We start from the raw sequence: 72,089 nt of genomic DNA on the forward strand, positions 1-72,089 counted from the left end.
GATATTCACTGTGCGAATATGGACCTCACTGTCCATACTGACTGTGGCTCTGCTGATCCGACACTCAACAGGCTCCAGTATGCTTACGAGACTATTGTGCTTGAGTCAGGAGATCTGTGGCTCGTCCAGGCCTCACAGTCTATACTCAGAACATGAATGTCATAAGTGTCAAACCAGCTTCACTCAGAATTCAGAAAATGGTATTTTGGCACCGAACAAAGTGCTATTCAGGCCCCCTTTGAAGAAGGAAGGTCCGAAACGCGCGTCGGGGCGGACGGACCGGGCCACTGGGACTTTCTTGTGCCGGGCATCGCTGATTTAGCAGGTAATTATGGTTATGCTATGGATGGGTGGCGGTTGCCCTTAGTTCAGCAATATGCGGCTATTGAGTATGGGCACGTTTTGGTGGCAATTGCGGTTTACCCCTGACCTTTTGTCTAGGGGTGTGCATGGGGTATTATACTCTGCCTATGTGTGAGCCCATAATCCTGGCCTTACTTATTTCCCAGTGTCCTGGTTGGTTCTGACACATATAACAATCCACAATGCATGTTAACAGCGTGTGCATATCTCCCTCTTGTTTGTTGTATTTATTTGGTGTTTTGACCTCATGTTTGGTCATTTTAATCTATAAATTATGAAATTTTCTATATTTTTTTGACCCTGTAGTCATTTTTGGTGTGTGGATTTTGATGTATTTTCATTGATGATAGGGGCAGTAGTCCGTATCACTCACACAAGGACCCTTTAATTGTTTACTGGGATCCACTGTGGCATAATGTGGCTTTGTTCGTCAAGGATTGTGTTTCTAAAGTGCTATTAAAGGTGTTATCCACTACTAGGACAACCTCTTATGATTCCCCATGTTTGGTCCCTATAAATAAAAAACACCTACACTCACCCTCTCTATTGGCGCCTTTCCAGTCTTGTCGGCACTAATGTTCCCAGGGCTCATGTGAGGTTGTTATGACACGTGAGCCCATCACCCAATCACCTCTGGTCTCACTGTCTCCTCCATCGGACATATAAGTAATCAAGAGGAAGTGGGAGCTGCACTGGTCGCTCATTTCCTCTTGATTACTTATACATCTGAAAGCGGGGACAGTGATGCCAGAGGTGATTGGGTGCCGGGCTCACGTGTCATAACAACCTCACGTGAGTCCCGGGAATGCGAATGCCAACACAGCTGGAACAGCGCTGGCAGCGGTGTGTGAGCACAGAGGTGGTTGTCCTAGTAATGGTGAACATACTTAAATCAATGGCACTCCTACATCAGAGATTCTGAGTTGTGGAGATCTTTAACCAGAACCTAAGGTGTTGTGACTCATGATTGAAGCCTATGGCCTGAATCATGGTGGAATTTCCAGATCACAGTTGGTCACCAATAGTGATGAGCGAATATACTCGTTACTCGAGATTTCTCAAGCACGCTCAGGTGTTCTCTGAGTATTTTTTAGTGTTCGGAGTCTGATTTAGTTTTCGTCGCCGCAGCTGAATGATTTACATCTGTTAGCCAGCATAAGTACATGTGTGGGTTGCCTGGTTGCTAGGGAATCCCCACATGTACTTATGCTGGCTAACAGATGTAAAACATTCAGCTGCGGCAATAAAAACTAAATTTCCAAACACTAAAAAATACTCGGAGGACACCCGAGCATGCTCGAGAAATCTCTAGTAACAAGTATATTCACTCATCACTAGTCACCAACATATTTTTCTCATATGTTTTTTAGACATAAAATAACACTGGAATACTGAGGCCATAATGAACTATACTAAAGGTTTACTACAATTTTCATTACATCCAATCATTAACCATTTATACACATGCATACTTATATATATATAGCGTTATATGTGTAGGTATCTATATACATACACACACAGTAGAGGAAAGTGTTCGAATATGGAAGAGAGAGATAGATCATCATTTCAGATGGATGTATATGATTGGGAGGAATGATCCACTTTTTTATCTCAGAAAATATCACCGCAAGTGACCATGGGTTGTTGCAGTATAATGGTAACCCACTGTTCACTTGGATGAAATACACTGGCACTGTTTTTGGAAAAACATTTTAAGTGATAGCACCCTATCCACTGCTTTATGTTTTATTTCTTGTTTTCCCCCACATTCCCTGTTATCAGCTGGAGAGCGACAGACATAAAGCACTATTTGGCTGTCTGACCTAACTGGATATGAAACGCGCTCTATTGACCCAGAATTCCCATAGAACGTTTTTTAAAGGAAATTTTAGAGATGTAAAAATTGATTCACAAGACTGCGGTCCATCTGCCATGCCAGCAATCTGTGGCTGCTGTTAAGAGGCCGGAAAATCTGTTTTACCTTTTGGCATTCTCGGCTCCTTTTTGATTAGGCAGTCTTATTGACTTCATTATAGCAGTATGATGTACACACGACATCATAACAGCCACAGATTATTGACTTGGCCAATGGACTGGATTTCTGTCAAGTTCAAAATCTTAAAAATCAGATTTATAGGGTAAGCACAAAATCACCCTTATTAGTCTTAATTGCAAATGATAAAGGAGGAATTAATCTGGAGGGATGTCTTAAAGGAAACCACTCACTTAAAACTGCTTTAGGACTTATTCACACATAAGTATTTGGTCAATGTTTTCCTAAGCCATGAGTAGAACTTACTGAGAAAAACTAGAATTGACAGATTTGACACCTCTTTTGTGTTTTGGAGACAATTCTGGCTTTGGCACAAAAATACTGACGAAATACTGATCAAAAATACTGATGTGTGAATAAAGCCTTCCCCTGACGAAGCCGTCCCAGCAACGGCGATACACGTTGGGTGATCATTCCTTCCTCCCCTTCCTCCTGTCTCACCACTTTGCCTCTTGCCTGGAGCGCTCATGTCATTCCAGCTTCATTTTCTCAGCAGTACTCCATGCTTGCCTTGTGGTGTGCTCACTGTGCAGCTTTTTCAGACAGTATATGGGCTTATTTTGCCATCTGTGGGGCCAGTCTACACTATGGGGCTTCCTGACTACTGTTTAGGTGTATTGTTTACCTTATACTACTACTACTAGCCTGTTACATGTACAGTAGTACTTTTCCAGTACTTGTACCTTGTATCAGTATTTTAGACAAGGAGACTGATATATTTTCTATATATGAGTACTATCACTGTGGTTATTTGAGTGCAGTATTTTTCCTAGGCGTTGTTATCTTGGCAATTACATTGTGAGCATGGGGGAAGGGGTTTTATTGTTTTTACTTATGTTTTAACTATTGTGTGTTAATAAAGCTTTCCTTCTTAACATTATTACTTTGTGGTGTGCATTATCTATAGTGGTCCCTTTTTCTCCCCCTTTTTTGTGTGAATAAATCCTTAGCACTAAAAAGTATGAAGCTTCAATCAGCAATATGCATATTTAACATTATAAAAGTATGTCTTTATAAACAGTATGTGCAGTGTTGTGATTCGGTTTGTGGGCTCCCCCGGTGGTCTCTTGTGGTACTGGTGTCCTGTAAGCTTTGCCTTCTCAGTTCACCTGTTCCTATCAGGATGTGGGAGTATCCTATTTAACCTTGCTCCTCAGTCATTCTAATGCTGGCCATCAATGTATCCAGAGTGATTCTGTTGCATGTTCCTGCTTCCAGTTTTCTGCTCAGCTAAGTTGGACACTTTAGTCCTTAAGTCTATTTTTGTATGTTTTGTCCAGTTTGCACTTATGTGAATCTCTGCAGCTGGAAGCTCTTGTTGGGCTGAAATTACCACTCCGGTGTCATGAGTTGTCACATGAGTTAAGGTAATTTCAGGATGGTGTTTTGAAGGGTTTTGCAGCTGACCGCGAAGTCCTCTGTTGTATCTTTCTGCTATATAGTTAGCGGGCCTCTCTGTGCTAAATCTGCTTTCATACTACGTGTGTCTTTTCATCTGCTCTCACCGTTATTATATGTGGGGGGCTGCTATCTCCTGTGGGGACATTCTCTGGAGGCAAGCCAGGACTGTGTTTTCTTCTACCAGGGGTAGTTAGTTCTCCGGCTGGCGCGCGGCATCTAGAGACAACGCAGGAATGCCCCCTGGCTACTTCTAGTGTGGTGTGTAGGTTTAGCATCGCGGTCAGCTCTAGTTTCCATCACCCGAGAGCTTGTCCGGTTATTCTATGCTTCTGATGTTTCCTTGCCATTGGAAACCATAACAGTATGGCCAGCCAAAAATGTTTAATCTATAGGCTGAAGCAGGAGAGAAAAGGAACTGTGTGAAACCTTTTTTTTTTTTTTTTCCCCTTCCTCTGAAGTTGCACTCCAGCTCTAATTGCAGTCTCCTGTTTTCCTCTCCTCTTAACCCCTGAATGGCTCAGACTTTATCTGTTGAAATATGGATCCCCAGAGTCTGGCTACCAATTTGAATAATCTTGCCTCTAAAGTTCAGAATATACAAGATTTTTTGTTACATGCTCCTCGGTCTGAACCTAAAATTCCTATACCGGAGTTTTTTTCTGGAGATCGATCTTGTTTTCTAAATTTTAAATACAATTGTAAATTGTTTCTTTCGCTGAGATCTCATTCTGCTGGAGATCCTGCCCAGCAAGTAAAAATTGCTATTTCTTTACTGCGGGGTGACCCCCAAAATTGGGCATTTTCATTGGCACCAGGGGATCCTGCGTTGCTCAATGTGGATGCGTTTTTTCTGGCTTTGGGGTTGCTTTATGAGGAACCAAATTTGGAGATTCAGGCTGAGAAAGCCCTAATAGCCCTCTCTCAGGGGCAAGATGAAGCCAAAATATATTGCCAAAAATTTCGAAAATGGTCTGTGCTTACTCAGTGGAATGAGTGCGCTCTGGCGGCAATTTTCAGAGAAGGTCTCTCTGATGCTGTAAAGGACGTCATGGTGGGGTTTCCTGCGCCTACTGGTCTGAATGAGTCCATGACAATGGCAATTCAGATTGATCGGCGTTTACGGGAACGCAAACCTGTGCACCAGTTGGCGGTGTCTTCTGAAGAGGCACCACAGAGTATGCAATGTGATAGCTTTCTGTCCAGAAGCGAACGACAGATTTATAGGCGCAAAAATCATTTGTGCTTCTATTGTGGAAATTCTACTCATGTTATATCAGCATGCTCTAAACGAACAAAGAAAGTTGATAAATCCTCTGCTATTGGCACTTTGCAGTCCAAGTTTATTTTGTCTGTAACTCTAATTTGTTCGTTATCTTCTATTGTTGCGGATGCGTATGTGGATTCTGGCGCCGCTTTGAGTCTTATGGATTGGTCCTTTGCCAGGCGCTGTGGGTTTGATCTAGAGCCTCTGGAAGTTCCTATACCTTTAAAGGGTATTGATTCTACACCATTGGCTAGTAATAAACCACAATACTGGACACAAGTGACTATGCGTATGACTCCAGACCATCAAGAGGTGATTCGCTTCCTTGTACTGTATAATCTACATGATGTGTTGGTGCTGGGATTGCCATGGTTGCAAACTCATAACCCAGTCCTTGACTGGAAAACAATGTCTGTACTAAGCTGGGGATGTCAGGGAAATCATGGGGACACATCTTTGGTCTCCATTGCTTCATCTATTCCCTCTGAAATTCCTGAGTTTTTGTCTGATTATCGTGAGGTTTTTGAGGAATCTACTCTTAATTCTCTTCCTCCTCACAGAGATTGCGATTGCGCCATAGATTTGATCCCTGGCAGTAAATTTCCTAAGGGTCGTCTATTCAATCTGTCTGTACCTGAACATGCTGCCATGCGAGAGTATATTAGGGAGTCCTTGGAAAAGGGACATATTCGTCCTTCTTCGTCTCCTCTTGGAGCGGGGTTCTTTTTCGTAGCTAAAAGCGATGGTTCTTTGAGACCTTGTATTGATTATAGACTCTTGAATAAGATCACAGTCAAGTATCAGTATCCTTTGCCATTGCTGACAGATTTATTTGCTCGCATTGAGGGGGCGAAGTGGTTCTCTAAGATTGATCTTCGCGGTGCGTATAATTTGGTGCGAATTAAGCAGGGGGATGAGTGGAAAACCGCATTTAATACTCCCGAGGGCCATTTTGAGTATTTGGTGATGCCTTTTGGTCTGTCAAATGCCCCTTCGGTCTTTCAGTCTTTTATGCACAATATTTTCCGTGAATATCTGGATAAATTTATGATTGTGTATTTGGACGATATCTTGATTTTTTCGGATGACTGGGAATCTCATGTTCAACAAGTTAGGAGGGTTTTTCAGGTTTTGCGGACCAATTCTCTGTTTGTTAAAGGTTCAAAGTGTGTTTTTGGGGTTCAGAAGATTTCTTTTTTGGGGTACATTTTTTCCCCCTCTTCTATTGAGATGGATCCTGTGAAGGTTCGGGCTATTTGTGACTGGACGCAACCGACTTCTCTTAAGGGCCTTCAGAAATTTTTGGGCTTTGCTAACTTTTATCGTCGATTCATAACTGGTTTTTCTAGCGTTGTCAGGCCTTTGACTGATTTGACTAAAAAGGGTGCTGATGTTGCAGATTGGTCTCCTGCTGCTGTGGAGGCCTTTCGGGAGCTTAAGCGCCGTTTTTCTTCTGCTCCGGTGTTGTGCCAGCCTGATGTTTCTCTTCCTTTTCAGGTGGAAGTTGATGCTTCTGAGATCGGAGCGGGGGCGGTTTTGTCGCAGAAAAGTTCAGATTGTTCAGTGATGAGACCTTGTGCGTTCTTTTCTCGAAAATTTTCGCCCGCCGAGCGAAATTATGACGTCGGTAATCGGGAGCTTTTGGCGATGAAGTGGGCATTCGAGGAGTGGCGTCATTGGCTTGAGGGTGCTAAACATCAGGTGGTGGTCTTGACTGATCACAAAAATTTGATTTATCTTGAGTCGGCCAGACGTCTGAATCCTAGACAGGCGCGCTGGTCGTTGTTTTTCTCCCGGTTTAATTTTGTGGTTTCGTATCTGCCAGGTACTAAGAATGTGAAGGCGGATGCCCTTTCTAGGAGTTTTGAACCTGATTCCCCTGGTGATTCTAAACCTACGGGTATACTTAAGGATGGGGTGATATTGTCTGCTGTTTTCCCAGACCTGCGACGTGCTTTACAAGAGTTTCAGGCGGATCGGCCTGATCGTTGTCCGCCTGGTAGATTGTTTGTGCCGGATGAGTGGACCAATAGAGTCATCTCGGAGGTTCATTCTTCTGCGTTGGCAGGTCATCCGGGAATTTTTGGTACCAGAGATTTGGTGGCTAGGTCCTTCTGGTGGCCTTCCCTGTCTCGGGACGTGCGTACTTTTGTGCAGTCTTGCGATGTTTGTGCTCGGGCCAAGCCTTGTTGTTCTCGGGCTAGTGGGTTGTTGTTGCCCTTGCCTGTTCCTAAGAGGCCTTGGACACACATCTCTATGGATTTTATTTCTGATCTCCCTGTTTCTCAGAAGATGTCCGTCATTTGGGTGGTGTGTGACCGCTTTTCTAAGATGGTTCATTTGGTGCCCTTGCCCAAGCTGCCTTCCTCATCTGAGTTGGTGCCCCTGTTTTTTCAGAATGTGGTTCGGCTGCATGGTATTCCGGAGAATATCGTTTCCGACAGGGGATCCCAGTTTGTGTCCAGATTTTGGCGGGCGTTTTGTGCCAGGATGGGCATTGATTTGTCTTTTTCGTCTGCATTTCATCCCCAGACAAATGGCCAGACGGAACGTACTAATCAGACCTTGGAGACTTATTTGAGGTGTTTCGTGTCTGCTGATCAGGATGACTGGGTCTCCTTTTTGCCGTTGGCTGAGTTTGCCCTTAATAATCGGGCCAGTTCTGCCACTTTGGTCTCCCCTTTCTTTTGCAATTCAGGGTTCCATCCTCGTTTTTCATCTGGTCAGGTGGAGTCTTCGGATTGTCCTGGAGTGGATACCATGGTGGATAGGTTGCATCGTATTTGGGGGCAGGTGGTGGACAATTTGGAGTTGTCCCAGGAGAGGACTCAACGTTTTGCTAATCGCCATCGTCGTGTTGGTCCTCGTCTTCGTGTTGGGGACTTGGTGTGGTTGTCCTCCCGTTTTGTCCCTATGAGGGTCTCTTCTCCTAAGTTTAAGCCTCGGTTCATCGGTCCTTATAAGATTTTGGAAATTCTTAACCCTGTGTCTTTTCGTTTGGACCTCCCAGCATCCTTTGCTATCCATAATGTCTTCCATCGGTCATTATTGCGGAGGTATGAGGTACCACTTGTGCCTTCTGTTGAGCCTCCTGCTCCTGTGCTGGTTGAGGGTGAATTGGAGTACGTGGTGGAGAAAATCTTGGACTCCCGTGTTTCCAGACGGAGACTTCAATATCTGGTGAAATGGAAGGGCTACGGTCAAGAGGATAATTCTTGGGTTACAGCTTCTGATGTTCATGCTTCTGATTTGGTCCGTGCCTTTCATAGGGCTCATCCAGATTGCCCTGGTGGTTCTTGTGAGGGTTCGGTGCCCCCTCCTTAAGGGGGGGGTACTGTTGTGATTCGGTTCGTGGGCTCCCCCGGTGGTCTCTTGTGGTACTGGTGTCCTGTAAGCTTTGCCTTCTCAGTTCACCTGTTCCTATCAGGATGTGGGAGTATCCTATTTAACCTTGCTCCTCAGTCATTCTAATGCTGGCCATCAATGTATCCAGAGTGATTCTGTTGCATGTTCCTGCTTCCAGTTTTCTGCTCAGCTAAGTTGGACACTTTAGTCCTTAAGTCTATTTTTGTATGTTTTGTCCAGTTTGCACTTATGTGAATCTCTGCAGCTGGAAGCTCTTGTTGGGCTGAAATTACCACTCCGGTGTCATGAGTTGTCACATGAGTTAAGGTAATTTCAGGATGGTGTTTTGAAGGGTTTTGCAGCTGACCGCGAAGTCCTCTGTTGTATCTTTCTGCTATTTAGTTAGCGGGCCTCTCTGTGCTAAATCTGCTTTCATACTACTGTTATGGAAATATTAGGGTTGGATAAATATATCCCTGTGTGTGCTGTGGCCGCTCCCAATTAGACTGAGTATGTTGAGCGCTCATCAAGAATGGACTGTACACAACTGTGACAGAACAACATTCCATCAATACTGATTCTTTATTGTACATACATAGTTTTATATTTTCACATAGAAAGGAGTGGTTAGGGGTTGTCAGGGGTGGTTAGTTAATTACCATATTGTCTAGCTCCTCTGTCATTGGTTATCTAAACATATATGGAATATTGTGATTAATGCTCATATGACTGCTGATTAAGCTGAGACATCTGATCAGCAGTCATCAGACATCTGACATTATTCCGCTTTTAGGGATGGAAAACCCCATATGATCTGTCTGGTTTATATTAGTTCATGTCAGCCATTTTATGATCTGTCTAGGTTATATTAGTTTGTGTCAGCCATTTTAAACCATTGATTATAATGTATATATTAGCTGTGAGCATATAAGTATATATATTTGATTATAGAGGAGTATACATGCAAGTGAGATCTACATGATATATATATTTCTATCACAAGCCCCCCTTAGATATCACTTGCCCTAATCCTAGCCTCCTGTCCCAAAGCGCTGCAACTCTTTTGTGCTGTTGGCGAACTGACACAAGCCTAACGCCTGTGCCCCACTCCATACAGACTTTTCGCAAATGGGCGGTCAGGAGATCTGTCCCTAACGGGGGTTCGTTGCAATCAGTCTCTTAGTCAATAGCATGTGTAGTGAGCGATGTGTAGTCTTTATCAGGTAGGTCATCTGTTCGGTCAGGCAGGGCATCCACGACATCATTCTGGCTTGGGTGTCATCTTCTGGTAGGGGAGCTTTCTTGCCATGCGATGAGTGGATCCAAGCGAGTCTTCCCTCCAGTTTCACAGAGTTTGGTGTCATCAGCAGCACTTGAGCAGGACCATCAAATCTGGGATCGAGTGGTGTTCTCCTTACAAGCTTTTTCACCAACACCCAGTCTCCTGGCTTCTAGGAGTGCATACCGGACACTGAATCTGGATCTGGCAATGAAGAAAAAAACTCGAGAATGGATGTTAGCAAGTTTCTTGGTGATTTCAATTTCATAAGCAGACAAAGTATCATATTGCATAATCAGCTGCTAAGGGAAAGGATACCCCTAACCTGGGACTAGACACAAACAAAATTTCATATGGTGACAGCTTTTCTGGGCCTCTGGGAGTGTGCCTGAACACTGAGTAGTGTGATTGGGAGTGTGTAGGCCTAAGTCTGACCCTACTGCTGACTAGATCTCTCATGTGAGGTTTGCTGTGAATGCAGGTCCCTGGTCACTCTCTATCACTTCTGGGACCCCATAGCTGCATATCTCGTCTCTGAGAGTAGCTTCTTTGCAGTAGTCTTTGCTGACTGGTTCCTCACTGGGAAAGCTTCTGGCCATCCTGAGAACACGTCCGCGACCACAAGGGCATATTCGAATCCTCCACTTGGCGGCATCTGGATGTGGTCTATCTGGATCCTCTGGAAGGGGGTACAGTGGTCTGGCAAGTTGATGTGTGGGAACTTTCTTCATTCTTCCAGGGTTGCATTTGCCACAGGTTAGACAGCTGTTTATGAACTTGGCTGTTAGGGTGGAGATTTCTGGAGCGAACCAGTAAGCACCAATCGGATCATTCATCTGTGTCTTTAATCTGTGTGTGGGCCCATGTGCCCACTGGACCACCATAGGGTACATGCTTCGGGGTAAACAGGGTTTGTAGTCCATTTAGTATACCCTTCCTTCTTCATGTGTTGCTCACTTCTGCACCCAGCATTCCTTCTTGTCCTTTGGGGCTTGCTCTTGCAACTTTTTTGAGCAGATCCCAGGATGTCATCTTGTCAGGTTTCCTGTCTTCAGCCGTCCTGTAGTAGCCGTCCGGCTCTACGACCTCTTCCACTTGTCCATATTGTCTTCCCTTGACTGTTTCTTTGGCTGCCATATCCGCCATGTTGTTGCCTCGTGCCCCTACTGTGTTCAGTTTTCCATGCGCTTTGACTTTTAGCATTGTCACCACTTTTGGAAGTTGAAGTGTGTTCAGCAGGTCCTTAATGGCTCCATTGATGCTTCACGGTTGTTCCGCTTGCTGTGAGGAAGTCCCTTGCAGCCCAGATGGGTCCGAAGTCATGTGCTATGCCATGCAAGTACCTTGAATCGGTAAACATTTTCTCAGTCTTGTCTTCTGCCATCTGGTAGGCCTTCATCAGCGCTATCAGTTCTGCTTCCTGGGCTGACAGACTGGGCGGCAGACTTCTGGACCACAGGATCTCTTGATTGCTGGTCGCTGCACCTCCCGTGTGGAATCTTTTTTCATCATCTGCAAATCTGGAGCCATCCACATAGAGGATCAACTCTGGGTTGGTCAGTGGCTCTTCTGCCACCTTGGGTAGTCCTGCTGTTTCCTGTTGCATGATGCTGAAGCAATCATGTTCATCCGTCCGGAGCAAATTCAGATCCCTGCAGAAGGTATCATGCAGATTTTGATCAGACTTTTTATCTGAGGATCCGTATCTGTATCCCCCCTTGGGAGTGGGAGTAGAGTGGGCGGATTGAGGACTGTGCATCTGGAGATGGTGACATTGTTGGGCAGGAGTAGAGAGCACTGAAGGCGAAGATGCCTGGGGGTGGAGAGATGTTTTAGCTGGGTTTGGTTGAGGATTGCTGAGATGTCATGCAGAGCCAGGATTTCCAATGGTTTTTCCACTGATGTCAGTAGTCCTGTCCAGGAGGGCGTGTGCTGCAACTGCTGCCTTCATGCGGGAGGAAGAGGCTTCCCTTGCAACTGGATCCAGGCAAGCTGAAAAGTAGTCCGAAAGTCTCTGCTTTCCCCCCTGAAGCTGTGTCAGGACTCCAGTAGCAAGGCCTTCTTTTCTCATCAAGTAGAGACGGAATGGCTTCTCGTAGTCAGATGGGCCTAGTGCTGGTGCTGAGACTACTGTGCCTTTTAACTTATTGAACGAGCTGAAGACTGCATCAGTCAGGAGGAACGGGGCCAAGGAAGACCTGTAGGACCATCTTCTCCACTGTGGTCTTCCGGTCATCTGTCAGGTGTTTCGCCTGGCGAGCAATACAGTGTCTCTGGAATGTAACTTGCTTCAGACACCACTGGACTTCGTTCTTTGAGATCTTGCAGTGCTGCTCCGCCAGGTAGAGTAGGAGATACAAGGAATGGGCTTTACACATGTCAAAGTCAATTGCACAAAGGAGTAGATTGTCCATGTATTGTAGCAGGGTTACTTCTGCTTGTTCTGTGACTCAGTTGGTGAGAACTGTGGACATTGCTTTGGTGAACTGTGAAGGGCTGTTCTGGGCCCACTGTGGCATCACTGTCCATGTGTGGTGTCCCCCCTGGTGCATTAAGGCAAACAGGAACTGGTCTTCCGGATGAGGGGGAACACTGAAGAAAACATTAGCCAGGTTGTTCACTGTGAACACTTTTGCTGTGGCAGGCACATTTGAGAGCAGAGTGTGCGGATTCGGCATAATTGCAGTTTCAAACACTGTGGCGTCATTCACAGCTCTCAGGTTATATACCATTCTGAACTTGGCTGGCGCTCCTTTTACAGTCTTTTTCTTGACGGGGAAAAGCGGGGTATTGCAAGGCGATTTGCGAGGAACAATGATTCCTATTTCCAGGTAGACCTTCAGTTGGTCAGAGGCAGCTTGACTCTAGGCCTGGCCTGGGCCTTACGAGGGTACGGGGTACATGGCTTGAGTGACACCCGTACTGGGGCAACTTGAGGTTTTCTCACGTGCTGGGGTCCCTTAGACCATAGACTTTCTGGTACTACGTCCAGTACCTCCTTGAGTAGGCCTCATTGGTTGCTTAATGTTCTTGTAGGGCCGCCAGCATGACTCTTCTTGGGTCAGGGATGAAGAAAGTGTCACTGTCCCATCTTCGTGGAACACTGTGGTTGCCTTCAGCTTCTGCAGTAGGTTCGCTCCCAGCAGGTTGAGTGGAAGTTCCTTGACACCACAAACTGGGACAGGATAGAGTGTCCTGGCTGAGTGCACACGCTCAGTGGCTTTGTAAGCTGAGAAGGTCTGACTTGACCATCAATGCCCATGCGAGACACAGAGAATTCTGATAGGCAGGTGGGATCAGCGAGTTCCACAGGTGTCATCACACTTCTGGCTGCACCACTTTGGATCTGACAACGCCATCCATTTTAAGGGTAATTTGAGGTACTGGTCTTGCAGATGAAGTTTTACATGTCAGGAGCGTAGTGTCTTGCAGACCTGGCTTGCTTGCCTCTGTCCTATGGACGGGGTACTTCACTGCTTTCTGCACTTCCTCCTTGACCTGTTTCTCTGGACCAACTCTTGGATTGCATGGGTCCAGTCTCTTCGGGGGCGTGAGTGCTTTGCACTGGTTCTGGAAATGGCCAAACTTGCCACAGATGTAACACTTGACACTTTTTCTGTCTTTGTAGGGTGGTTGGGCTTCCAGGTCAGTGGTCACCATGAGAGGGGCTGTCTTCTGCACCCCTGGTTGGGACTCAATCCCTTTGGCTACTGTGGACAACATGATGGGTACTGCAGCGGCAGCGGGGTCCGGCCTGCTGATTGAAGCTGCGGTGGTAAGACGGGGCCTGCAGGTGCATTTGTGGCGAGGCCCGGGGGTGCCATGAGACCGGCGGCTGCATCCAACCCAAGGTCTTGGGGCATTACAGGGGCTGCGGCTGCATCTGCCGTCACTTCTTACCCCTGGTCTGACATAGCTTCTCCCCTTTGCTATCCTTATTGAGGTCGGTGTCTCCTCTCTGGAGTCTGCAGCGGCTCTTCCTGTGTGTTGATCGGCACTTTGCAGCGTCTTCACCTCTGGCTCCCCTTCTGGTGTTCTCAGCAGCACGGCACCCTTTTCCTTCTTTGCGCTCTTTGTGGTGCTATAATGGCGGCAGTTTTGGTGACAATCGGCAATAAACAGTCTCCTAGGCGCACATAAAACATTTTTTTTCTGGGTCAGTCCACTGCTATTGACCTGTTCTCAGGCCTAGCCACTATCAGTGGTTTCCTGATTGGCTGTCTCAGTCCATGCCCAAAGGCCTGTGTATCTGGTCATGAATGGTGAAGCCCAAGTCTTGGAATACTTGCATTACTCTGCAATGAAACTTCTTTACAGACTCTGTCTTATCTTGGCTCATGTCATGGCTTCTCCTGCCAATCTGCCTTTGGCCCACTCTCTGAGTTGTTCAATTAGCTGTGGCCCTGACTCCCAAGCGTGTACGTCTGATTCTGCTGGAAGTTTGAATTGTTCCTTCATGATTGGCCAGAGTGCATCACCTGCTTCTATTTTCATTCATGGCCCAGAGATCATTCCAGCTGGCTGCATATGTTCACTGCTTCTGCTACATTCTTTGGTAAAATGGCATGGGATGCATCCCTGGGTCTGGAAGATTGTCACCTGACTTGAAGTGCAGTGCACATAGTGTAATGGTGGTGCCTCTATCTGCCCTTGCATTCTTGGTGCCTGTGGGTTTCTTTTCTAGTACTAGACAGCATGTATGATGTTCCCTCTTCATCTTCATCAGAAGAATAGTTGTGACAGCTTGTACTGGGGTCATACACTGACTGATTTTGAACTTAGAAGTTGCTTTTTTATGTGAGGATGTCTCCCCCCTTGCTGAAGCTATGATGGATTAGGATTATAGTTTCATGTTGGTGTGAATGTGGATGTAGGCAGCTCTGACCGGTGCTGAAGCTGTACATTATCAATACATGGTGATATCAAAGTTCATGTAAAACCTTAAGGGTTACAATATTGTTGACTGTGAAATGAGGTAACGGAGGATCTGTCAGTGAGCTCGTTCTGATATCACTCCTCCCCCCTCTGCACCCAGGGCTGAGCTGACTGCTGCCTGATATGTCTGGGGCTGCCCACTGTAGGGGGGGCTTTCACCTTCTTTCCCCGATATCACAAATGGCAATGGCTAGACTGTGCCAGGGACATGGAAAGGGAACCTTATGCTGTAAGCACCATATTGTTTGAATTGGGCGTTGGCCCAGCCGGCAACACGGAGGAAAAAAAGAGGAAGAAGAAGGAGGAGGGGTTGAGGAGTGAGACAAAGGAATAGAGAGAGAGGAGAGAGGAGAAAGGTGGAGAGAGAGGAGTGGTGAAGAGAGGAGAGAGAGAGAGAAGAAAGGTGTGGTGGGGGAGTGGATAAGGAGGGAGGAGAAGATGGAGGGTGGAGGGAGGAGAAAATGGGAGGTGTGGAAGAAAGAGAGGGAGGAGAAGAGAGGAGTGGAGAAAGAGGGGAAGAGAGAGAAGAGAAAAAAAATGTGGAGGAAGAGGAAAGGAGAGAGAGAGAGAGAGAGAGAGAGAGAGAGAGAGAGTGCGGAGAGAAAAGACTGACAGAGGAAAAAGAGGATAGATTAGAACAACAAGAATAATAGAGAGGAGCAATTATGCCTTCTCCCTGTAGGGAGAGACGGGGCGCACCACATACTGTGCAAAAATAACTACCTACACCATGGATTCTGCTACAAGCAGACTGCGCAGATTCTCCTGTCTCATACCCACAAAAATCACTTCCTGGTTTGCTCACATAATTTTCTGTACCACCTAAACGATGTAAGCTCTGCTGCCACTTCATACCATGTATTAGTATTCAGCAATCTAACATCAGCTAACTTCCCTTATTTTCCTTTCTACGTCATGCCACTCTGCAGCTTGAAGTCTGCCATTCTAATGAATTTCACGTACTTTATACCTTCCAAAAATCTTCACATACTTAACACCTTCGTATTCTGTCACTATCTACTGACTGTTTTCTCATCAGGAAGTAAAAAGACTTTCCTGTTGCTCGGCCACTTTGTTCCCCATGGCAAAAGCAAAAAATGAAAATGAAAAACACATAAAAATGAAAAAAGAAAACAGTACTAAAAAAAACTTCTAAAAATGAGTATATAAAACACTAAGTAAAACTCAAAACGATAAGAAAAACCGTCAAAAACTTAGTTCACAACCAAAAACTCAAAACTTTGATACAAGAGTAAAAAAAAACTTTTTTCAAAAATAAATAAATAAAAAATAAAAAGGTAAAGAGATTGAAGATTGAGGAAAACTTAATTAAAAAACTTTAAAATGCCGCAAAAAGAAAGACCCTTTAAGAGAGTAAAAAAAATTAAAAATGAAAACGGCTTTTCTCTTTTTTTTTTTTTTTTTCCTTTAGAATCTCTTTAGGTCACATCAAAAAATGATAGATACAACTTAAATTTCACTTCTTCACAAAAAAACTACACATAGCCAGCATTGCAAAAGAAAAAGAAAAAAACAGATATGACAGTGTGATTTACAATGCATATCTCCGCTTCAGCTGAAAAAAGAGGAAGTTTAAGAGAACTATTTCTGCTTCTTAAAGCGGCAATAGTACATGACACAAACAGACAGATAGACAATCCGAGAGATGCCCTTTTAAATTCTGTGACACATGCAGGTTGCGCTGGGAACAGACTACTGCCAATCGCACTGGCACGCATATGCCGGGTTCTACCACCCTCCGCTCCGGTCGTCCTGACTGGCCGCCGGCTACGGGAATCTGCAGTAGCCCCTCTAAGTTATCACTACCCGTGCCTGGAACATGGGACTACCTGTCCCGAGACCTCCTGCCTCTCCTATGCACGGGAATCCTGCAATAACTTATCGAGCGATTTGGCCTCCTGCGGTCTGTTTCTCAGCAACCACAAACAAAAGTCACTTTTTCTTCCTCTCTCGGATTTTACACAAAACATATACACGGTCCACAGCAGACACCTCCCAGGGTGGATTCGTGGCTACGGATTTTTTTTTACACTACCTGGGAATTTGTGACCACATCTGACTGGCAAGAGGCATAGACAAGGACTGGGCACAGGGGACTTTCAGGTAAGATGATAACATTTTCTTACCTTACTTATGGAGCTGCGCAGTCTCCTGCCCCTGTGCCAGGCCACGCTACAACTTCCGTATCTCCAGTCAGAAGGATCCCGTGCTTTCATCCGTGCCCCACGTTGGGCGCCATTATGTTATGGAAATATTAGGGTTGGATAAATATATCCCTGTGTGTGCTGTGGCCGCTCCCAATTAGACTGAGTATTTTGAGCGCTCATCAAGAATGGACTGTACACAACTGTGACAGAACAACATTCCATCAATACTGATTCTTTATTGTACATACATAGTTTTATATTTTCACATAGAAAGGAGTGGTTAGGGGTTGTCAGGGGTGGTTAGTTAATTACCATATTGTCTAGCTCCTCTGTCATTGGTTATCTAAACATATATGGAATATTGTGATTAATGCTCATATGACTGCTGATTAAGCTGAGACATCTGATCAGCAGTCATCAGACATCTGACATTATTCCGCTTTTAGGGATGGAAAACCCCATATGATCTGTCTGGTTTATATTAGTTCATGTCAGCCATTTTATGATCTGTCTAGGTTATATTAGTTTGTGTCAGCCATTTTAAACCATTGATTATAATGTATATATTAGCTGTGAGCATATAAGTATATATATTTGATTATAGAGGAGTATACATGCAAGTGAGATCTACATGATATATATATTTCTATCACACTACGTGTGTCTTTTCATCTGCTCTCACCGTTATTATATGTGGGGGGCTGCTATCTCCTGTGGGGACATTCTCTGGAGGCAAGCCAGGACTGTGTTTTCTTCTACCAGGGGTAGTTAGTTCTCCGGCTGGCGCGCGGCATCTAGAGACAACGCAGGAATGCCCCCTGGCTACTTCTAGTGTGGTGTGTAGGTTTAGCATCGCGGTCAGCTCTAGTTTCCATCACCCGAGAGCTTGTCCGTTTATTCTATGCTTCTGATGTTTCCTTGCCATTGGAAACCATAACAGTGCAGACTTTGGGCAGCACAAATAGAATAAAACAGTGCTGTTCGTATTCTACAACATGCATAAGTCTGAATTAGTTTGCGTTAGAGGCATTGTCCGGTCTAAAATGAAAGTCTGCAGTCACTCTGTGTGACTGTAGACTTTTGAATCCCCGCAACACACGCACTGTGCACTGCAAGGATCCCCATTCTCTGCCCAGGGAAAGGCAGTCATGTATGCGATATGCATATGAGTCGCCCGCCAGGGCCGTAGGGGTACTGGGTACCGGATCCGGTACTTAAAGGGGATGTCACAGTGGCTGCGACCCGGTCCGTAGCCCTGTGTGCCCAAGTAAAAGGGAATTTCCTTAAAGGAGTTTAAAATAAAGTTTGTGTTCGTGATGCCGCCTGTGGTATTCGATCAGTGGGGACCGACGCTGCTTAAAGGGGTCCTCTGGGGTGATGTTATGGCAGCTAAGATGGTATAACTTCCCACAGGTGAAGTTGGTCCCCAGGGCTCCCGATGTGTAGATGAGGATGGTGAGTGGTGCAGTAAAGAACGGAGGACACAGGTTTGCAGTCTCTTTACCTGGTTTACTGGAGATTTAAGGTATCCACAGTCCAGGGTCCCAGATTACAGGTAAAGGCAGGGCCCAGCCTGCTTGGAAGCAAGTCCAGAGTCCCCTTTACCAGGTGGAGATGAAAGCCTTCCTATTAGCGCTTTGGTGTAGTCCCTTGCTGCCTGTGGCTTCTGTCAAGGTCCTCACTGTTCTCTCTGTCCTCCATAAAGGTGGGACACTATCCTGTATGACAAGTGGTTCGAGCCTTTTTACATGGTCTCTATCACGACCCGGGCTCTATGCCCCACTGTGTCTCCTGGGTATTACGGCGGATAGGTTACGTGTAGTCCAGCTGTCCTGCCGGTTTCTGCTGTGCCACCTAGAGTCCGACACAACCTTGGTCTTTGGGAATCTGCGTTCTACAGGGAGGTAACCCAAATGCTGTTGTCCTCCCCAGGTGTCACACTCCTGCGCTTCGCTCTCCTGCACGCTGACTACAAATCTGTTTGTCTTCCTTTGCTCTCTTTCTCCAGGAGCTGCAGCACCCTCGTGGCTACATGGCCCCTCCTGTCTTTCTGACTGCTCTCTTCTCTTCTTGCCAGGAGCTGCAGAATTCCATGTCTGTTCAGCTATACTCCTTTCTTACCAGCTCCACCTAAGCTGAAGTTCTCTGACCAGCTCCTCTCTGGTAATCTCTGACTGCACTCAGTTCCTGCCTCTGGCAGACTGTTCCAGTCTGTTGTCTGGCACTCACTGACTTTCAATTCCCTCCAGACCAGAATGTATATATAGGGAAGTTCCCCTTTAACCAGGTTTACAGCTCCCCCTTCTGGCCTGGAGTGTGAACATGTTGTATGTTTGTGGTTATCTGATAGAATAGATCTCCCCCTGCTTCCAAGCATGACATCACTCTCCCTGTGAGGAAAGCAATGCCACTGTAACAACCAGGACACTGGGGTGTTACACATACTCCTGGGCAGAACTTGTCTAGTGGACACGGCCTCGCTCCAAACAAGTGTATGCACAGGGCCGCCATTAAATCATTACTGCCTCTACTGGCGTATGGGGGCCGATGAGCAGAGAGGGCACGCATCGGGCCCCCCTCTCTCTTCTGCTCACCGGGCCCCAGCAGTAGGATCCTGCAGCTTTAGTAACTGATTGCACATCCTCAGACGATCAGTAAAATCTGTTGCCGTACAGGAGATTCCTCCCGCACGGCAACAGTTAACAGCCACCAGTCAATCACAGGCCGGCATTATTATTTTATTATTAGATATTATTTGAACTGCCTTATAAGCATATCTATCTGTGTTTGGACTACCATGGACTTATTCGTGTCAAGTATCCTCAAGAATAATTGTGCTTCATAGACTTTCTGCGTGATTGCATTTTCCTCTGAAGTTTCCTATAGACTGTTAAGCTGCGTATAATATTTACACCAAGTGTTGTGGACTTGAGTTTCTCTCTGCACTTGTTTGAATCACTGTGTGATAATATAGACTTTACCACTTATAAAACTGTGTCCTGTAGTTGTCTTGTTCCATGCAAAGAGTCTCCTGAGTTGTCCCCTATAATTATTGCAGGATACTCTAGCCCCAAAAGAGGAGACTGCTGGAACAATGACTGCAGAGAGCAGATTAGAGCAGGTGTTTTCCATAATTAGATCACTGCAGAAAGATGTGGAAGGTCTGCAAAAGAAGTTTGGAAGCTTTGAACACAATCAACAAGTGTTTGGACAAAATTTGCAGGACTTAAGCACCCGCATGGCAGCCCAGGAAAACAAAACTTGCTGGCATAGAGTCCCAGTATGGACGGGCTTTTCAGGATATAAGCACGCAAATGGCTGCACAAGCGACTTTACCATCTGGGCAACTGCCACCAGCTAGCCCACCTAAGTTGCCCCCATTCAGATTTAATGGTGATCGCGACAAATTTCGTGGCTTTGTGAATCAATGTATGCTATATTTTGATGTGCATGCTGACCGTTTTCCTAATGATAGATCCAAAGTATTGTGTGTAATAATGCTCCTGACCTTACGAGCGCTCGCCTGGGTGAATCTGATGATTGAGTCTCGTGACCCGCGGTTAAATAATTTGGACGATTTTTTGGCCGCCATGGCATTAATGTTTGATGATGACCCTAATCGCCCTGCAACCGCTGAATCTGCTTTATTGTCTTTACGCCAGGCTAAACATTCTGTTATTGAGTATGCTACTGAATTCAGGAGATTAGCGGTAGATACTTATTGGGACAGTTATGCACAATTGCCTATTTTTAAAAGGGGTCTGTCTAGCATTGTAAAGGATGAATTAGCTCGCTCTGAATCACCACAAGAGCTATAGACATTTATACAGCATTGTGTGCGCATTGACATTCGCCTTACTGAGCATAGGCAGGAGAAGTTTGCTGCATATAACCATATTTCTAACTTTTCCCTTCCTTCCAAAGAGCCTGCAGGTAAAACATCTCGAGAGGTAGAGGAGGTGCCCATGCAAATTGATTCTGTTCAGAGGCGCGAGAGTAATGAGCGCCGGGAGCATCGCCTTCGAGAAAGTCTATGTTTCTACTGCGGCCAGTCTGACCACTTTCTAATCAACTGTCCCAAGCGGCCTAACAAGGTGCTAGCAGCAGTAGGGGAGTATGACAACTATGATGATGAATCTGACATCTCTGAATAGCCTGCCTTTAAACGCTGTATTCCATTCACTTTCTATGACTTCACCAGCCAAGGAGCTAAATGAAAAGAACTCTCACTGTTCTCTACCAATTAAGATCCTGTGTACAGGACAGTGGATTTCCAGTGCGGCTATGATTGACTCTGGTGCAGGTGGCAATTTTATGGATATTGCATTTGCCAAGGAACATGGTATTGAAATTCAGCAAAGAGCCTCTCCAATTACCATGGAAACAGAGGATGGGTCACCTTTTAATCTCCAGGCCTGTGGATCAGGAGACCACACCCCTTGAGATTTTGTTGGAGCCTATTCATCAAGAGCAACTCTCTTTCTTGTTAATATCTTCTCCTCATTTTCCTGTGATTTTAGACATCCCTTGGCTGCGTTCACAGAATCCAACTATCAACTGGGAGACCAAGGAGAATATTTTTCCAACAAGGAGCAACTCAGCATTAACTGAAGCTGTCCCCGAGTCCACAGCTACGGAAGCACCGGTACAGGTATTTACTTTACCTTCAGCATATAAAGAGTTCTCTGACATCTGTGACAAGAAGAATGCAGATCAGCTTCCTTCACACAGGCATTATGACTGTCCCATTGAGCTGCTTCCTGTGGGAAGCTATTCCTTTTGGTAATGTATATCCTCTGGCGGCACCTGAGCTTCAAGCCTTACAGGAGTATATTGATGAAAATCTGGCCAAAGGCTTTATACGTCCTTCTTCTTCACCAGCAGGGGCACCTATATTTTTTGTAAAGAAGAAGGATGGGTCCCTGAGACTCTGTGTGGACTATCAAGAGCTCAATAAGGTAACCGTACGGAATCGTTACCCTTTGCCTCTGATTCCCAAATTACTGGAAAGAGTCCGCCATGCTAAGGTGTTCTCTAAACTCGATCTGGGGCTTATAATTTGGTGCATATTCGTCCAGGGGATGAGTAGAAGACAGCATTCCAATGCTGGTATGGACACTTTGAATATCTCGTGATGCCCTTCGGGCTTTGTAATGCCCCTGCAACGTTTCAACTAGTGTTGAGCGATACCGTCCGATACTTGAAAGTATCGGTATCGGATAGTATCGGCCGATACCCGAAAAGTATCGGATATCGCCGATACCGATACCCGATACCAATACAAGTCAATGGGACACCAAGTATCAGAAGGTATCCTGATGGTTCCCAGGATCTGAAGGAGAGGAAACTCTCCTTCAGGCTCTGGGATCCATATTAATGTGTAAAATAAAGAATTAAAATAAAAAATATTGATATACTCACCTCTCCGGAGGCCCCTGCACCTCACAGCTGTTAACCGGCAGCCTTCTTTGCTTAAAATGAGCGCGTTTAGGGCCTTCCATGATGTCACGGCTTCTGATTGGTCGCGTGCCGCTCATGTGACCGCCAGGCGACCAATCACAAGCCGTGACGTCATTCTCAGGTCCTAAATTCCTAGAATTAGGAATTTAGGACCTGAGAATGACGTCACGGCTTGTGATTGGTCGCGTGGCGGTCACATGAGCGGCACGCGACCAATCAGAAGCCGTGACGTCATGGAAGGTGCTGAACGCGCTCATTTTAAGCAAAGCAGGCTGCCGGTTACTACCAGGGCGCGTCAGAGGGTGAGTATATCCCTATTTTTTATTTTAATTCTTTATTTTTTACATGGATATGGATCCCAGGGCCTGAAGGAGAGTTTCCTCTCCTTCAGACCCTGGGAACCATACACTGGGAACTTCCGATTCCGATTCCCGATACCACAAAAGTATCGGATCTCGGTATCGGAATTCCGATACCGCAAGTATCGGCCGATACCCGATACTTGCGGTATCGGAATGCTCAACACTAGTTTCAACACCTTGCTAATGACATTTTCAGAGATTTGTTGGACCAGTTTGTGGTGATCTATTTGGACGATATTCTATTCTTTTCTGACTCTCTACAGCAGTGATTTTCAACCAGTGTTCCGCGGCACACTAGTATGCCGTGACGCATGGTCGAGTGTGCCGTGGGGAAAGTTCCCCAAACTATGGTGCCCCCTTTGTTTTGTTCCCCGGCAATGCACAGTGATGCGCAGTCACGGAATAACACATGCGTGAGCTTTGAACGCTCGCGCGACTTAATGACGTCACCGAGGCCGGCGCGTCATCCTGAGAGCGGAGAGACTCTCGCATTTGCCCGCCCCCAAGGTAATGCCCGCCAATAATGCTGTGTATAATCATTAAGTCAGCAACAGCTCATTAACCCCTTCCCGACCTTTGACGCCACGTAGGCGTCATGAAAGTCGGTACCAATCCGACCCATGACGCCTATGTGGCATCATGGAATGATCGCGTCCCTGCAGATCGGGTGAAAGGGTTAACTCCAATTTCACCCGATCTGCAGGGACAGGGGGAGTGGTACTTCACCCAAGGGGGGGTGGCTTCACCCCCTCGTGGCTGCGATCGCTCTGATTGGCTGTTGAAAGTGAAACTGCCAATCAGAGCAATTTGTAATATTTCACCTAAAAAACTGGTGAAATATTACAATCCAGCCATGGCCGATGCTGCAATATCATCGGCCATGGCTGTAAACACTTATGTACCCCCCCACCACCACCGATCTCCTCTCCGGTTCTCCGTCCGGTGCTCCGCTCCCCTCCGTCGTCCTGTCCGCTCCCCCGTCCTCCTGCCCGCTCCCCCGTGCTCTGATGCCACCCCCCCGTCCTCCGATCCACCCCCCATGCTCAGATCCCCCCCCTCATACTTACCGGGCCTCCCGGTGTCCGTCCGTCTTCTCCATGGGCGCCGCCATCTTCCAAAATGGCGGGCGCATGCGCAGCTGGCAGATTCGTTCCAGGTATATTTTGATCACTGAGATATAACCTATCACAGTGATCAAAATAAAAAAAATAGTAAATGACCCCCCCCCCCTTATCACCCCCATAGGTAGGGACAATAATAAAAAAAAAGAAAATATTTTTTTTTCTTTTTCCACTAGGGTTAGGGTTAGAACTAGGGTTAGAACTAGGGTTAGGGGTAGGGTTAGGGTTAGGGGTAGGGTTAGGGGTAGGGTTAGGGGTAGGGTTAGGGCATGTGCACAAAAAAAAACTAAAAACAGGGAGAGACTGAGAACTGTTGAGGAAGAGCTTCGTGTGTGTCTTTCCACTATTCCTGCCAGGATATCCCTTTTGTGTTTATCGAAACAGGCCCATGTTTCACACTGAGTGAGTATAAATACATTTAGAATCTATATTATTAACTATATGTAGAATATGTACTGTTTTAGTGTCATTTTGTGCCATTTTGGTTGGTGTTGTGCCCGGGATTTTTTAAGTATAAAAAGTGTGCCGCAGCTCAAAAAAGGTTGAAAATCACTGCTCTACAGGAACACGAAGAACATGTCAAAGCTGTTTTAAGATGTCTGAAAGAGAACCATCTGTATATCAAGCCGGAGAAATGCGAGTTCCATCGTTCTAAGATACAGAACATCTTAGGTTATATCATCTCTCCCAAGGGGCTGAACATGGAATCTGGTAAGATTCAGGCTATCCTTGACTGGCCGGTACCCAAGAATGTTAAGGAGGTGCAACATTTTATTGGTTTTGCAAATTTCTACAGATGTTTTATTCGAAATTTTTCTGATATTGTCTGTCCCATTACTTCCTTGACAAAGAAGGAAAAGCCCTTTAAGTGGTCATCACAGGCTCAAGAAGCTTTTGATCGGCTTAAGATCTGTTTCACCTCAGCACCGCTGTTGATACACCCAGATCCAACACTTTCTTTCATTGTGGAGGTGGACGCTTCTGATAATGCCTTGGGGGCTATTCTCTCCCAAAGAACTGGAGAAAAGGGTCTGCTACATCCTTGTGCTTTATTTTCCCGTAGACTAACCTCAGCAGAGAAGAATTACGATGTGGGAGACAAGGAATTGCTGGCTATTATTGCGGCTTTCAAGGAATGGAGGCATCATCTGCAAGGAGCTGCACAACAGATCATAGTGCTTACTGACCATCGCAATTTAGAGTTCCTCAGATCCGCTAGATGTCTTTCTCCTCGTCAGGCTCGTTGGAATTTATTTTTAAATCAATTTAATTTTGTTATCTCGTACCGTCCAGGTTGTCGTAATGGGAAGGCTGATGCTTTATCCCGAATCCATGCTGCGGATTCCGTACCTGGAGCCCCGTCCAAGACCATTCTATCTGATGCCAATTTCATCGGAGTTATCCACGATCAGGACTTGTGGAAGGAGTGCAGGGAGGCTTATGACGGTGATGTATTTCTGGCCAACCCACCTGTGGATATTAATCTTGTCTTTAAGGGTGGCATGTGGTTCAGAGATCGACGTATCTACGTCCCTGAGGCTGTCTGTCTGCATATCCTCAAGTTGGTACATGACTCCAAGTTGGCTGGTCACAGGGGGATACAGAAGACACAAGAGTTCCTGAGCCAATTCTTCTGATGGCCAACTTGCCTGAAGGATACTAAGGACTATGTTCTTTCTTGCGAGGTATGTGCTCGTTACAAGACTCCTCGTGTGGCACCTGCGGGTCTCCTGCAACCATTACCTGTTCCATCCCGACCTTGGGGGTCTGTCATGATTCTCAATGGCGAGAGAACATAGCCCAGCATATATGAGAACTAGCTCTTGGAAGATGGAAACTATACTGACCATGAACTAAACCTGCCGCACAACTAGAAGTGGCCGGGTAGCATGCCTACGTTTTTTTATCCCTAGATGCCCAGCGCCAGCCGGAGAACTACCTAATCCTAGCAGAGGAAAAGACAGTCCTGGCTCACCTCTAGAGAAATTTTCCCAAAAGGCAGACAGAGGCCCCCACATATATTGGCGGTGATTTTAGATGAAATGACAAACGTAGTAGGAAAATAGGTTTAGCAAAAATCGAGGTCCGCTTACTAGATAGCAAGAAGACAGAAAGGGCACTTTCATGGTCAGCAGAAAACCCTATCAAAACACCATCCAGAAATTACTTTAAGACTCTAGCATTAACTCATAACACCAGAGTGGCAATTTCCGCTCACAAGAGCTTTCCAGACACAGTAACGAAACAGCAGCTGTGAACAGGAACAAAATGCAAAAACACACAAGGACAAAAGTCCAACTTAGCTGGGAGTTGTCTAGTAGCAGGAACATGCACAGAAAGGCTTCTGATTACATTGTTGACCGGCATGAAACTGACAGAGGAGCAAGGTTATATAGCGACTCCCACATCCTGATAGGAGCAGGTGAACAGAGGGGATGATGCACACAAGTACAATTCCACAAGTGGCCACCGGGGGAGCCCAGAATCCAATTTCACAACAGGGGTCTATATCAATGGACTTTATTGTGGAGCTGCCTACATCGGGGGGCATGAATATGATCATGGTAGTAGTTGATCACCTGACTAAAGCCGCTCATTTTGTTCCATGCACCGGCCTCCCCTCAGCTAAGGATACAGTGAACTTGGTTATTCAGAATGTCTTCCGGCTGCATGGGGTCAAGGATGAGATCATCTCTGACCGTGGCGTACAGTTCACTTCAAGATTCTGGAAGGGGTTTTGCTCTGCACTCAATATTAATGTCTGTCTCTCTTCTGCTTACCATCCCCAGACAAATGGTCAGACTGAGCGTACCAACCAGACGTTGGAACAATATCTAAGATGCTATGTTAGCCATCTCCAAGATGATTGGTTGGAATTACTGCCGTTAGCCAAATTTTCATACAATAATTCTCAGAGCGCCTCCACTAAGTTCACTCCTTTCTTTGCCAATCTGGGTTATCATCCATGTATCTTACCTAGGTCTCCGATTAATTCTCCAGTTCCAGCAGTTGAGGAAAGGCTGACTGAGATGAGGCAAAATCTGGAGGTTCTGAAGGAATCCCTGACTATGGTTCAAGAACGTTATAAGAGATCGGCTGATAGATTCCGTAAACCTGCACCCATGTTCAAGGTAGGAGATTCCGTGTGGTTATCAACTAAGAATCTGAAGTTAAATGTTCCTTCACAAAAACTTGGACAGAAATTCATTGGCCCTTTCAAGATCAACGGTATTGTGAGCTCTGTGGCCTGCCGTCTGAAGCTGCCTAGGACTATGAAGGTACACCCAGTTTTTCATGTATCTTTACTAAAGCCTGTATCTCCAAATACCTTCCAGGGACGTGTTGTGCCACCTCCGCAGCCTGTGGTGATTGATGGGCAAGAACAATTTGTGGTGGAGGAAATTATTGATTCCAGGATTTGCAGGAATCGGCTCCAATATCTTATAAGATGGCAGGGATATCCCCCTGAGGAAGACTCTTGGGAACCTGTGGAAAACATCAATGCCCAACAGAAGATCTCTCGTTTTCAGCAAAGATTCCCTGAGAAACCAGGTCCAGGATCGTCCTGAGGCCGCTTCTAAGGAGGGAGTAATGTCAGGACTCTGAACATTTTTTATTACCTTTTGTGCATTACTGCCCTTTTCCAAGATGGCGTCTTTGGTCTCATGTGCACTGTGTCTTCCTGCTATAAAACTCCACCCCAGCCTTCAGTCTGTGCTAGAATATTCTGCCTTGCATCCAGCTCCACCCTGGTGACTCCCTGACTTTGCACCTGCACCTGCTCCTGTGAACCTGTGTGGAGATCCTGCTACTCAGCTCTGAGTTTCTGCTGCATACATTGGTTTCCAGTAATCCTCCATCTGGCTGCTTGTGTTTGTTTCCATCTGCATTTGCTGGACATGTAAGCTGTTGGTGCTCTGCTTAAACCTGAGACATTTACCCAGGCCTCCCTGGTTGTGCTAAGATATTATTTGAACTGCCTTATAAGCATATCTATCTGTGTTTGGACTACCATGGACTTATTCGTGTCAAGTATCCTCAAGAATAATTGTGCTTCATAGATTTTCTGCGTGTTTGCATTTTCCTCTGAAGTTTCCTATAGACTGTTAAGCTGCGTATAATATTTACACCAAGTGTTGTGGACTTGAGTTTCTCTCTGCACCTGTTTGAATCACCGTGTGATAACATAGACTTTACCACTTATAAAACTGTGTTCTGTAGTTGTCTTGTTCCATGCAAAGAGTCTCCTGAGTTATCCCCTATAATTATTACACGCTGCATGGCTGCTGTGATGGTGGTTGGCTCATGGCACTGCTCTGTTAGGGGGGTAGGACCCACTACGAAGTTTGCTGTGATGTGGCAGTGGGCTTCATGGAGTCTGATCAGAATGTTAAACTAAGAACCTCATGTTCAGTTTTATATATTTCAGTTTTATATATTTTTGCAGAGAGGCATTAGATCATTGTATGATTTTTGGAGGTGCTGTCCTCTCTTTTTTTCAGTAATCACTGTATTACCTATACACTGACACTATATACAGAGCTCCTGTGTATAATGTCTCTGGTGATCACTGTATTACCTGTACACTGAAACTATATGCTGTATACAGAGCTCCTGTGTATAATGTCATTGGTGATCACTGTATTACCTGTACACTATAACTATATACAGAGCTCCTGTGCATAATGTGACTGGTGATCACTGTGTTACCTGTACACTGAAACTAAAATACAGAGCTCCTGTGCATACTATCACTGGTGATCACTGTATTACCTGTACATGGACACTGTATGTTAGGGGTCGAGTTCCCTCCTCTGCACAGGGGGAATCTCGGGCCATCTCCGCTGCGGTCTCCCATTCTTCTCCTGCCGCAGTGGAGCCTACTCAGAGGAGACGTCGGTCCCAGCGTCTCGCTCAGTCTGACTCTGTACAAAGAGTTGGTGATGAGCTGGTGGGAGGAGTCATATATTTACAACGTAGAGAATCCATTCAAGGACTGCATATTTTGGTACGGTAGATACATCGATGACATCATCATGGTGTGGAATTCCGATGTATCTACCGTACATAACTTAATTGACTACTTCAACAGTAATCTGTTTAATTTAAGTTTCACCGCTCGCCAGGAACACACAAGCATAGAGTTCCTGGACCTAAAACTCAAAGGTGTAAATAACATTCCTGTAGTGACATCAACTTTTAGAAAAAATACAGCGGGGAATACAATATTGAGGGCAAACAGTCATCATCCTAAGCATACAATCAAAAGCATACCTGTGGGGGAAATGGTTAGGGCAAAACGAAATTGCAGCACACAGGAAGATTATTCTAGAGAGGTTGAGGAAATCAAAGCAAGACTCACACAGAGAGGTTACAGCAAAGGGTATTTACAAAGGGCGGAAAAAATAGTGGAGAAAAAACCACGGTTTAAATCAAAACAGAATAAAAAAACAGGCTCCACTAACCCTATTACTGTTGTCTTTCAATATAGCAACCAATTTGCTTCTATCAGTAAACTGATGAGAAACAACCTAACCATCTTACGGGAAGATCCTGATATTGCGTCCATATTAAAACACGGATGCAGAATTGTGTCAAGAAAAGCACCATCATTGGGCTTTAGTTTATCACCCAGCTCTTTAAACACATCCCATGCTCAGCCTTCCAACTGGCTTAACATTAAGGGCTTCCACAAATGTGGTGCCTCAATCTGTAAAATCTGTAAATTTACACAGAAATGCTCTGACTTCACGGATGCAAACAACCAAAAAACGTACCAAATCAAAACATTCCTTAATTGTAACACCACCAACGTGGTTTACATTATGGAATGCACAATTTGCCATCTTAAGTATGTGGGGAGCACGATACGTCCACTTAAAACAAGAATTCGTGAGCATATTTATGATGTGGAAAATGGTAACACCCATAGAAATATGTCACAAGTGTCACAACATTTTATTAACCAACATCAATCGAACCTCAATTCATTAAAAGTTTACGCAATTGAGAGGACACACAGACCCTTTAGAGGAGGAGATACTGAGATTACCCTTAGAAACAGGGAGACTTGGTGGATCTTTAAATTGGGGACCAGAATACCTCATGGTCTCAATAAGAGAAAGGACATCATGCTTTTCTATTAGTGTCATTTTCCTTAAAACGTATATAACTTAATTTTTTTTTTTTTTTTTTTTTCTCCTTTGGGATTTATACCCTACCATAATAACAGTAAAGCAAATATAACAAACATCCATAATGGATTCAGTTCGGGAAAATTGCAATATGTAGTGCTATCTCCATTTTTCTGCTTTCGCCGGACATCGGTTTCCAGACATGGTTTGGGCGTTCCAGCTAATGCTCGTATCGACATCACTCCCTATTGGTGTGTAATATTATTATTTATGAAATTTTTCTTTTCTGCAGCTTTTGTCGGATACAGGTCTTCATATACAATCGAGGTGTTTCATTAAGTATGTATACTAACAAAATATATATATTTTTTCTTAATGACAGGTATCAGCACCTTTATGGTGCTCGAACTCACCTGTCAGATCTACAGATTTGCGATGTTCTCCTCCTCTCTGTGTAGCTGACCGCTGCTCCATTGTTTCACGCTCCTTTTTGCCCCCGAATGTCTTTAATGCAGTTCATAGGTTTTTTATTCAGTAAATTTATACCTGTCTCTTTAATCATTTTTTGTATTTTTATAACCATCATCATGCCAATAATTAGAATTCTTTATTTATTTATATATCTTCATAGGTCTCCGATTTAGAGATCGCTCAAGATCCTGTGTATAAATCTTCTTTGAATAAAAATTCTCTTCGAATGATTATCTTGGAACATATAAATGAAACACCCAACAGGTCTTTCATTATGACATTGCTCCAATCATTTTCTTCCAGCTACTTCATAAAGAATTTGATATATCAAAAACTTTTTGGATATTTATTATTATATGTCACATAACTCTACATGCTTCATTTGTAAACAACGAATTATTATGGAATGACATATATGTATTTTGTATTTCCCTTTATATAGCCAAAGTACATATGTAGTCTGCTTGTTGTGTTTTTTTTTCTGTGCCTTTTTTTTCTATCTGTCTTGTGCAACTAATTGCAGCTTGCACACACTATCATGTGTTTTTCATTTTGACTAGATTACTTTTTGTAATTAGTTATAGCACCGGTGTGCCAAATGGTTGCTAGCATAAAAGCATAGAACAGGCTGCACTAAAGTTATCATGACTAAGGGTGCTATGTCACCAGAAACGCGTAGATAGTGTTTTTAATTATATTGTGCTGTTGTTTTATCCTCTATTTTTTGATATGAAGTGAATAAAGTACCAAGATTTTGCTTTTTCACCACCTCGTTGAGCTGGATTTTTTTCTATTTCCTGCATTCCTCACGCCTTGACACAGTGTTTCCGTGCTCCGAGCCTCCAGGGACTACAACTATGGTGAGCTGGATTTTTTCTTTTGTCTTTACAAAGAGTTACTGCTGCCTTTCCTGCTTCTGCCATTGAAGTCAGTGCTGGGCAGCGGCGAGCAGATGCTTCTGGGACTAAGTCCTGCTTTTCTCATTCTGAGCATGCCCAGAGTAAGATCTCTCAGTGGAGATCGAGGGTCACATGATCAGATACTGCAGCTAAGGCCATTGGTCCTTCAGGAAGGTCCTGTAGGTGCTCACGCTCGGTGGCAGCCTCTCATTGGTCCTTCTAGGAAGGTCCTGTACGTGCTGCAACTATTTAAGGCTCACATGGCCACACGGCCATGCGCTAGTATTGTTCTTTGTTATGTGCTTTGCGCCAGTGTGGTCACGTGAGAGTGTGTTCAGGGACCCGGCTGAAATAAGCCCCTAGAATGCTGGCACCTCCGGCGAGGAGCTTGTGTTTGTATGTATTCAGGGACCCGGCTGAAATAAGCCCCTAGAATGCTGGCACCTCCGGCCAGGAGTTTTGTGTGCATGAGTGACCACTGACTGCTCTCTGTTTGGGCAGTTAGCCTGTGCCTCTGTGAAGTCTAACAGGGCACAGTGCTTTGCTTTCACGGCTACTCGGTGAATTAACTGAGTTAGTCCATACCGCCATATAGTGCCGCCGTTTGCTAGCAGCAGGTACTCCTGCACGGTGGACCCCGGGCTGCGAATGCATCAATATCAATAAAAACATCTCTATTTACTCGGTGCGTTCCGCTAGCCCTAACAGAATACTAGCGCCAGGGTCTGGCTAGTAAATGGCCGACATTCAGCAATCCTTGCGGTATATCCAGCAGCTGGAGGGTAGGTTGGCGGCTCTCGAGAGCTCAACCTCAGCTGTGGATGTTACCGCAGTTGCTGTACAGGCTGCTAGCGTGGCTGCAGGAACCTTGTCCACGGCCACCCCTGTTCCGAAATTATCTCGCCTCCTGCTGCCAGAAAAATTTTCTGGAGATAGCAAATCTTGTAGGAGATTCGTGAGTCAGTGCTCTATTCACCTCGAGCTCCTGGCTGCACGTTTTCCTACTGAGCGGGCTAAGGTGGGATTTATTCTGTCTCTCTTGTCGGACAGGGCGTTGGAATGGGTAACGCCGCTGTGGGGGCGTGGTGATCATGTTGTGCAGAGTGCTCCGCTGTTCCTGAGCACTCTGAAACAGGTCTTTTTAGGACCTCAAGTCACCCATGACATGGCGCTCCAACTGCTGGCATTAACTCAGGGTGAGTCCTTCGTCAGCCACTTTGCCGTCCACTTTCGTACTTTAGCTTCTGAGCTGGAGTGGTCGGATAAAGCCCTTATCCCCATATTTTGGAGGGGCCTGGCTGATCACGTTAAGGACGCTCTGGCCACTAGGGAGATTCCTGCCACACTGGAGGAGTTAATAACTGTCTCTACTCGAATTGACCTCCGTTTTAACGAGCGGAGGTTAGAGCGAGCCCAGTGTAGGCAGAGGTTTCGGCTGGCTCCCACCTTCGACAAACCTCTGGAATCTCTGGTCCTGGTTCCTGAGTCACATGAGGCCATGGAAGTGTCACGAGCGGGATCTAAGTCCCAGACCGCTTGTGCACTCAAGGTCTGTCATGTTTGCCAGCAGTCAGGACATCTTGCCATCAGATGTCCCCAGCGGTCGAGGAAACGTCAGCGTTTAGTGGTAGTAGGTGGAGGTACACTAGACACGGCGACGTTTGCCTCCAAATTGTCCTTTAAGGGGACAATTATTATAGGCTCATCCTCCCACTCGGTAGAGCTCTGCGTGGATTCTGGGGCAGAGGGCAATTTTATGTCTTCTGCCGTCGCCCAACGTCACGCAATACCCCTGGTTATGCTAGCTCAACCAGTAACGGTACGAGTGGTGAATGAGTCGACACTGCCCTCACAGATAACACACCAGACCATCCCTCTTACTCTGTCCATGTCCCCATCCCATCAGGAGATTATATCTCTGCTCGTCATTCCTGAGGGAATTGATGAGGTCCTGTTGGGGATACCTTGGCTACGGTACCACTCTCCTCATATCGAGTGGTCCTCAGGCAGAATTCTGGGATGGGGTGAATCTTGTGGGGGTAGGTGTCACAGGGAGTGCGTTCAGGTTGCGACTACAGAGGTACCCGCAGATCTATCCTCTCTCCCCAAGCAATATTGGTCTTATGCAGACGTGTTCTCCAAAAAGACGGCAGAGACCCTTTCGCCTTATCGCCCCTATGACTGTCCTATTGATCTCTTGCCCGGTGCTGAGCCTCCCCGGGGTCGAGTTTATCCGTTATCTCTCCCGGAGACAGAGGCAATGTCTCACTATATTCAAGAAAATCTGGCAAGAGGGTTCATCAGGAAGTCAGTGTCACCTGCTGGGGCTGGGTTCTTCTTCGTGCAGAAGAAGAATGGGAAACTGCATCCATGTATAGACTACAGGGGTCTTAACGCCATCACCGCTAAGAATAAGTATCCTTTGCCCTTGATATCTGAGCTCTTCGATAGGCTTCGGGGAGCAAGGGTGTTTACTAAACTAGATCTGCGGGGTGCTTACAACCTGATTCGCATCCATGAGGGGGACGAATGGAAGACGGCTTTTAACACCAGGGATGGGCACTATGAATATCTGGTGATGCCCTTCAGGCTCTGTAATGCCCCAGCTGTTTTCTAAGACTTTGTGAACGATATCTTCCGGGATATGCTCACCACCTCGGTCGTAGTCTATCTGGATGATATTCTCATCTACTCTTCAGATATTGACACCCACCGGAGAGATGTTTGCAAAGTGTTCGACCTCCTACGGGCAAACTCCCTCTATGCCAAGTTGGAGAAGTGTATGTTCGAGCAGGAGTCCTTACCTTTCCTAGGCTATATCATCTCCGCCCAGGGATTGGCTATGGATCCTGCTAAACTACAGGCTGTGATGGACTGGCAAGGAACCCCATTCTCTTAAAGCGGTGCAGCGCTTTATGGGGCTCATTAATTATTATCGCCAGTTCATTCCGCACTTCTCAACTTTGGTAGCTCCCTTGGTTGCCCTCACCAAGAAGGGGGCAAATCCCAAATTGTGGTCTGAGGAGGTCTCCAAGGCCTTTAACTCCATAAAGTCACACTTTGCTAGCACTCCCATCCTACATCGCCCCGATGTAGATAAGCCATTTATCATGGAGGTGGATGCCTCATCTGTTGGTGCTGGAGCAGTCCTCTTCCAAAAGGATGCTCAAGGTTGGAAGCATCCTTGCTTCTTCTTTTCTAAGACCTTCTCACCAGCAGAGAGGAATTATTCCATCGGGGACAGGGAGTTGCTAGCCATGAAGTTGGCGTTCTCGGAGTGGAGACATCTCTTGGAAGGAGCTCGTTTTCCCTTCCAAGTCTTCACAGATCATAAAAATTTGGTGTACCTGCAGACAGCCCAGCGGTTAAATTCTCGCCAGGCCAGATGGTCCTTGTTCTTCTCCCGGTTTCATTTCACCCTCCATTTTCTTTCTGGGGAGAAGAACATTCGTGCCGACACTCTCTCTCGCTCCATTGTGTCATCTGTGGAGGAGGAAGAGGAGCCTCGGCTTATTGTCCCCACTGAGAGCCTGAGAACTGTGGCCCCAGTTTCGCTAGAGTCTGTGCCTCCGGGCAAGACTTTTGTACCATCCAGTTTGCGACCGGAGGTTCTCTCTTGGGCACACTCGTCCAGGGTGGGTGGACATTTTGGTTCCAAAAGGACATCTGAGTTACTGGCGAGGACATACTGGTGGCCGCATATGGCTTGTGATGTCGCAGACTATGTTCGGGCGTGTGTCTCTTGCGCCAAGAACAAGTCCCCTCGGCAACGGCCAGCTGGGTTGCTTTACCCTCTGCCAGTGGCGGACAGGCCCTGGGAGATGGTCGGCATGGACTTTGTGGTGGGCTTACCCAAGTCTCGTAGTTGCACCATTATCTGGGTGATCACCGAACATTTTTAGAAAATGGTTCATTTGGTGCCTCTTCCACGGCTACCTTCTGCACGGGCTCTGGCAGCCTTGTTCATCAAGCATATCTTTCACTTACACGGTATGCCGGACAAGATTGTCAGTGACCGGGGTCCCCAGTTTGCGTTTCGATTCTGGAGGGAGCTTTGTCGTCTACTCAGTATTGAGTTAAATCTCTCCTCGGCTTATCATCCCGAGATGAATGGGTTGGTTGAGAGAGCCAATCAGACTCTGGTCACTTATTTACAACATTTTGTTTCTGCCAGGCAGGATGACTGGGCATCCTTGTTACCGTGGGCAGAGTTTGCCCTTAACAACGCTGTAGCCGACTCCACCGGTCAGACTCCTTTCCTCGTTAATTACGGCCAGCATCCGGCGGTTCCTGTGCCTATTCCCGTGTCCTCTGCTGACTCTAGGGTGGCAGACTGGGCAGTGGAGGCACGAGACATTTGGGACCGCACTCAGGATGCCATCCGGGCCTCCAAGGAGAGAATGAGGTCCTCCGCCGATGCACATTATTACATTAGGTTATTACACTTGGGGCTATTTAGTTTGGAAAAACGAAGGCTAAGGGGTGATCTTATGTTAATGTATAAATATATGAGGGGACAGTACAAAGACCTTTCTGATGATCTTTTTAATCATAGACCGGTGACAGGGACAAGGGGGCATTCTCTACGTCTGGAGGAAAAAAGGTTTAAGCATAATAACAGACGCGGATTCTTTACTGTAAGAGCAGTGAGACTATGGAACTCTCTGCCGTATGATGTTGTAATGAGTGATTCATTACTTAAATTTAAGAGGGGACTGGATACCTTTCTGGAAAAGTATAATGTTACAGGGTATATATACTAGATTCTTTGATAGGGCGTTGATCCAGGGAACTAGTCTGATTGCCGTATGTGGGGTCGGGAAGGAATTTTTTTCCCCATGGTGGAGCTTACTCTTACCACATGGGTTTTTTTTGCCTTCCCCTGGATCAACATGTTAGGGCATGTTAGGTTAGGCTATGGGTTGAACTAGATGGACTTAAAGTCTTCCTTCAACCTTAATAACTATGTTACTATGTTACATCGGCGCCCTGCCCGACCTTTGCTCCTGGCGACTTAGTGTGGCTCTCCGCTCGTAACATCAGGCTGCGTGTTGAGTCCACTACGTTTGCTCCTCGCTACTTGGGTCCCTTCAAGGTCATCGAACAGGTTAATCCTGTGGTCTACCGTCTAGCCCTTCCTCCACGCCTAGGTATCACCGACACCTTTCATGTGTCCCTCCTTAAGCCCGTATACATGTCCCGGTTTTCTGAGTCATCTGCCGGGACATCGGGTTCGTCTACGGACGATTACGAGGTGAACGCTATTTTGGGGTGCAAGGTGGTTCGTGGCAAAAAATTTTATTTGGTGGACTGGAAGGGTTACGGTCCTGAGAGCCTGCTGAGCACATTTGGGCTCCGCAGCTCATTGCTGCCTTCGAATGTAGCGAGGCCCAAGGAGGGGGGCCCATGTTAGGGGTCGAGTTCCCACCTCTGCACAGGGGGAATCTCGGGCCATCTCCGCTGCGGTCTCCCATTCTTCTCCTGCCGCAGTGGAGCCTGCTCAGCGGAGACGTCGGTCCCAGCGTCTCCCTCAGTCTGACTCTGTACAAAGTGTTACTGCTGCCGTTCCTGCTTCTGCCATTGAAGTCAGTGCTGGGCAGCGGCGAGCAGACGCTTCTGGGACTAAGTCCTGCTTTTCTCGTTCTGAGAATGCCCAGAGTAAGATCTCTCAGTGGAGATCGAGGGTCACATGATCAGATACTGCTAAGGCCATTGGTCCTTCAGGAAGGTCCTGTAGGTGCTCACGCTCGGTGGCAGCCTCTCATTGGTCCTTCTAGGAAGGTCCTGTACGTGCTGCAACTATTTCAGGCTCGCATAGCTGCACAGCCATGCGTTAGTATTGTTCTTTGTTATGTGCTTTGCGCCAGTGTGGTCACATGAGAGTGTGTTCAGAGACCCAGCTGAAATAAGCCTCAAGAATGCTGGCACCTCTGGCGAGGAGTTTTGTGTGCATGTGTGACCACTGACTGCTCTCTGTTTGGGCAGTTAGCCTGTGCCTCTGTGAAGTCTAACAGGGCACAGTGCTTTGCTTTCACGGCTACTTAGTGAATTAACTGAGTTAGTCCATACCGCCATATAGTGCCGCCGTTTGCTAGCAGTAGGCACTCCTGCACGGTGGACCCCGGGCTGTGAATGCACCAATATCAATTAAAACATCTCTATTTACTCTGTGCATTCCGCTAGCCCTAACACTGTATACTAAGTAAAGATCTACTGTGTGTAATGTCATTAGTATTGTGTTTTTTTTTATTACTGATCAGTATTGTAGGTCACTATGTGGTGGTAATATGTGATCTGGTGATGATGTGGTGGTATTTGTTCCTTTTATGTGCTATTGGTCACTGTGGTGGTAAAAAGTGGTCTGGTCATGGTTTGGCAGTATTTGTTCCTTGTATGTGCTATTATTCAGTCACTGGGGTGCTAATATGTGGTCTGGTCATGGTGTGGTGGTATTTGTTCCTTGTATGTGGTAATATTGGTCACCATGTGATGTTAATATGTGAATCGGTCATGGTCAGTGGTATTTGTCCCTTGTATGTAATATTATTGGTCATTTTAAAAATTGAAAAATCAATAAAAATATACCTAAAATTTTATTTTAACAAATGTTTAATAAGTTACAGTAGAGTAGAGCTCGGCCAAAAGAGTCTACCTTGTTGCAGTGGCGGATTAAAAAATCTTTTGGCCAAAACAAACGCTGCTGGCTATGTATGTTATCTGGTGATGGGAACTGTTAATGTGTGATTGGTGAGGATGCGGTGCAGAAGTGGAGTTTTTCCAAGACTGTGGAAGGTTCCAGGGGTGGAGGCAGGGCTAGGGTGGAGCCTGGGCGGAGTTTCAAGGGGGCCCCGAAAATTTTCCAGTATGGGGCCCCGAAATTCTTAGTGGCAGCCCTGTGTATGCATATCACATACATCACCGCCGTTCCTGGGGCAGAGAATGGCGAATCCCTGCAGAGCACAGTGAATGCGTTGGGAGGATTCAAGAACCTGCAGTCACACAGAGTGACTGTAAAATTTTCATTTTAGACCAGACAACCTTTTTAATAACCAAACAGTGTGGCATATGCTCTACAATCTCCCCTAGAATCCATTTCAAGGCATTAGAATACAGTCGGGCTCAGGTTTTCATTTGGATTGGCATCTATGAGCATGTTAATTTTTGGCTCACTATATTCCTATTTTTCTTTATTTTGTTGCAATAGTCTCTGACATACATACATATATATATCTATTTTGTAATTGATACAAATAGCCGCAGTTTTTCAAGCACATTCCTTTCCATCTCTTGCATGTTTTTTCTTTTGTTGCAGAGGTGACAAAAGTAATAATGTGAAAATCATTGACTCATGGTATGTGAATAGATTGAAATGCTGGCATTGAGCGTGGCTTGGAAAGGGTTACTGTACTAAGCTGGGCTGACCATAGGCTGGGCTCTGTTAGTTTCTGAGAGCAGAGCAGGAGTTTGTGGCTGAGCAGATTACATCTGGACAGAGGGAGGGAAGTTGGGGAGAAGGAGGGATTCAGTATAATACTAAGGCGGCCCACTATACAGTTCCAATAGCAATACATCACTATGCTACTCTCAGCACAACTCCGCAGCTAGCAGAAAGTTTTCCCAGCAGCTATTCCTTACAAAGCTGTCCAATATCATGCCTCATAGTATGGGACAATAGGAAAGAGCACCAAGCAGCTGAGAGGAAGACTGAACATTTGGATGGTAAGTGCCTGTGAACCAGGGGGGATTACTTATTTTATTTGATTCATTGCGAAGAATAAATATGCTTCTAACAAATCTGACATCTTAGCGTATAAATCCGATTATCCACAGTTTCTGGCATTAGCGACAGGAATTGTATTAAAACTGCTGTTGGTGGGATTAGCTGTCTGATAAACATCAGCTTCAGCTATCAGTGCACCCAGATCCCCAAAAGAATGTGAGAAGTTTAGTCTATGGGGAGGTCACGCTCTGCCGAGCCTCAAGCAAATACACTTATTGGATGTGCAGACCAATATATGGTGTGGAGAGCTCCAAATCAAGTGTTGTAGGGCTAGGGAAGATCAGGGTCGCAATAATTTAATGGGATTCTCTAATTCCATGGAAATCGGGACCATACAACCTCCTAGTCCAGTCTCAGGTTTCATCTCTCTGCTAATTTTTGTGACCAAGGTGGTGATGTGAGAGTTTGCTCATCCTTAGATGTTGCCCATCAATACTCCCCTATCTCTAGCAGTCAAAATCTGAACAGGGTCTCAACTGATGACGAATGCCATGTTACAATGGACTTTTTTTTTAGCCAAATTTATATAAACTTGTAAGTCTGGAAAAGTCAAGGTGAAATACCGATTCTAGTAGCATAGAATATAAATTGATCTATGTATATGTTTTATTATATATTTTACATAATAGTTTTTAACTCATACAATGACTCTCGCATAATAAAAGTAATATAGAACCTCACCTAGTACGGTTTAGTGTAGATACTAAAGGCAGCACATTTGTGTTGGCAGCGTTTTTGTATGTTTCTTTATGGTGGGCCATAATGTCCCACTGTTGGCATTGGAGAAGGTTTCCAACACCTGGTTTCTGGCAGCAAGCAGCTGTAATGTGCCAGGAAGGGGAAAAGCGGCCACTCCCAGCTGTCAGGGAGGCAGTCATGACATATGTGAGCACAGGATTTCCAGACAGCTGCCTGGAGTGAAAACACAATTGTCACATGCAGACCGGCTTCACAGCCAGGTGACTAGTTAATGGATAAAACATGGTGGACATGGGTCATTGATTCCGTTTTCTTTCTGCATGTACTGGCACTGCAATGTTTAACTGCTAAAATACGTATCCCATAACCGAAAGAAATGAACTGGAGTATAAGTTGGTATATATGTATCGTGTAGGAGCATGTTCACACTGGCCATAAAAAGACAAAACCTAGGAAAGAAACAAATGAATACTTACCCTGCTGTAAAAAGCAATAATACATATAAATAACATAAGGTACCTAGTAAACACTGTTTTTGATGAGAAAAGTGTAAAAGCCATCCCACCAGTGCCAAGGTGTACCCAATTGGGATGGTCCTAACCTGATCCCATGTAGGACTGTCTTACAAAAGTGAATTATATTAGTAACATGAAGTGCAGGGATTCCAGTACAGATCCATATGCACATTACAGAAAATATACTATGATTTCTTCTTCTGTTTTATAGACTCTACATGCAAAGTTAATGCATATATAACATGTTTCTGCTATAATTATATTTATTCATAATCATTCCTAATGTATGACAATGTAATTCTTGTTGTACACTCTGAAAATCTAGTAAAAAGAATTAAAAAAGATAAGAAAAGAAAATATACTTCTAAAAACATGAAATACTGCTTCTGGATTATTTTAGACAACCATAGCAATTATTTTTCCATCAGCAATCTAAAGTCCTTGGACTACTGATATCTGCTATTGGAGAAACACAACAGGCTACATTTTGTTTCCGGTCTAGTTTTGTAATTTCCTTAGAATATATGCACAAAGAGGGTAAAGAGCATGCATGAGGAACAGGAAATTCAATAATGGTGTCCTTACCATTTTTTACCATAAACGCACAACCTGCTGTTCTAAGAATTGTGTCCAGTCATGGCAGGCTAAGAATTTGTGCCACAGAGTTCTCTTGCAGAATTGGGAAGAGAAGAATAGGACAAATCGAGATCATTAGCAAAGAAACAGGTAACAGTTCAGAAACAAAAATGACGGAGCACTTTTTTAAAAAACAAACATGTACCAGAAGTAGAATACATAGGTGAGGCATAATAATTGGGAAGCACTTAGTCCATTACATCATGGAAGACTTGATGCTCCAATATACATATTGTGAATTGCCAGATGGAGAGACAGCCTTCCACTGGGTAAGAGACAACTGAGAAGCATTTAGGATGGAGAGATAGCCCATCTTCAATATAAAAGTGTGTCTTAATGGTAACAAAAGACCTATTCTAATTTCTGGAAAGAGAAAAGGTGAAAAAAAAAGTACAAAGAAAGTACAAAATAGTGAAAAAAGAATCCAAGGGCCCAATTCATCATTGCCTTTGCATCAGTTTTATGTCTAATATTGTGTTTTTCCGACTTTTATTTGCACCCAATTTATTTTTCTATTTACACTTTTTTTAAGTCTGTTTTTTTGTTTTGCTCTTTTGGGCGAAGTCTAGCAATTCAAGATGTCTTCTCTTGACTTTTTAAAAAGTCAGAAAATTTGATGCAACTTTACTTCAGTCTCCCCCTGGGGTATTTTTGAGTGTGACAACATTTTGGAGTAATTTTTGCAAATGGCACCAAGAGTGGCAGAAAACAGTTCAAGACAGATTGCCATTTTGATTAATTTGGAGCCAAAAACAGCAACTAACCCCACAAGACAAAAAAAGGAAGTGAGGAAAAAAATGCAAATGATGAATCGGAGCCAAAATGTCTTCAATTCACGCTTGTGTCACTTCTAAATAGTTTTTTATATAAGTCAAATCCAGCCTCATCTGCCCATCTACTGCAATATTATGAATCTAAAATTAAACATCTAGATAATAGCACCCAGAAAAAGAGGGAGACGAAATCTCATTCATATAAAAAATATTTAGCTTTATTGAAAAATATTTAAAAACAAAAGATTGACAAATAAAATGCATATTCACTCAAAAGAACCATAATAATAATTCAGTTAAATAGATATTACAATAGTACCAAACGCTTGATGGCAGTTATTCTTGTAAAATATTTTCAAATTAATGGATAGATGCAAAGTCCTAATACACATGTACAGAAGGATTTGTACTAGATATTTCTCATATAAGTGAAAAAAAAGTCAGTAATAATGAGATCCATTAGTGACACTAGTACATGTGCTTCTCACTAAATTAGAGAATATCATAAAAAAGTTAATTTATTTCAGTTCTTCAATACAAAAAGTGAAATTCATATATTATATAGAGTCATTACAAACAGAGTGATCTATTTCAAGTGTTTATTTCTGTTAAAGTTGATGATTATGGCTTACAGTCAATGAAAACCCAAAAGTCATTATCTCAGTAAATTAGAATAATTAACACTTGAAAAGGCTTCCTAAGCATTTAGGTACCGTCACACTCAGCAACTTTGCAAAGAGAACGACAACAATCCGTGACGTTGCAGCGTCCTGGATAGCGATCTCATTGTGTTTGACACGCAGCAGCGATCTGGATCCCGCTGTGCCATCGCTGGTCGGAGCTAGAAGTCCAGAACTTTATTTCGTCGCCAGGTCAGCGTGTATCGTCATGTTTGACATCAAAAGCAATGACGCCAACAACGAGCATAGGGGGCGTCGCAGCGTCTCCTTCTAGCCAGTCGGTACACTCCGGCTGTTTGACATGGAGCTAACAACCAGCGAGAACGAGAAGTGAGTCGCCGTTACGTCACTGGATCGCTCCTGCATCGTTCTGGAGTTGCTGTGTTTGACGTCTCTACAGCGACCTAAACAGCGACGCTCCAGCGATCTAGTTTAGGTCGGCTCGTTGTCTATATCGCCGCAGCGTCGCTGAGTGTGACGGTACCTTAAAAAAATGTCCCTTAGTCTGTTTCAGTAGGCTCCACAATCATGGGGAAGACTGCTGACTTGACAGATGTACAGAAGGCAGTCATTGATACACTCCACAAGGAGGGTAAGCCACAAAAGGTCATTGCTAAAGAAGCTGGCTGTTCACAGAGTGCTGTATCCAAGCATATTAATGGAGAGTTGAGTGGAAGGAAAAAGTGTGGTAGAAAAAGGTGCACAAGCAACGGGGATAACTGGAGCCTTGAAAGGATTGTTAAGAAAAGGCCATCAAACATTTTGGGGTAGATTCACAAGGAGTGGAGTGCTGCTGGAGTCATTGCTTCAAGAGCCACCACACACAGACATATCCAGGACATGGGCTACAAGTGTCGCATTCCTTGTGTCAATCCACTTATGACAAATAGGAAATGCCAGATGCGTCTTACCTGGGCTAAGGAGAAAAAGAACTGGACTGTTGCTCAGTGGTCCAAGGTGTTGTTTTTAGATGAAATTACATTTTGCATTTCATTTGGTAATCAAGGTCCCAGAGTGGAGAGGCACACAATCCAAGCTGCTTGAGGTCTAGTGTGAAGTTTTCACAATCAGTGATGGTTTGGGGAGCCATGTCATCTGCTGGTGTAGGTCCACTGTGTTTATCAAGACCAAAGCCAGTGCAGCCATCTACCAGGAAATTTTAGAGCACTTCATGCTTCCCTCTGCCGACAAGCTTTTTGGAGATGGAAATTTCATTCTCCAGCAGGACTTGGCACCTGTCCACACTGCCAAAAGTACCAATACCTGGATTGAAAACAACAGTATCACTGTGCTTGATTGACCAGAAAACTCGCCTGACCTTAACCCCATAGAAAATCTATGGGGTATTGTCAAGAGAAAGATGAAAGCCATCAAACCAAACAATGCAGACGAGCTAAAGGCTGATATCAAAGCAACCTGGACTTCCATAACACCTCAGCAGGCTGATCTCCTCCATGCCACGCCGCATTGATGCAGTAATTGATACAAAAGAAGCCCCTACCAAGTATTGAGTGCATTTACTGCACATACATTTCACTAGGCCAACATTTCGGATTTTAAAATAATTTTTCAAGCTGGTGTTTTAAAGTATTCTAATTTACTAAGACAATGACTTGGGTTTTCATTGGCTGTAAGCCATAATCATCAATATTAACAGAAATAAACACTTGAAATAGATCACTCTGTTTGTAATGACTATATATAATATATGAGTTTCACTTTTTTAATTGAATAACTGAAGTAAGTTAACTTTTGATGATATTCTAATTTAGTGAGAAGCACTTGTATATAGCCCTATATTAAGGCTCTGTGTATCTTTGGTTAGGATTAATCTATTGTATAAGTATTATGAATCACTGTAAAGCATTGCATCTTACTCTTTTGATTTCAGGCTAAAAAATAACCAAGTCCAGCGTGCCCTGTATCTGTAGTAGTTCTCATTACTCACAAGTTACATACTTAGTATTCTTCCAACACATTATGGCACTCTCATCTTACGATCTACAGTATGTGTTTGCAGACATAACAGTGATAGATGACACTAGCAGAAGTGATGTGTCTGGACTGGGATGAAGCAGGCCTGTATGTATGGTGGTTTTGTACACGAAGACTTGAGCCATGAAAGCAGATGTGTATGTTACGGAGACAGGGAAGATTGTTTACGGGAGTGCCAAAGAATATTGCAAACCTGGAAGGAAGCTGCTGTGATGTATTTTAGGATATGCAGGAAACCAGGTCATTACTTGTGAGTGGGGTATGATTCATTAATACCTCTGCTCAGATTACCTCAGTTCTACTTCCTGACTTTTTTTTATTAAAGTACAACTTGATAAGACATTTGTGGTAGAAATTGCAGTACATTGTATTCCAACAGCAGAACATAGAACTACCTTCAAGGCTTTTACCATAGCATGGTGTTTTAGAACACTTCCAATTTGTACAAAGCAATAATAGACACGCTACGTCAGGCTCATGAATCTACAGTCTTACAGTATAACAAAGCAATCAATGTACAGAATATATCTACATATGGCTTCTGATGGAGCACGAGTGGAGTGGAGAGACCAATCCAGGCTTGGACTGGCCCATAGGGGAACAGGAGAATCCTCCGTTGGGCCCCTGTGCAAGAGTTTGCCACCACCTTCTTATAAGAGCAGTACTTGGCACAACAGTGCCAATAATGTTTGTAAAGCGCTGTGGAATTAATGGATCTATATAAATGAGTAAAATAAATAAATAAAATGTATTTGAATCACTATGTACAGGCAAAGACAGCATCTTATTCATCTTGTACATTGTGAGCCCTCGCGGGCAGGGTCCTCTCTCCTCCTGTACCAGTCGTGACATGTATTGTTTAAGATTATTGTACCTGTTTTTATTATGTATACCCCTCCTCACATGTAAAGCGCAATGGAATAAATGGCGCTATAGTAATAAATAATAATCTAACAATATACCCAGTTCATTACTATAGAAATTTGTGATTGAAGATATTGTCACATTTGCATGTACCTGGAAAGTGGGGTCCTGGAATTGGTTACTGGTGGGCCTTTTGCAACCCAGTCTGACACTGGGCCACTCTATACTAAAGGAGATGTATAGACCTCATGCACTGCCAAACATGCTCCATGTCAGCGAGTGTGAGCCCATAACACATTTTACCAACCCAAGTAGTGAAAGAGAAAGCTATGTGGTTGTTATGAGAAGGCTAGCCTTTCCTACAGCTGGCACAGCAGGTAGATACCCTGGGAATTAAACAACGTACAGCTGGCATGAGTAAAGTAGTATCCTCTCCATCACTGGTGGACACAGAATGAAAAGGGCAAGAACAGTATATGGGCCTTTGCAGTCCAGTATCTCATCAAAATGCATAATTTCACCTGATTTGGTGGTAGAAGTGGCCTCCTTATCTCTTGGGCCCCTGAGTGGCTGCACGGGCTGCTCCAATGAAATGTCTGCCTCGTTCTCCATCACTAATGACCCATTCCGCTAATGAGATTAGTTATCATGAATGTATAAAAGGATGGATAATTAAGAAAAGTCTCATTCCTCTTAAATCATGAAATGTTGTAACATTTGTAAATTCCAGGTAACGAGAAGACATCTTCATAGATATTAATCTTTGGATGATGGAGACTCACAAGAAGGAGATGGAGTTCCTGAGTAACAGCATAGCAGCATATGCTTATATTAGAGGTAGCGTATTTACATCAGGCATGTCCGTATGTTCATGTTTATTGTACTTTGTCTATGTATGCCCCTTTTTTCACATGTAAAGCACCATGGAATAAATGGCGCTATAAAAATAAATAATAACAATAATATGGGATTGTTTTCAGCAAGCACAGAAAAATGAGGGACAACGGGGTTACATATTAACTATGTAATGGCTGAAAACATAGACAACTTTTTTAGGTACCATAAAAGCAGATGTTGTTGTGTGGTCCAATGCAAAGGTGATGGGGTAGGGCATGTGTGGCATCAATTATCTTTTTTCCAATTGGCATTGTGATGCTACTGCTCTGCCTCTCCATGGGCACTGCATTGTTATAAAACATGGAAGTGGAGAATTGTCCTAAATGTCTCAAGGCACTGCTCTCCTACAGAAGGTGTGCAAAGATTATCCTGGCTAATGGGTTTGGTGCACTTTGCCAAATTAAATAACATCATCACTATTGATTGAATCAAAAGGGTTGTCCGAGTCTAAAATATTGATCACCTATTTGTAGGATAGGTCATCTGGTTAAAAGAGGTTTTCCAAGCCTAAAATATTAATGACCAATTTTTAGAATAGATCATCAATATAAGATTGGTAGAGGTCCCTCACCATCTCCATGATCATCTGATATCTACCCTGGTAGCACCTGTAAGTGATGTATGGGTGGAACACAGCAGTTTCATACGTTGTTTAGTGTTTGCTGATGAGTACTGGAATATGTCTCCAAGTGAATGGGATACAAACTGCATTACCCGGTTACAAATAAGTCATTAATAAATAAGTCCTAGACTAAATAAAGATGCAGACTAAGAAAGTAAATGTGTATTTTTAAAGTACACATTATATATACTGATAAAAGGTTTTTTTTCCCCCCCCAGAAAAACCGGAATCATTTGGGCTTTACTTTGTTCTTGGAGTTTGTTTTGGATTAATTTTAACTCTCTGTATGCTGGTCATCCGCATCTCTTGCAAACCACGGACTCCCAGTCTCCCTCCCAAACCAAAGAAAACACCTCCAAAGGATTGTATTAAAGAGCCTCTGTCTGTGACAGGAGATGAGGAGGACCCAGACAGCGATGACAATGAGGACACTTTTATTTTGACACCTGTGACGGACACGTCATTAGGAAGCCAGCCGCCTATGGATGGTACAATGACAGTAAATGTGTTCACTTCAGCAGAAGAACTGGAGAGAGCCCAAAGACTAGAGGAACGTGAGAGGATAATTCGAGAGATATGGAGAAATGGACAACCTGATATTCTGGGTACAGGAACTGGCACCATAGGTCGTGTGCATTACTATTAGTAGGGATGTTGAGACACTTCATACATCATGAGATGGTGCTGTTCCTCAAACTAAATGACAACCTCCTAGGATCTAAAGGACATCTAGCACTCCTCATCATATGCCCATTATGATAGTGTATTAATATTAAAGTATAGCTGGAGAGCTGAAGATTCCAACCAGAATCCTGGCAATGGTGCCGATGGTTGTTGTTCTTTTAGCAACTAATCTACTTTGAAACTAGGGACAAAACCTTTATCAATTGAAATTGTGTTAATCCAGTGCAATTAATCTGAAGTGGAGTGACTTAAGGTACCTTCACACGAAACGACATTATAACGATATCGCTAGCAATCCGTGACGTTGCAGCGTCCTCGCTAGCGATATCGTTTCGTTTGACACGCAGCAGCGATCAGGATCCTGCTGTGATGTCGCTGGTCGCTGAATAAAGTCCAGAACTTTATTTGGTCGTCCGATCGCTGTGTATCGTTGTGTTTGAAAGCAAAAGCAACGATACCAGCGATATTTTACACTGGTAACCAGGGTAAACATCGGGTAACTAAGCGCAGGGCCGCGCTTAGTTACCCGATGTTTACCCTGGTTACTAGCGTAAAATGTAAAAAAAACAAACAGCACATACTCACATTGCGTCCCCTGCAGTCTGCTTCCTCCTCTGACTCAGCGCTGCAAAGTGAAAGTGAAAGCAGCACAGCGGTGACGTCACCGCTCTGCTCTCACTGTACGGCGCTCAGTCAGTCAGGAAGTGGACGCAGGGGGACGTGAATGTAAGTATGTGCTGTTTGTTTTTTTTAGATTTTACGCTGGTAACCAGGGTAAACATCGGGTTACTAAGCGCGGCCCTGCGCTTAGTTACCCGATGTTTACCCTGGTTACCAGGGGACCTCGGCATAGTTGATCGCTGGAGAGCGGTCTGTGTGACAGCTCTCCAGCGACCAAACAGCGACGCTGCAGCGATCGACATCGTTGTCGCTATCGCTGCAGCGTCGCTTCGTGTGAAGGTACCTTTACTTTAGTGGTCATAGCGATAATCCATAGTGCCAATTGGTGTATATATTAACAGACAGACATTGGCAGTTCCAAACCCAATGAGCTATAGTTAAAGACATTTTAAGCAACATTGTTGAAAAATCTCATTTATTTCTCATTATTTGAAGAAAGATCTAGAAGTTTGGGACTAGCGTAACCCAAACGTGGAGTAGTAACTTGCTATTTTCAGATGAGGGTGAAGTTATCATTTTTTTTGCACAGTCTATACATTTTTTACAGTATTGCAGTATCAAACTAGGTGCAATGTACAGATATACCTGCAGGTACGCAGCATGTGTTGTGAGGAGAATGATGCTATTTGGAGATCCAGGTTATGATGCCTATTGGCCCATGTATGCAGAGAACATACTAATATCTGGTTTATAATGTGGACAGACTTGTTATGTAATTTATGACTGTGGGATAGGTTGCTCAGGATTGCATTAGGATTAACTGCTTACATGTTGGATTGGCAGGAAAAAAACGCCTTCAGAACATGGTTGGATGCCTTATATGTGTATATCTGTTCCCTGCTTAGCAGTCTACTGCAGGCCTGTTGCTGCTCAAGGGTTAAGATGTCTGCAATTTATTACAGGACTTTCTTGGCCTCTTGCTTTGAAAACATCTGTTTTTCTTCTTGTTCCCCCACAGTGTGGGAACATTGGTGCTTTAAGTTTCATTCCTGAATCTCCCCCGAGGATAAAAGAACATTCCACATTAACATTAAATTCTGCCACAGGGGGAAAGGCAGGAAGTGATGTTTCTTCTTCTTTTTTTTTTTTACTTTATTTAAAGTGCTGATGTATATCTTATTTTGTACAAGTCGCTACAATATTAGATTTGCATACGTAGCCTTAGTTGTGCATGTATGGCAGTGTGACGTATGTTCATTAAGTTTTATTTTTTTAAATCCATATTTTGAAGGCAAGCTGGGTGTTAAACAAAATTGTGGTGCACCAAGTAGGCTAGACATCCATAACATGGGTTACATTATGAACAACCCATTATAAAACGTTGGGAACCCTGGAATATATGTTGAAAATTCAATGAAAATTGGATCAATGCCATGGACATAATTATAGTTTGTGCAGGGGTTGCAGTCCCACCAAGACCCTGGAGTGGGGTCCTATTGGACCCAATAAGAAAACCAATATTCTTAAAGGCAATCTGTCAGCAGGATTTTGCTACCTCATCTGAGAGAAGCATAATGTACAGAAAGAGAGACCCTTTATTCAGCAATTTATCACTTAGTTTATTGGATGCAGCAGTTATGACACTGAGTTTTTAGATTTAGCAATGCAGCAGAGATGAGAAAGCTAACCCCGCCCACACCATAGGTAACCCCGCCTACACCATGCTCTGTATATACATGTCTATTGACAGTGAGCTGCTTATCACAGGAGAGTGCCAGCTAGTCACCACAATGATAACCACCAGGTTACCAAACCTTCAGTCTAAGTAAACACCACCACACAGCTGGACATATGTGACATATCCTTGAACTCAGTGTTTTAACACCGACCTGATCAATGATGAAATCAAACATATTATCCCTCGATGGACTGGCAGATCAACGTATTGTTAACCCTGGGCTATATGATGACTACTTACACACATTTTTGATCAGCAAAAGCCACTGGTTCAGTTCTACTTGGCTCTATGTTGCCAATGGTCTTTGCAGCCAGTTAATATAGGGCACAATATAGGGTGGGTTACAGGCCCCTGCCTAACAAGGACATATACTAGTGCTCATGCCCTATAAAGATGATGGAGCAATGTCTTGAGTTGAGTTGGAGGATAGATGTCTTGTTTTATACATTAAGATATATCTAGATGTGGTAATATGTAGTCACCGATAGTCATTCCGTGCGTTTGAAGGGATCTATCATGATTTAGGGCAGACAATGCTTGGCTACTGCAGCAATTGTGGGGACAGCCAACACAGAAGAAGAAGGGGCAGATGAAAAAAAATATCTAGTTATGGGGCAGGAGGCTAGAGATTTGCACTGCTGCCTGAATTGGAATTTGGTAAAAAAGTCAAGATGAGAGACGTGAAGAAAATGTCCATAATACTGTGTGCTCACATCTGTTTTAATGGGTTGTGAGGGAATCTGTGAAGGGAAAGACTGGGGAAACATTATGCATTGGTGGAGCAAGTATCACATCATGGTAAGCGAGGAGAGGTAGAGATGGTGATGAGAAATGTCTCTTAGATCTGTACATTTGATTTTAAGTGAGATAGACCAATCTCGTTGTCAGAAGAAAAACAATAAGTGGGTTGTCTGCACTGCAGATGGAGATCCAAAAGAATGGTCCAGCATACAAGTAGACTTGATGCGATTTTATTATCAATGTGTTTTGAAGTGTTCCGTCTTCTTCATCAGGATATAACCACATAGCTTTGTGTGTGATTTCATCCTGATGAAGAAGTCTGAAGACTTCGAAATAAGATGATAATAAAAACGCACGAAGTCTTCTTTGTATCCTGGATCATTCTTTTCTATCTTCTCTGCAGTGCAGATGTCCCAGCTATGGTTCCTTTTCTGGTGTTTCAACAATTTTTTAACCATGGGACTGCAGGAGATGACAAACTTCATTGTTGATCCTTGTTGTGTAACACACAACTTTACCAGGTGAGCAATTCCCCTTCACTATATTGTCCTTTATCATTGGATAAGACCCTATTGCGCTTTTTACTCCTGAGCTTTTTCCCCACAGATCAATCTCATTGGCACAAATATTGGAATGTATTGCAATGGTGGATGGTATGAGTGTGCTGAGACTAATGAGTATTTATGTTCTTCTTGTGATAAGATGTGCTTTATTTTCAAAGAGAGGAAATGAATGATCAGTATACTACAATGCAAAGGGAAAGGGCTTGTGATGACAGTGATGGTTCCCTAAGTTGTATAAATTCTTATACGTTTAGTCCATGGAAATGATTATTGGAAAATTGCCACTTTATCTGCAGTATTTTATGAAATCTGATTATGAATTGGTTTTATTTGAAATGTTTTGGAAATTGCATTAAAATGTTCACAAACTCATGTGCAGTGTCCTTTTGTTGAACATGCCCATAGCCAAGGCCTTTGCATTATATGGCATTGTTTACAAGTACTGTATATCTGTTAACAAATGGGGTGAAATCAGAATGGGTTATACATTCTCTGGTGGAAGGTGGATGATCAATTTTACTTCTTTATTATCGATTTGAAAGAATGTGAATGAAGACTACTGTTTTTAAATTGACAAAATTGGATGACCTCAATGTGTTCCTAAAAAGAAAAAAAAGTTGCTCTTTGAACTATTGCTGCCACTTTGATAATGTGGTTACAAAACATTGGGTGAAGAAAAATTCCACAAGTCCAATTCTTGGCATATCTCTTTTAGTACCTGTTAGTAATTAGTATTTAGAAGCTATTGAAGCTAGTCGTGACCTGCATACACTTTTAACACAATTTTAAGGCCATTTGAAATGTTCTACCAATGTATTTATTTGTCTAGTGTGGTCAGTGGACACCTTAACTATGGGGGCGATACATTAAGACTGGAGTAGCGCCCGTCAGTCTTAATGAAGTGCTCGCTGAAATACAGTCAACTGATTGATTCAGTGTGCACTGCTCAATGAATCAGGAGCGTCTGATACCCAGCGTGCACCGCTACTGGAAATGTATACCCACCAGGGGATGACGTACATTTTTGGAGTGGGTAATACCACTTTACTAGTGTAACTTATGATGAATTTAACTGACTGGCATGACCAAACCCCATCCATGCTACATCCATATTGGCATGTAAGCACCAAAGATCGCAATATTTTTGCTCATTAATTTATTATGCTTTGCCTATATAGCCACTATAGATTGGCCACTACATGTACAAGCACAAATAACAAATAATCATACACAATGGTTGATAATTAGGCTATGTTCACACTTTGCTTTTTTGCTGCAGCCAAAACTTGATCTCTTGGCAGTAAAAAAGCTGCTGACAAAAAAGCAGGTTTTGCGGATTTTTTTGCTGCATTATTGCTGCTGTTTTTGCTGCTTTTTTCAGGATCCAAAAGTTCAGCTATGCTTCCACCATACAAGCATGAAAAATACAAGGTGTTAGGGCAACAATGCAAAGACATACATGTGCTTCTCCCAAAATTAGAATATCATCAGAAAATTAATTTATTCAGTTTTTCAATACAAAAAGTAAAACTCATATATTATATAGAATCATTACAAACAGAGTGATCTATTTCAAGTGTTTATTTATGTTAATTTCAAAACAGCTGACATGTACTAGGAGAGATGTAGGCTCAGTGCCAGAGCCCACATCAAAGGGAGGGACACAACATGCGCTGTACATGTACAGTGCATGTTGTGATGGGGTTAAAATCTGAAATGTTGGCCTACTGAAATGTATCACTACATGTATCATACTGTTCACTAAATGCACTCGCTACTTGGACGGGGCTCCTTTTGCATAAAAAAACGGCATCAGTGCGATGTGCTATGGAAGCGATAAGCCTGTGGCGCTGCTGAGGTGTTATGGAAGCCCAGGTTGCTTTGATAGCAGCCTCCAGCTCGTGTGCATTTTTGGGTCTGGTGTCTCTCATCTTCCTCCTGACAATATCCCATAGATTCTCTATAGGGTTAAGGTCAGGTGAGTTATCTGACCAATCAAGCACAGTGATACTGTTGTTTTTAAACCAGGTATTGGCACTTTTGTCAGTGTGGACAGGTGCCAAGTCCTGCTGAAGAATGAAATTTTCATCTCCAAAAGTTTGTTGGCAGAGGGAAGCATGAAGTGCTCTAAAACTTCCTGGTAGACGGCTGTGCTGACTTTGGATTTGATAAAACACCGTGGACCTACACAAGCAGATGACATGGCTCCCCAAACTATCACTGATTGTGGAACTTTCACACTAGACCTCAATCAGCTTGGATAGTGTGCCTCTCCACTCTTCCTCCAGACTCTGGAACCTTGTTTTCCAAATGAAATGCAAACTTTACTGAAATCAATACCTTGGACCATTGAGCAACAGTCCAGTTTTTTTTCTCCTTGGCCCAGGTAAGACGCTTCTGGTGTTGTCTATTAGTCAGGAGTGGCTTGACACAAGGAATGCGACACTTGCAGCCCATGTCCTGGATAGGTCTGTGTGTGGTGGCTCTTGAAGTAAGGACTCTAGCAGCAGTCCACTGCTTGTGAATCTCCCCCACTTTTTTAATGGCCTTTTCTTATTTATTTTACTCATTTATATAGCGCCATTATTTCCACAGCGCTTTACATACATTATCGACACTATCCCCAATGGGGCTCACAATCTAAATTCCCTATCAGTTTGTCTTTGGAATATGGGAGGAAACCGGAGAACCCAGAGGAATCCCACGCAAACACGGGGAGAACATACAGACTCCTTGAGGATTTTGTTCTTAACAATCCTTTCAAGGCTGCGGTTATCCCGGTTGCTTGTGCACCTTTTTCTACCACACTTTTTCTTTCCAGTCAACATTCCTTTAATATGCTTTGATACAGCACTCTGTGAACAGCCAGCCTCTTTAGCAATGACCTTTTGTGACTTGCCCTCCTTGTGGAGTGTGTCAATGACTGCCTTCTGGACATCTGTCAAGTAAGCAGTCTTCCCCATGATTGTGGAGTCTACTGAAACAAAGAAACCTTTTTAATCACTTAGGAAGCATTTGCAGGTGTTTTTGTTAATTATTCTAAGTTACTGAGATAATAACTTTTGGGTTTTCATTGGCTGTAAGCCATAATCAATATTAACAGAAATAAACACTTGAAATAGATCACTCTGTTTGCAATGACTCTATATAATATATGAGTTTCATTTTTTGTATTTGAAGAACTGAAATAAATTAACTTTTTGATGATATTCTAATTTTGTGAGAAGCACTTATATGTGAAACCATAAAAGATTTTTGGAAAGAAGGACAAATTGATCAAATTATTTTGTGGAAAAAAATACAAATGTAACAACAGTGGGAGGAGTTGAATTGGTCTGGAATAGTTTATCTAAAACATTGGCAATGCATTTTATAGGGCAGACACTGTTTACTTTCCCACATTGGTTGGCCCTTGAATTGGCAGGCATTGTTCAATTTCACACATTGGTCAGGCAATGTTTAGTAGGTAGGCCATTAAATTGCTCAGGCAATTGTTTACTTTAACACATCACTAATTTAATTAAATTGTACTAATCCTATTTGCCATTCTCAGGTGAGGAGACTAGACATTTTGGTTTAAACTTGAGAGAACCACAAAAATAAATGGGTTTCATATCCCGCTGTACCTGCTTTATTTTTTCACTAAAACACAGCAAAAACTGATGGTAAAGTTTTTTGCTGTGTTTTTGCTGCTTTTTTGCACTTACTCTTTGCTTTCTATGGGAGAAAAATGCTGCAAAAATGCTGATAGATGTGACATGCTGCAGTTTTCAAAAAAGCAGCAGTTTTCCAAATCAGTCAGGAAAAAAACTCAATGTGTGTGCATTAGATTTCTGAATTCTCATAGCTTGTGCTGGTACAGTAAAAAGCAGCTTTTAATTTGCATAAAAAAGCAGCAAAAACGCAGCAAATTGCTATAGGTTGACCTTAGCCTTATTCCTAATTTCATTCTCATAATGTGAAAATGAAAAGTACATTTTTAAGCTCCAGTTTTGCTATTCAGCTATTGAGGACATGTCTTTAGTTTTCTTAATGATTTTGGCTGCTCATTCAAATTCCTAAACAATTGCTGGCAGTCACAAGAAAATCAAATGACTTTCTGGGTCTTTGCTCCCAGTGTACAGCTATTGGAATGTTTGTGACCTTCAGTTTATTTGTAGGTCACTTCAAAAAGCTTCCAGTTAGGTCAAAATTTGCCAAAACCACACTTGACAAGATATTTGTGTTCAACCAACACTCCAAGATCATATCCCAATAAGAAGTAAATGTAATAATAATAAAAATAATAATAATAATAAATACCTCCAATTAGAAATGTAGTATAGTTTTTTTTAATTTGCTATGCCTCTTTCCTCATGTGCAGGCATTGCCGGACCTTAGGTATCCATGGTTATGACCACTGATATAGTGAGTTACTTAGTGAATTGCTAGTGGTCGTAACCATAGATACTCAAGGTCCTGCAATGCCTGCACATGAGGAAAGAGACGTAAAGACTCAATAAAATATACTACATTTCAAATTGAAGGTATTTGCTATTATTATACAAAAGCACAAAGTGACAAGCACTACCGTTACGCCTCCCGTGATGATGCACACCAATGTATTATGAATAGCACACTACAGGCAAATTTACCCCAATCTTTGGGTGCCCACCCAAAGAAAAAACAGTACTGAATATCCAAACAAAAGGAATGAAGGGTGGCACTCACCAGAATAAAATCCAACGATTATTTTGTCACCTTTAAAATATCTTTAGCAGGACAGTGGACAATGGATTGTGAAAACGACAGCCGTTTTGTGCGAATTTCCACTTCTATGGGTCACAAAGGTAGGAGGGGGTGGAGCGGACTTAAATACCTGACGTAGGCTTAGTCACTGTATTAGGGTGGGAGGTGCGAGAGGGACTAAACCTACGTCAGGTATTTAAGTCTGCTCCACCACCTCATACCTTTGTGACCCATAGAAGCGCAATACGTGGAAAACGGCCGTTGTCCTCACACTCCACTGTCCTACCGAAGATGTATTAGGGTATGTGCACACGCTGCGGATTTTGCTGCAGATCCGCAGCGGATTGGCCGCTGTGTATTCGCAGCAGTTTTCCCTGAGTTTATAGTACCATGTTACATAGTTACATAGTTATTAAGGTTGAAGGAAGACTTTAAGTCCATCTAGTTCAACCCATAGCCTAACCTAACATGTTGATCCAGGGGAAGGCAAAAAAAACCCATGTGGTAAGAGTAAGCTCCACCATGGGGAAAAAAATTCCTTCCCGACCCCACATACGACAATCAGACTAGTTCCCTGGATCAACGCCTTATCAAGGAATCTAATATATATACCCTGTAACATTATACTTTTTCAGAAAGGTATCCAGTCCCCTCTTAAATTTAAGTAATGAATCACTCATTACAACATCATACGGCAGAGAGTTCCATAGTCTCGCTGCTCTTACAGTAAAGAATCCGCGTCTGTTATTATGCTTAAACCTTCTTTCCTCCAGACGTAGAGGATGCCCCCTTGTCCCTGTCACCGGTCTATGATTAAAAAGATCATCAGATAGGTCTTTGCACTGTCCCCTCATATATTTATACATTAGCATAAGATCATCCCTTAGCCTTTGTTTTTCCAAACTAAACAGCCCCAAGTGTAATAACCTATCTTGGTATTGCAGACCCCCCAGTCCTCTAATAACCTTAGTCGCTCTTCTCTGCACCCGCTCTAGTTCAGCTATGTCTTTCTTATACACCGGAGACCAGAACTGTGCACAGTATTATAAGTGTGGTCGAACTAGTGACTTGTATGGAGGTAAAATTATGTTCTCCTCATGAGCATCTATGCCTCTTTTAATGCATCCCATTATTTTATTTGCCTTTGTAGCAGCTGCCTGACACTGGCCACTGAATATGAGTTTGTCATCCACCCATACACCCAGGTCTTTTTCATTGACGGTTTTGCCCAGAGTTTTAGAATTAAGCACATAGTTATACATTTTATTACTTCTACCCAAGTGCATGACCTTACATTTATCCCCATTAAAGCTAATTTGCCATTTATCAGCCCAAGCTTCTAGTTTACATAAATCATGCTGTAATATAAAACTGTCCTCCTCTGTATTGATTACCCTACAGAGTTTAGTGTCATCTGCAAATATTGAAATTCTACTCTGAATGCCCCCTACAAGGTCATTAATAAATATGTTAAAAAGAAGAGGGCCCAATACTGACCCCTGTGGTACCCCACTACTAACCGCGACCCAGTCTGAGTGTGCTCCATTAATAACCACCCTTTGTTTCCTATCCCTGAGCCAGCTCTCAACCCACTTGCACATATTTTCCCCTATCCCCATTATTCTCATTTTATGTATCAACCTTTATGTTAACCTATGGAAAACAAAATCTGCACATGCTGCAGAAAAAAACACGTGGAAACGTAGGGTTGTTTATTCCGCAACATGTCAATTCTTTGACCAGAGTACTGGGGGTGAATGTGAGACCATGGGGGTATTGTGGGTGAGGGGAGACTGGGCACTGGGGGGGTGAATGTGAGGCCATGGGGGTATTGTGTGGGAGGGAAGACAGGACACTGGGGGGGTGAATGTGAGGCCATGGGGGTATTGTGTGGGAGGGAAGACAGGACACTGGGGGGGTGAATGTGAGGCCATGGGGGTATTGTGGGGGAGGGGAGACAGGGCACTGAGAGGGTGAATGTGAGACCATGGGGGTATTGTGGGGGAGGGGAGACAGGACACTGGGGGAGTGAATGTGAGGCCATGGGGGTATTGTGTGGGAGGGAAGACAGGACACTGGGGGGGTGAATGTGAGGCCATGGGGGTATTGTGGGGGAGGGGAGACACGGCACTGGGGGGATGAATGTGAAACCATGGGGGTGTTGTGGGGGAGGGGGGACAGGGTACTGGGGGGTGAATATGAGGCCATGGGGGTATTATGGGGGAGGGGAGACAGGGCATTGGGGGGTGAATGTGAAACCATGGGGGTGTTGTGGGAAAGGTGTGGACAGGGCACAGGGGCTGGATGTGAGATTTATGGCGGTATTGTTGGGGCTGAAATGGGGGAGGGGGAACAGGGCACTGGGGGCTGAATATTATGTTTTGTTATGTTATTTTATTATATGTGTTCCATCACATGTATCAACATGTCCCACATCAATAAATGTATGAGACAAAGAAGAGATCCCAACCATATATAAAATATAAATCAATTTTTATTAATCAAATCCACAAGACAATAGACAACAATAAAAGATAGTAATAATAAAAGCAAAATGCCGTTTAAGGATGCGAGAAAACCCCCCCCCACACACAATAGGATCAAATTCAATTTAATTTAAACGCTTCTTATATCCACAAATTAGTGGTATGTAATATTATCAAATTTGACATGGATGATAAATATGAAGACGTTACTAAGAAAATAATATTTCCTCAAACTATTCTGTCAAGTCACAATAAATAATCAGCAGATATCAAAAAATCCTTCACCAGTCATGTATTGCGCCATCACATGGAGACGTGGAGGAACTATTCTTCCAAACAATCATGCAGTCTCCACTAAATATACACTTATTCTTTTGCCTAGTGAGTGTTTCTGGGTTTCAAAGATATGGCACAATGTGGGTAAAATAAGCACCTAGAAATTGGTGTAGAAATTAATATTTACCTATGGTGTGGATGCTCCTGGCATCCCCTCACCCCAGGAGGTATTATGGGGACTGGAGACAGGGCACTGGGGGGTGAATGTGAAACCATGGGGGTGTTGTGGGTAAGGTGTGGACAGGGCACTGAGGGGGTGGATTTGAGATGTGAGATGTGGATGTGAGATGATGGGGGTATTTTTGGTTGCTGAAATGGGGGAGGGGGAACAGGGCACTGGGGGCTGAATATTATGTTTTATTATGTTATTTTATTATATGTACTCCATCACATGTAATATTTGCTGTCTGGGGAGGCTGGAGATAAGGGGGGCAGAGGGCTTTTGATGCGTACCACCTGGGTCTTTTATGAGTATTAGTATAAGAAGCCCCATACAGTAACTCAGAGCTGCATCACATTTACAGCACCACTCGAGTATTTTTTTTTTTAATTTCACTGCTGGAGCGGAGCTGAAAATCCAAGTCCCCTGCCCCCTGTCTAATACTCACCTTCAGGTATTTTCATTGGTTTTCACCTCGGCTCCGTCTCCTGCAGTTTGTGACCTGTCCGTGGCTCCAGTGTTTCATGGAGCGGCGCAGAGGTCACTAATCATGTAAGTCTATGGGAGCCTCGTTCTGGCCTGTTTCTCGCTCTCATATTCTTACATTGAACGCTTGTGATATAGCTTCTAACTTCTGGCCAGTCAGAAGCTGCGCTCACAAGTTTGAGCCGCGGCAATGCAGCAGTGACACAAAATAGTGAATACGCCAGAGGATGAGTAAATGACCAGGGCAGGGGACTTGCGCTTAAAGCACCACTCCAACGGTGGAAAAAAACCCTGCTAGAGTGGTGCTTTAATAATTTAATAATGTGCAATTTATTACTATAAAGTTGATAAAGGCTTGGAATAAATGTCTGCATTCACTTTATATGACTGCAGACTGCCAAATCATGACCCAGAGCTACGGGCTATCATATTGTGTATAAGGGAGCTGAGGGCCCATCATGACCGCGTATGCCGAGTACGGTCTTTTCTTACGTATGTAACCTAACCGCCAACACCTGCCCACCGACCCAACCCTTACCCTGAATAAAAACATGACTAATTATTCTTTTGGATATTTTGGCCACAGCGGCCAACTTTTATTAACAAAATTAACATAAACATAAATACAACAGTATAAATATCGAGGGGAGGGTTCTTGGAGCGAAAAAGATCTGGCAAACCCCACAAAAGAAGATCGACCACCATATTACCCTCAGCCGTGAAAACCAGCTCGAGGGCACCGTACATCCCGTTCCGGGAAGAGAAAAAACCACCAACAGCTCCCAGGGTAAAGACCCCGTCCAGAGCCCATACCAAAATGCCAGATCCAACCCCACCACATTTTAAATTGCCTGTAATTATGCTCCAATTCCTTCCCCCAACCAATCAGCGTCAACTCCAAGAACCCCCACCTCCCCACAGCCACTGTGACAATACAAATAACATGTAAATAATGAACCAAACACCCGCATACAAAGTGCAATCCCATTTTTTTTTTTTTTAAAACATAAATATATATAAATATATATATACACACACATATATATATATATATATATATATATATATATACATATACATAACTTCCCTCGCCATATCGATATATAAACTCTTCACAACAATTCTCCCCCCCTTTCATTAAAAAACCCCTAAATACAAGCCAACAAGGGAGGGTGGGTGGGTCTTCTTCGTCCTGAAATAAGGTAGGGAATGGCGGTTTTCCCGCACTTTCCCTCCTACCACCCCCTATCTAACTCCTCCCCCCCTTGCCATCCTCCTATCCCTAACCACAGCATTATTTAAAAAGACCGCCCGGCTCAAAGCAGTCATGGGGGGCCTTCACCCAGCTACGCTTTGTTCCAGCCCCCATCTTGACCGCGTATGCCGAGTACGGTCTTTTCTTACGTATGTAACCTAACCGCCAACACCTGCCCACCGACCCAACCCTTACCCTGAATAAAAACATGACTAATTATTCTTTTGGATATTTTGGCCACAGCGGTCAACTTTTATTAACAAAATTAACATAAACATGAATACAACAGTATAAATATCGAGGGTAGGGTTCTTGGAGCTAAAAAGATCTGGCAAACCCCACAAAAGAAGATCGACCACCATATTACCCTCAGCCGTGAAAACCAGCTCGAGGGCACCGTACATCCCGTTCCGGGAAGAGAAAAAACCATCAACAGCTCCCAGGGTAAAGACCCCGTCCAGAGCCCATACCAAAATGCCAGATCCAACCCCACCACATTTTAAATTGCCTGTAATTATGCTCCAATTCCTTCCCCCAACCAATCAGCGTCAACTCCAAGAACCCCCACCCCCCCACCACACACGAACAGCCCTGACCACCTCAGGCTCGTGAGTGCCCCAACGCCACCAACGCCCGTTCAACTCCTTCTTGCAATGACAAAGTCCACAAATCAATTCCAATCGCGTTTAAATGAACTCCGTCCTCCATCCAGTAGTTACCAAGCCCTGACTCCAATTCAAAATGTCTAACGCTAATCCCCCCGTTTCTGGAAACAAAACCCCCTATTGCCCTATTCAACTTGACCCTAGCCCTATTAATACCTTTCAAAGATCTAGCCCCCTCCACCGTTTTCTAGGCACAATATCTGACCACACAATCAACACCCCAGGAAATGATACTTGCAACCTCAACAAATCGAACCGTATGTCCCTAATCAACTCCCTGACAGGCCGCACACCCAAGTCGTTCCCCCCCAAATGCACAACTAAAATGTCAGGTTGTCTGTCTAAACGAACCGCCTTAGAAAATTCAGGAAGGGCCCTGTTCCACACCATCACCCTATGTCCCAACCACCGAATGACAACCTGACGCCTACTAAACCCCAGTTGCCTACCGTCCGGCCTGACCTCGGCCCGCAGCGCCCCCCAGTGAACGAACGAATGTCCGAAGATCCAGGCTAAGTAAGGGGACACACCTGCAACAAGAGGCATGAAGAAAAAACACTGGGGTCAAATACAAAAACATAACCACACTACTAAATTAATGACGGACGTAACTTAAGTACCGATTCGAAGTCCACCTGCCAATTCTACAAATGTCCTCCGCACCCAAACCCAAACTATCAGCTTCTGATGCCGCCCCGATACGAAATGAATGCGACCCAAACAACTCCGGAGAAAGGCCCAACTCCCGCAAGCCCCTCCTTAATACCGCAATGAACTGAAAGCGTGACAAAAAGGACCCCTCTGCGTGACACAACAAAGGGCCGGATCTGCCTGACCATAACTGCCAGTATGCTTCCAGACAACCTCTAGGGCACATCAGAGACCCGTGAACCCTCCCCAGCACCACACGTTTTCCTCTCCCAATTTGGTCAGTCTTTGAACGCCGAATCCAAAAAACGATACCCCCCGTCCAAAATTCCACATCCTCCGCCAACAAACCCCCTGCTCTAACTTTGGACGTTGACACCAGCTCCCCAACGCGCATAGCCCCAAAAAATGCTAATGAAAAAGCGAGACGAAACAATGCCGACTCAAAACTCGAACCACAAATAATCTCCAAGACTCCACCCAACCGTTCTAAAAGGCTAAACGAAATGGGGCGGCGACGGTCAATCGTCTGATTACCTCTCCTAAAACCCCTAAGTGCCTGTCTGACCAAAAAATGTTTCGTCGCGTCCACCAACCCCTGCAACTTAAAAGCAAAAGCCAATCCAGCAACAAATTTATTTGCCTTCGAAATCGACCAACCTTCTTCGGCCGCCTTCCCGATCAAAAATAACACTGCCAACATCCTATCTTCGTCAGACACCAACTGGCCCCACACCGACACCCAACTTTGCCATACCCGCCAAGATGCTTCGTATGATGCCCATGTTTGTCTCGTAACAGACTCCTGAATCAACCGGCCCGCTCGTCCATAATCACGCTCCAAAGATGCAAAGGGCATTCCTCTCCCGAGATCTCCGTGTCCGGCGCCAATTCCCGAAAACGGTCCCACTGGAAACGAGACAATGCATCTGCTATTGAGTTCTGCACACCCGGCACATGCACCGCCGAAATACAAGCATTCAGCTCCAAGCACCGAAAAACCAACTCCCTCACCAACTTAATCACCGGGGGAGATGAGGCCGATAAACTGTTCATCACTGACACGACGCTCATGTTGTCGCAATGAAAACGAATCCTCCTGTTAGCAAACATTTCCCCCCAAATGGAAACCGCAACCACGATAGGGAACAATTCCAACAAGACCAAGTTTTTTGTAAGGCCCAACTCCCTCCACTGGCCCGGCCACCGTCCGGCACACCAACGACCACCGCAATAGGCCCCGTAACCAGCCGAACCGGCTGCATCCGTATATATCTCGCAATCAAAGTTTGTTAAGACCTCCTGCTGAATCAACGACCGCCCGTTGTAGTTGCACAGGAAACGTTGCCACACTAGCAAGTCATCTTTGTGTTCCTTGCTCAGGCGAATAAAATGCTGTGGCTCCTTTACGCCTGCCGTCGCGACCGACAACCTGCGACAAAATATCCTGCCCATGGGTATGATCCGACATGCAAAATTCAATCTACCCAAAAGAGACTGCAACTCTTTCAAAGTCAGCTTCCGCTTCCTTCTAGCTCTTTCAACCTCCTGCTGCAACATGGCCAACTTATCTTCCGGCAACCGACACTCCATTTTCTCGGAGTCAATTAAAATTCCCAAAAAACTCAATACCGTACTGGGACCTTCTGTCTTATCCGCCGCTAATGGAACTCCAAAAAGGTCTGCAACCCAAAACATAGCCGTTAACGTATTACGGCAAACTGCGGAATCAGGCGGCCCGATAAACAAAAAATCATCCAAATAATGGATAACTGACTGAACTCCCGAAACGTCCCTAACCACCCACTCCAGGAAAGTACTAAACGTCTCAAACAATGAACAAGAAATGGCGCAGCCCATTGGCAAACATCTATCCAAATAGTAACCACCATTCCAAAAACAACCTAACAACGGAACGCTGTCCGGGTGAACCGGAAGCAAACGGAAGGCCGATTCAATATCCGTTTTTGCCAACAGCGCCCCAGGGCCATGCCTTCTCACCCACCGCACCGCTGCATCGAATGATGTATACTCAACCGAGCACAGCTCTTGGGCGATGCCATCATTTACCGACCGACCCTTTGGATACGACAAATGCTGAATCAACCGAAATTTATTCGGCTCTTTTTTAGGCACCACCCCCAAAGGGGAAACCACCATACCCTCCGTTGGCAGATGCAAAAACGGCCCCGACATCCTTCCCAACTCCACTTCTTTCTTGAGTTTAACATCAACAACCTCGGCATGCAACATTGCCGACCGCAAATTCTTAACCGAAAAAGGAACCTCGTGACTCGGGGGAGGAATCCTAAAACCATCCGCAAAACCATTGAAAATAATACCTGCCTTCACCTGATCGGGGTACCTATTTAGAAAGGGGGCCATCTCGTGAAGCCTCACCGGGCTCTCCCCCTTGACCGGCACCCAAGGCTGGCTTTCCTTTTCCTTTCCTGAAACACTTTGAAGCCCCGTGTGAACTTCCATTACAGTGGGAACACACATGCTTAAATTTACAGGTGCTACCGTATTTACACTGACCGTCATTAAACTGCCAGCAGGTTCCAGACTTCTCCTTCGCTCCCTGTGCACCCTGACTTCTGCTTCCGTGTCCTGCCTGCTGGCTGCCACCACCCCCGGACCCATGAAAGGACTGCCCATGCCTAGCTGGGGCCATAACCTTCAGCCAAAGGCCTATATCCTTCTGGTCCCACCTAATTTCTGGCCTTACCGCCTTTTGCTGCCTGAACTGCTCATCATACCGCAGCCACGTCTGACCGCCATAAGTACGATGCGCCTCCCCAATCGCATCTAAATAGCAAAATAAACCCGAGCAATTCTCGGGAGCGTTCTCCCCCACTACACTCGCCAATATCGCAAACGCCTGCAACCAATTCACAAATGTCTGCGGAATTAGCCGCCACCTCCGCTTTTCTTCCTCCTCCTTTTTGCTATCGTCTTTTTTCCCTTTATCCAAGTTAAACTTCTCCAACGGGAGCAGGGAAAAAATTTCCACGTACTCGTCCCTCCAAATCTTTTCCTTCACCTCCTTTTTTAAATGCGCTCCCAACGGCCCTTCAAAGCACACATAAACTTCCCCTTTCGCTCTGTCATCTAATTTGACCGTATCGCCTTTTTCCTTCTCTGTCTGAACCGAAACCGATACACCCGACGATGCAACCTCCAATACCCGACCAGGGCTTACCAAACCACTCCCCAATGGGGGTTCCACCCCCCGCCCAGACAACCACGCCTCAACCGGCGATGCGGCAACCCCAGTTGCTGACCCTCCCTCCAATCTACGCAAAATTTGCGACATACCCTGCAATAAATCCTGCATACCTGGTACCTCCGCCACAATCGGCCCACTCCTCTGCCGCTCCTCACACACCGCCACCCGACCCCTCCTAGCTTCCTGTAACTCGGCCCCTGCGGGCGACAAACCGGACATAGACTCATACTCACAACGCTGCGCGGGTGCTGTGTCCCCGCCAGCCGGACCTCCGGATCCCTGGCGCTCTGACCTCCCGTGACGATCACCGCTGGACTCCGACACCTCCTCGCCGCGTCGATGCCCTAGGCCCGCGCCACTGGCCTCCTCGTCACCAGGGGGGACCCGAGCGTGTTGAAACTGCTGCGCCGCTAGCCCTCTCTGCCCCAGGCCCGCGCCCCTGGCCTCCTCGTCACCAGGGGGGACCCGAGCGTGCTGTAACTGCTGTACGGACCCACTCCTCCGTCTGTGGTCAATATCCCCCGCCACCTCACCATCCGATGGGTAACGGGTAAACGCTGCTCTGCGTTCCGGAGACCTCCTGGGCGACCGCGACCGATCCCCGTGTTCCAACCCGGGCGAGCCCGCCCGGCCGTGTAACGATCTTCGCTCCCGGGCAGGCAGCTCGACACTGCTGCCTGCATCTCTCCCTCCGCTGCGCCGTTCTGTACAAGCGGGACGTAGAAGATCTCCTGACCGCTGACCGTCCGCCGCCTGCGTACTCCTTGTGGTCATCCCAGCAGGCACCCTGGGAGGTGATGGGCTGTGAGTGCCTGCCGCAGGTAAAGGGGCCGGATTCCTGGCTGCTGCTGCTGCTGCTCGTCCTAGCCGTGCTGCTCCTCCTGGATTTGCTGCTCCTCTTGCTGCTCCTCCTGGCTGTGCCGCTCTTCTTGGCTGAGCTGCTCTTCCTGGCAGCGCTGCTCTACTTCTTCCTGCCGCCGCGCGCCCCCTGGGCGCTGTGGATCTGATGGGGGCAGGGGAAGCGGCGGCCGCTCTCCCTCTGGACACCGGTACACCGGAAGGAGCCGGTGAAGCAGCAGCCGCGCGCCCACTGTGAGCCGGGGACCTGCCAGGAGCGGGGGAAGCTGCGGCTGCGCTCTGCCTGGATCGCGCAGGTCGCACTTCCGGTCCGGCACTCCCAGCAGCAGCGGCGGTGTCCTGGGTCTGACGCCCGGCGCGTGCAGGCCGGGTACTTGGATTCCTGCCGGAGCGGGAGCGACCGGGGGAGGCAGCGCCGCCGGACTCACCGCCCGCAGGGTCCCTGGAGGGGCTCCGGAGCCTGCGCCTGCCACGCGCCGGGAGATCTGGAGATAGTCTCTCTGGGGGCCTGGTCCTCCTGCCCCACGAGCTCTGCCTGGATCCTCCTGCGGCACCAATGATGGAGGCCAGCTGGGCCTCGAGCCAGCCCCCTCTCCTGGACCTGGCCATCTCCCGAAGCTGGGACATCATGGACTCCGCCGACGCCATCCTGTACGTCTTCTTCGTCCTGAAATAAGGTAGGGAATGGCGGTTTTCACGCACTTTCCCTCCTACCACCCCCTATCTAACTCCTCCCCCCCTTGCCATCCTCCTATCCCTAACCACAGCATTATTTAAAAAGACCGCCCGGCTCAAAGCAGTCATGGGGGGCCTTCACCCAGCTACGCTTTGTTCCAGCCCCCATCTTACTACATGTATAAGGGAGATGCGGGCTATCATTCTGTGAATAAGGGAGCGGAGCAGCGGGCCAATCATACTGTGTATAAGGAAGCTGCGGGCCAATCATTCTATGAATAAGGAAGCGGAGCTGTGGGCCATCATACTGTGGATGAGGGTATGTGCACACGTTGCGGATTTTGCTGCGGATCCGCAGCGGATATGACGCTGCGGATTCGCAGCAGTGTTCCATGCAGTTTACAGTACCATGTAAACCTATGGAAAACAAAATCCGCTATGCACCTGCTGCAGAAAATACCGCACGGAAGCGTTGCGGATTATTTTACGCAGTATGTCAATTCTTTGTCTAAATTCCGCAGCATTTTAGACCTAATCCATTATAGGAATCCGCACAAAATCCGCAGTAAGGCTATGTGCACACGTCAGGATTTCTTGGAGAAATTTCCTGAGCAAAACCGGATATTTTCTGCAAGAAATCCGCTAGTTTTTTTGTGCTTTTTTTGCGGATTTTTTGTGTTTTTTTTCCGGAGGTTCTGGGATACAATAATATAGTGTGAAATCTGCAAAAAATCAGCAAAATTAATGAACATGCTGCGTTTTTTAACAAGATACGTTTTTTTCGCAGAAAAAAGCGCAACCTATGCACAAAAATTGCAGAATGCATTATAAATGGTTGGATGTATATGTATTCGTTTTTTAAGCATTTTTATCGTGCTTTTATAGTGAAAAAACGCAAAAAAACCCGCAAAAAGTCCTTAGCGTGTGCACTAGGGTGTTTCATTTTTCCGAAGTTATGATTTTCTTATGACTTTGCTTGAATCCTTGGTCTAAGTCATCTGAAAGATCCATGTAAAAAATGTTTGCGAAATCGATTAATATTTAAGGGTTGCACACTTTGATCACTTTTATCTGAAAGTACTAAAATTCATGAAAATGTATCATCAACATCACACTAATGTGTATGTTGTGTTTCTATTATGCTTTGCAGGTAGTTAAACTGAAAATGAGTACTAGAAAGGGAATTCGGTTACTTGAACAGGTGCCTGGTGGTGAATTTTTGGGAGCTTGACTCCCTTCCAAGGAACAAGTGCTTTTATTTTTTCATTTACCATCACAAGAAAATGAAAGAAACACTCTTGTGTGCTGCTAAATCCACAAGTGTTAAACTACAGGGAGTGTGGAAGAAAGCAAGTATCCCTGTCATGACAGATGAGAATATCTGAACTCGTATACAGAAGTTATACAAAGGAATATCAACATCTGGGTTAAGAGAAATCAAGAAACACTGACAAAGCAAATATGAAGCGGCAGATTTGGAAAGGTGATCTTGTTGAGCTATTTGATATTGCCAGGCAAAATGTGATGTCCATGAATAGCGTACTAGAAGACGATAAAGCATTCCTTATGTCACAAAGAGAGGATTATATGAGTTCATCAATGAGTGGTGTAGATAAGGTTCTTGCCTCACAAATTAAAAAGAAGAAAATAAATACAGAAAAAAAGGAGGCATACAAGATGAAACATTATAAAGAAATTGCCAAAATGTAGAAGACAGTTCTAGTGGAGCACTCAGTCTCATCTCCATCACCATCAATTCACGAAAAGGACGAATTTTCTGCACCACCAGTGAAAAAATCTTGTGCAGGTCATAGATTAAAACCTCTTGATCACACACTCCACACTCACGGCTACATGGGATCGAGAACAACTCTCCATTCGACATGCAAGTACTTCATTTATTGCAACTGCAAAAAGCCTTGGTCAAAATGTTTCATGCATTTCCATATCTCCTTCTACCGTTTTCCGAGCTCGGGCGATTAACAGAAGACAAATGGCTGAGAAAATGGAAAAGTCACTGTTTGAAAATCCTCCTCATTTAGTCTTACATAGGGATAGTAAATTGTTGCCTTCGGTTGCCTGTGGGAGTGTCAAAACTCTAGAAGATAGAGTTACTGTTCTTGTAACTGGAAAAGATTTTGAGCATTTACTTAGCGTACCTGTTGCCCAGAAAGGTACTGGTGAGCTAATGACTGAAGTTGTTATTCAGGAGGTGGACTGATTCGCACTACGTGACTGTATCATTGGTATATCTTTAAATACAACTGCATCTAATACAGGAATGATCCAAGGAGCATGTATCAGAATTGAAACTGAACTAGGGCGACCATTGTTGTGGTTGGCGTGCCACAACCACACCCACAAATTAATCTTGAAAGGAATGTTTGGTAACTGTTGTAACATACCATCAAGTGGTCCTGACATCCAGATTTTCCAAAAGTTCCAAAATCAGTGAAATTCAGTTGATAAGAAGTCCTATTCCATGATGTTAGATGAAGAAAATCCCATTCAAGGTTTTCTAGAAGAACAACGTGTGAAAATGGTGGACTACCTAAACAATGTCTTGAAAGATGGCAGTCATCCAAGAGAAGATTACAAAGAGCTATTACAACTATCACTTCTATATCTTGGAGGTTGGGATGAAAGCAATTTCAAATTTAGGGTTCCAGGGGCTCTGACTGAAGCAAGGTGGATGGCAAAGGCCATATATGTACTCAAAATTGTGCTATTCACTAAACAATTGCATATTTCTAATACCAAATTGAAAGGAATAAGAAGAGTAGCACGTTTTGTCTGTCTAATATATGTCCGCTTTTGGCACGAGGCAGTTGTAAGTCGATGGGCTCCAAAGAATGATTTGGAGATACTACAGCTTTTGCAATATTATCCAGATAAAGATGTCAGAGAAAGTGCCCTCACAGTGGCTAAGAGACACATTTGGTATCTGTCAGAAACTAACATAGGATTGGCATTTTTGGATGAACGTATCGGTCAGGCTGAGAAGGATAAAATGTTTGAAAATTTAAGAATGAAATCTGCAAAGAAAAAGGAACTGAAACGGTTGGAAGGTAAAAACCTAGTTTTTGAAGGAAAAGACCTCAGTGATTTTGTTACAAGTAAAACAAAGACATTCTTTTAATTGTTTGGGATCCACGACGTAGAAGAATATTGCAGTGATACACTAAGAAGCTCCGTCAATGCTCTTAAGATGGTGAATGACACCACAGAAAGGGGCATTGCTCTGATAAAGAAGTTTAATAATTCAATCAGAGATGAACAACTGAAACAGTTCTTGTTAAGAGTTGTCAAGAACCATAGAAAAGCTGTCACCAAGCGAATAAAAGAAGGGGTTGCATCTTTCACAGCACATTAGTGTAAATCATTTAATACGTATGATACTGCCTTTCGATGTTACTGTTTATTGTCTCTATTATTCTAAGTTTTTAATTGCTTGAATTTCTAATAAAAAATACTTAACATTGAAAATCTGTTTTTTGCGTACTTTTATTAAACTGATAAAAGTGTGCAACCTCTAAATATTGTTCGATCGTCTTGAATTAGGCATATATACTTTTTACATTAGTGAGACTCGGGGCGTAAGCAAAGTCTGCAAAAATTTGACATTTAAATTTTTACCATACAAAATGAAACACCCTAGTGTGCACACAGCCTAAAACTGCTGCAAGTCCGCAGGTGAAACACAGGTAATTTTACTTGCAAATTCTGCTGAATCCACAAAGAAAAATCCGCAAACGAATCCACAACGTGTGCACATACCCTAAGGAAGCTATGGGCCCAACATACTGTGTACAGGGGAACTGTGGGGGACATCATACTGTTTGTATGGGAGCTGCAGGCCCACCAAACTGTGTATAAGGAAGCTGTGAGCCCTTCATAATATGTACAGGGGAACTGTGGGGGACTTCATACTGTTTATATGAGAGATGCAGGCCCATCATACTGTGTATAAGGGAGCTGCGGGCCAATCATACTGTGTATAAGTGAGCTGTGGGCCAATCATACTGTGTATACGGGAGCTGCGGACCAATCATACTGTGTATACGGGAGCTGCAGGCCCATCATACTGTTTATAAGGGAGCTGCGGGCCAATCATACTGTATATAAGGGAGCTGCGGGCCAATCATACTGTGTATACGGGAGCTGTGGGCCCACCATACTGTATATAGGGAACTGTGAAGGCAATAAATTGTGCATATGGGAGCTGAAGATCCATTACACTGTATATAGGGGGGCTCTGGGGGGCATTATACTTTCTATAGTGGAGCTCTGTCAGCATTATACTGTGTAAAGGGGAGCATTGGGCTCATACTGTCTATTGGGGAGCAGTGGGAACATCATACTGTGTAAATGGGAGCAGTGGGAACATCATACGGTGTATAGGGGAGTTGTAGAATCATTATACTGTGTATAGGGGAGCTGTGGGGGCCTTATGCTGTGTATAGGGAAGCTTTGAGCTCACCATACTGTGTATAATGGAGCAGTACATGGAGCAACTTAGGGGACATTATTAAATGTTAAGTGGGCACTTAAGCATTATTGCTATAGGGGCACTCAGGGTATTGTGATCATCAAAGTTGCATATGGGGTATTATTACTTTCTAGGGCAAAAATGTGGAGGGCACTAGCAAAGGGCATTAATATTTTCTAGGGGGCAATTTTACTCTCTAGAGAGCACAAAGGAGTCATTATTACTATGTAAGGGGCACACAGTGGTGGCATTATTATGTGGGGCGGTAAGAGGAGCCGTTATTGTACCACACAGCAGGGGCAGTAATAGGGTCACATACGGCAGCAGCGGCTCAGTATTGGGATATCAGCAGGATGAGGAGTTTGTGCAGATTGGGGAAAGATAGGGACAGTGCAGGAAATGTGAGGAGTCAGATGTGTCGTTCTTGTAATCTCTGCAGACAAGTTCTGGCTGGAGAAGTCGTCATGTCGGTGTGGGTCAGATGGAAAAGACGGGAAAGTGAACGATTCCATGAGAGAAAACGTCAGCTGTAAGTCACCATCTATAACTGTAGTGTAATCTCTTATATTGTCTGCAGAGCTGGTATCTACCACTATATGGTCACAATATGGCAGTAAAATCAATGTTCGTTTTTGTATATAGATTTATTTTCAATAACAGCGTGGTCATATTCTGAGGTTCCCCTATATTCACAATCAGAGTGCGCAACCGTAGTTGTAATGAGGGTTAGCTGGTTAGGGGCCCACTCAGATGTTTTGCTCCCCCCTAATTTGAAAGCCTAGCTACGCCTCCACATGCAGGCACTGTAAGTGGGTACATGCAGTAGATGTCATTGCATACATCAAGAGGGTCCATTCCATTACTGTCTGCTGCTGCCTATTACATATATACCTAGCGCCAGGTATCAGTGGCTAGGAAGAATTTTTTTGGCATCTTAATCCTGATTATTTTATTCCAAAGCAATCCAGAGCCCCCCCTTTTTTTGTCTTGTTCACATATTGAGCATTG

General features: G+C 44.5%; 1 protein-coding gene and 1 long non-coding RNA gene across 2 annotated transcripts; one reads left to right on the plus strand and one right to left on the minus strand.

Annotated features, from left to right (window-relative positions):
- Positions 1 to 8,979: 8,979 nt before the first annotated feature.
- On the minus strand, positions 8,980 to 16,937 carry LOC143815991 (uncharacterized). The gene is made up of 2 exons (XR_013223860.1): positions 16,700 to 16,937; positions 8,980 to 9,912 (listed from the first exon to the last, which is right to left on the minus strand). It is a non-coding gene; the product is annotated as an uncharacterized LOC143815991 (long non-coding RNA).
- Positions 16,938 to 38,791: 21,854 nt separating this feature from the next.
- Positions 38,792 to 47,648, plus strand: EVA1B (eva-1 homolog B). Its single transcript, XM_077295866.1, has 3 exons — positions 38,792 to 38,977; positions 45,931 to 46,037; positions 46,938 to 47,648. Exons 2-3 carry the CDS (start codon positions 45,968 to 45,970, stop codon positions 47,363 to 47,365), a joined length of 498 nt encoding a protein of 165 aa, XP_077151981.1. The 5' UTR covers positions 38,792 to 38,977; positions 45,931 to 45,967; the 3' UTR covers positions 47,366 to 47,648.
- The last annotated feature ends 24,441 nt before the right edge of the window (positions 47,649 to 72,089 follow it).

The sequence above is a fragment of the Ranitomeya variabilis genome, chromosome 3 (assembly GCF_051348905.1).
Source record: "Ranitomeya variabilis isolate aRanVar5 chromosome 3, aRanVar5.hap1, whole genome shotgun sequence".
Taxonomy (NCBI): domain Eukaryota; kingdom Metazoa; phylum Chordata; class Amphibia; order Anura; family Dendrobatidae; genus Ranitomeya; species Ranitomeya variabilis.

Coding starts and splice junctions, on each gene's coding strand:
- EVA1B (XM_077295866.1), top strand. CDS start 45,968: ATGATGGAGACTCACAAGAAGGAGATGGAGTTCCTGAGTAACAGCATA. Junction 46,038..46,937: donor AGCATATGCTTATATTAGAG/GTAGCGTATTTA, acceptor TTCCCCCCCCAG/AAAAACCGGAATCATTTGGG.